This window comes from Haliotis rubra, unplaced genomic scaffold (assembly GCF_003918875.1).
Source record: "Haliotis rubra isolate DU_JTF1 unplaced genomic scaffold, ASM391887v1 Scf2, whole genome shotgun sequence".
In the NCBI taxonomy this organism is placed as follows: Eukaryota; Metazoa; Mollusca; class Gastropoda; order Lepetellida; family Haliotidae; genus Haliotis; species Haliotis rubra.
Genome location: NW_025766002.1, coordinates 1,173,824 through 1,245,912, shown reverse-complemented (window position 1 = coordinate 1,245,912; position 72,089 = coordinate 1,173,824). Strand labels below are relative to the sequence as shown.

At 39.5% G+C, this 72,089-nt stretch overlaps 3 protein-coding genes and 2 pseudogenes across 3 annotated transcripts; 2 read left to right on the top strand and 3 right to left on the bottom strand.

The window, feature by feature from the left end:
- Positions 1-15,995: 15,995 nt before the first annotated feature.
- LOC124275248 lies at positions 15,996-34,222 on the bottom strand (annotated as a pseudogene).
- Positions 34,223-38,391: 4,169 nt separating this feature from the next.
- On the bottom strand, positions 38,392-49,716 carry LOC124275320 (arylsulfatase J-like). Its single transcript, XM_046710818.1, has 3 exons — positions 48,490-49,716; positions 45,738-45,743; positions 38,392-39,133 (listed from the first exon to the last, which is right to left on the bottom strand). Exons 1-3 carry the CDS (start codon positions 49,714-49,716, stop codon positions 38,915-38,917), a joined length of 1,452 nt encoding a protein of 483 aa, XP_046566774.1. The 3' UTR covers positions 38,392-38,914.
- On the top strand, positions 42,164-44,211 carry LOC124275319 (arylsulfatase J-like). The gene has a single exon (XM_046710817.1). It carries the CDS (start codon positions 42,189-42,191, stop codon positions 43,641-43,643), a length of 1,455 nt encoding a protein of 484 aa, XP_046566773.1. The 5' UTR covers positions 42,164-42,188; the 3' UTR covers positions 43,644-44,211.
- Positions 49,717-50,815: 1,099 nt separating the features above from the next.
- LOC124275247 lies at positions 50,816-51,797 on the top strand (annotated as a pseudogene).
- Positions 51,798-53,339: 1,542 nt separating this feature from the next.
- LOC124275246 (arylsulfatase B-like) lies at positions 53,340-54,441 on the bottom strand. Its single transcript, XM_046710727.1, is given in 2 exon segments — positions 53,340-54,212; positions 54,214-54,441. Coding segments are annotated over 2 exon segments (1,101 nt in total).
- Between the last annotated feature and the right edge of the window lie 17,648 nt (positions 54,442-72,089).

Genomic DNA, 72,089 nt, shown 5'->3' with positions numbered 1-72,089 from the left:
AATTAGCCTCAGACGCAACATGTCCTTGAGCTAGCGAGCGTGCGAGCGTCTCTGCTTAAGGGATTAACAAACACTATATTTGCAGTTTTACGTTTTCTTCGGTTAGTTATTTGTGCAGGCATTACAGGTTTAAACAGTCACATTTACACATTCTCATATATCTTTTTAATCTCCAGCAGTCATTATGAAAATAATTACACAATATAAGCGACAGACACCGATTGTGCATACAAGAGTAACGTCAACGTCGGCCTGGGAACGTTGTTTGCGTCGTGAATCTTGTTTTGTTAAATAACAACTAGTGTTTGTTGTTGGAAATAGATTAGAAGACAACAACTATGACAGTGATGACTAAAATGGTTATTTACAAAAGACGTTATAACTGTTGGAGAGGAAATAGTGTGTGTCGTTTAGAAAATTGTTTTTTTTTGTCATTTGGCGGTATTTAAACGTTGTCCTGTTGTTAAACGTCATAGATAACAATGGATAAGTTAAAATATCACATATGTTTGCATGGGATAATATCTGAAAATGGATCGTATTTCCAAACCATAATAAATACATGTTTCCCATTTTGTTTATCAGGGTTTCAGATCACACCTGACAGTACAGACAGTAACATCGATATGACACAAAGGAAAATTTCTATTCCCAAAAAATTAAATTGCCCATTTCCTGTAGAAAACAGAAGAAACAAGTGTCTACCAGTGAAGACTGTAAACTATGTCCATGTTCTGCGAATGACGCTGAAGATCAAACAATAGATTTTGAAGAACATTCGAACCGCGCAACAAAACGTTAACACCCAAGTGAAACTTGCCGTTTAGGATCCTTTGCATCGTATGGTCATATTACGAAACCGATTTACCCTGTGTATTTTAAGTGAGAAAAATGGAAAAATGTCCAATGATAATGCGAAGTCTTGATAAATGGATCAGATGATCCCAATAGAAGGCGTGGTACTGTGTGCAAAACCCCCTAGGGGCGTGACGGAAGAGAAGATAATCCACTGACACACACCGCAACATACCGGGGAATAATTTTTTGCTATTGACTAAACACTATGCGAACAGCATATAAACACTTGACACCCTCCTAAAAATTCTCAATCATTTTTGTTATCATCCTTCACAAAAACGACCATATTATCAGCTGAGTTTTGTCATGTGCACATCGAGATCGTTTTTAACGTGACGTTTTTTTATCATTAGACAAGAATGCTCCTTTGGTTTTTTAAAAGCAATGTGAATATTTGAAAGACTTCAATGCCGTCGTCTAAAAAGGTAAAATAACTCCATAATCGAGAACACTCGTGAGAGAGGTTATCACAAGGGCCATGGAACATTATGTTTGCAGGTCAAACATCTAAACATTTAATTTATTATTTGAGTTTTAAACAAACGAATGGGTAAATAATCACGACAATACCTTGGAATATATTTTTTGCCCAATGTTTAAGAACTGCTAAAAACTCACAAGAATGACGTTGGCGTATGACTGTGGTGATTTGTCAACATCCAATGTCGTTCTCGGACACGTGTCTAAATCTGTGATGTCAAACTTGAAAATCCTGAGAACTACATTTTGAAATGCATATCGACAGTGAAACGTACATGTTATAAAATGACAATTCATTCAAAGTGGTTTTATTTATTTTATTCAAAGAACATTACTGACAGTCCTAACATAAAATACCAATGTTGATATGATACAGCATGTATGTTGTGTTAATGCTACGGTGAAAATAGTTCATCGCTGTAGTATATAATTGTTGTTATAATTAGCACCTGATTCAAGATTGTTGTTTTGAAAGAAAAGAATTAATTTCAGGAAATATGAATCTTCAATGAAACATTGATATTTCAAAGTAAATGTGTTCTCCCTGAAAAGTCCCTTTAATCAGACATTACACATAATCCATGAACAGTTCAGTGATACATATTTCCTGGAACAGGTGCTCGATAGACATCTGTAGTATGTTCCTGCAAGTGCCAATATGGTATTGTATTAACAGGCGAAGATATTGTATCTAACCAAATGGTCAATTCCAAACATACGTCGCATATAAAGCGTATAATAAACAATGTATTCCAGGACAAGGTCAGAACTCTGCGATATAAACATCCGGCAGCTATACAGCCATATGTACGTTATAATGATGGAATGGTCCATAATAGGTATAGCATTCCTACAGCGGTACATGCATGATTGTCCACGGCTGTGTTTACACGTGATTCAAGCATGGTAAACAGTAGTGTAAGTGAATGTCTGCCTTCAGGCATATTGGCATCTGTTTTAACAGAAAACAGGAATTCGGTTGGCATTTCGACTGAAAGGAAACCACAGACATTTTTCTTGAAGTAAATACTGTTTTTTGTTTTAAAATATACGGTTTTACAATTTTGTGGAATTCCACATCCTGATGAGGGCGAGTGACTGTTTACTTGTCGAATACGTAGAGAGACAAAATACATAACATTGCAGCATGATACTCATATACCAATAGTGAATAAAACCAACAATACGTAGAGAGACAGTATACATGGCATTGCAGCATGATACTCATATACCAATAGTGAACAAAACCAACAATACGTAGAGAGACAGTATACATGACTTTGCAGCATGATACTCATATACCAATAGTGAACAAAACCAACAATACATAGAGAGACAGTATACATGACATAGCAGTATGATACTCATATACCAATAGTGAACAAAACCAACAATACGTAGAGAGACAGTATACATGACATTGCAGTATGATACCCATATACCAATAGTGAACAAAACCAACAATACGTAGAGTGACAGTATACATGACATAGCAGAATGATACCCATATACCAATAGTGAACAAAACCAACAATACGTAGAGAAACAGTATACATGACATTGCAGCATGATACCCATATACCAATAGTGAACAAAACCAACTATACGTAGAGTGACAGTATACATGACATAGCAGTATGATACTCATATACCAATAGTGAATAAAACCAACAATACGTAGAGAGACAGTATACATGACATAGCAGTATGATACTCATATACCAATAGTGAACAAAACCAACAATACGTAGAGAGACAGTATACATGAGATAGCAGTATGATACCCATATACCAATAGTGAACAAAACCAACAATACGTAGAGAGACAGTATACATGACATTGCAGTATGATACTCATATACCAATAGTGAACAAAACCAACAATACGTAGAGAGACAGTATACATGACATTGCAGTATGATACTCATATACCAATAGTGAACAAAACCAACAATACGTAGAGTGACAGTATACATGACATAGCAGAATGATACCCATATACCAATAGTGAACAAAACCAACAATACGTAGAGAGACAGTATACATGACATTGCAGTATGATACTCATATACCAATAGTGAACAAAACCAACAATACGTAGAGAGACAGTATACATGACATAGCAGTATGATACTCATATACCAATAGTGAACAAAACCAACAATACGAAGAGTGACAGTATACATGACATAGCAGTATCATACCCATATACCAATAGTGAACAAAACCAACAATACATAGAGAGACAGTATACATGACATAGCAGTATGATACTCATATAGTAATAGTGAACAAAACCAACAATACATAGAGAGACAGTATACATGACATAGCAGTATGATACTCAACAATACCATTAACCTTTTTATAAGAACTCCGTGCTTCAAGAGAGTCCCTTGTACGATGCCAACGAGTTTATAAACATGTGTTACGAGGAGAAAACAAGGGGATCTGATGATTCTGCTTCCGAAATCAGAGAATTCGAGCGATTTCCTCGCCTTCATTCATGTCATGGTTGGCTTTTTCCGATCACCTTGAAATATATTCTCCCTATAAATTTGTATAATGATCTTTCATTGTTACCTGTACAAATGGACGTCCAGTATGGACAGTGATTATTAAACCTGTATGACGACGTCACGGTTTGATGTTGCAGTTGATTATGGAATTCACAGAGTGGATTTGTAACATAATTGGGACATAGGTAAACGTGTAAGTATATTACCCTTTTCCCGGACACTCTTCCCGGAGTCATCAGTGATTTTCACTGATCCTGTGATATATTTCTAATCGATATTTTGCCATCTACACCAAATGGTGTCTTCCCTGATTGTCACTGATGCTGTGATATATTTCTAATCGATATTTTGCCATGTACACCAAAAGGTGACTTCCCTGATTGTCAGTGATCATGTGATACATTTATAATCACTATTTCGCCATGTACACCAAGTGGTGTCATCCCTGATTGTCACTGATCCTGTGATATATTTATAATCACTATTTTGCCATGTTAATCAAATTGTGTCATCTGATTGTCAGTGATCCTGTGATAGTTTCTAATCATTTGTTTTTCGCCATGTGCACCAAATAATGTCATCCCTGATTGTCAGTGATCATGTGATAATTTATAATCACTGTTTTGCCACGTTAATCAAGTTGTGCCATCTGATTGTCACTGATGCTGTGATATATTTCTAATCACTATTTTGCCATGTACACCAAGTGGTGTCATCCCTGGTTGTCACTGATCCTGTGATATATTTCTAATCACTATTTTGCCATGTACACCAAATGGAGCCTACTTCGGTAGCTAATCCAGACTGAGTATTCTCACAGCTGTCAACGACAATATGTTCCTGTCACGCAATGTCACGTACACTGACCCTTAGGTTGCACATGACTTGATCTAGTTGTGAATATGGCGTCGATATTACTGATGCAGATGTCATTCACTGGAGCGGGATCCTGGCAGTCAGTACACATGCTCCTCACTCTGACAAGAGTAACCCACAAGATAGAATACTACGCGGCGTTTACACACATATACAAGCAAACCTCGTTAATTCGGACGCTGAGATTATACGTTGAATCGTCCTGATTAACAGACTTCTGGTTTAACTGATCATGGACAGGGGCGATGGTCAGTCTTTTCCATATTAGGGTGAGTGAGTGAGTGTATGGTTTTACGCCGCTGTTAGTAATATTCCAGTATCAGAAATGGGCTTTACGGACACAATGTGGGCTTTACACATGTTTCGCCTCTTGCTACAAGTATGGGTTGCTGAAGACCAGGTCTCGCCCTGATATTTGTATGATGTATTCGTATGAACAGTTACGTGCAGCGCCCCGACACATCCATAATAGACACATACTCATGGAACTATAGACTGTGGGCCGAGTACGTATAGAAGGACACCACTGTCATTTTCCTGTAAATCATATATTGTGTTTTTCTAAAAAAAGACATGTCAACTACGAAATCATGCTTGCTAATTATATGCATGTATTCTGCATTTGTTTACTTGGTCTGTGTTTTATGACGTGGCGTTCACACATTCAAGGTCATGCTTTTTTAATAAATTTAGATAAAAAATGTCTAGCTCTGTGATGTGTTATCTTTAACACTATTGTGAAATTGATGCGCTTACACATCAGTATCAAGTTAAACATCCAATATATAAGCTCATTTGAACAAAGCATATTTTTGCAATTTGTCTCTCTTGAGATTAACAATGATTAACAAACATATCTTAAAAAACATCCCGACAGCCAGTGTTAATCGCGAAAAATAACATTTGTTCTTTATAAAAATCAGTCCGATCACCTGAGTCTCCACGTAATTATTGTCTAAACCCTCAAAAATGTGGGTTCGTTAGATTTAATGACGCTGTTCGATTGCTGCTGTCACTGTCGTCGTAGAAATGACATCATAATAGAATGTCAGCTATTATTGACCGTGACAACACTGGAACTGACCACTTCACCGGCGGTGCGAAGCTCTGTCAGACTTGAAACCACACAATAAAAAACAATATTGTCTTACAGCCCCGGCATGTTAATCCATTGTCAGGAGCTAGGGGCAGTCTTCAGCTATTGTGCATACACAACAAGCCGTTTTCAACACAATTATGACATGCTTGTAGTAAAGAGGAACATGATTTTATTCAGGTTAGCAACGAACGTCAACTCCTCACGTGGCCCACGGGATGATGTGTATATCAATACAGTGAGAAATAGCATACAGGAGAAGCATGAGAAACTGTTTGTTTACGTATAGTTATTTTTCTTGAGGCGGATAGACAGCATGGCAATCCTGTTCTAACACTGATGAAATGTGCCTGTCTCTTTATGATATGCGTGTCGTTTCTTTAACAACGATGTGTTTTTTGGTCACGTTGTTGAAAGGTCCAGTGTGTTGCATTCATAGAGCAGTAAGATGAATGCGATTCTTTAGTGTGAAGTGGTTTATACATGATATCTGGTACTGTGTATGATGATAATAAAAGTGTTTTTATTTATCAAAATTCGGCGAGGCGAATATTTGGTTTGAATAAACAAGTCCCTTTGAAAGTTTTAAAACATTTTTTCATAACAATATCAAATATTCTTGTTATAAAAGCATCGTGTAGTGTTTAGTGATATTTGGACGTATTGTTCATTGTATTGTAAGTATTTATGTTATTTAAATATTGTTATATATTAATAACGATTCAAGCAAATGGTATTTCACTGCCGCAATGTTCAGTCAACAACAGTCTTATATAGGGGTCCTCATATACAAAGAAATATAATACCACCTAAAACTCCAATAAAACATCGGAAACATTTGAATGTGTATTATAGAACGAAGGGCAGTTATGATCAAGGCCTTATCACTCAATGGTACCATTGTAATATGTATTCAACTACATTAATTAGATATGCCAGTATTTCAGCACCAGCTTGATTATTATAATAAGCTCTTTCGTAAGAATGATTTAGTTTAAACATATTTTTATTCATGAAAGAATCTGGTTTGGTGAACAAGCAAAGCTTTGCTTTTGTGAATACCTCGACAGTACAAATATAACACATATAGAACACACAAGACCTAGACAAAAGAGACAGAATGAAATAGACAAAATTAAATAAACTAAAATCGTAACACCGTATATGCATTGAAGATTCTAATTAACAACCCGCTTGCAGTTACTTTTCATTATTTTGTTAAGGTAAATTGTTATTTAATATTTGGTTTAGACTGTTTTATCGAATCGTTTAGTCTTGCAAATGAATTATTTAGGCATTATGTTTGAATTTAGAAGAATTAAGAAGAAGATAAGAAGAAATCATAAACAATCGCTCGATCGAAACAGTCCGTTATCCTATCACAGCTAACCCAGTTAGAGTGGAAACATTACTTTCTATAAAATTGTTCTTTGAATAATCGTTACTGAAGACAAAAGTACCATCCGAGAAATTTCCTTTTTTTTCTGGAGTTTATTAGACTATTTACGTGATATGCCAGATAGGTTACCGTGACATTCACAACAGTGGAATCAGCTACTGTAGTATTGGATGCATAACCTGCAAATGACTCCAAAGAAAATAAGATGATTTTATATCTCAGTGTTAAGAAGATTCTAAGTGTTGTCCATCTTCCCCAAACCATAAATATTCTTTGGCATTACGTAAGGCTCTTAGTGCTTCCAAGTTCAAGGTCGCCAGGAGATAATCCCAAACAGATTAACGCATTATGTCCAAGTCAGCTTGCTCCACTCAAGCCAAACTAGGCCAATTTGTTGCTGAACACTTGTCCCACTTCTGACCGCCGTTTGAAATTTTAGGAATTTCTTTCCAAATCAGGTCAGTTTGGCCCTGTCGGTAAACAGTTGTCTGTGGGACAGGGCCCGCTGTCACTGTTGACATTTTAAGGACACAGTTGACATAATTGATGACACAGATGACAAAATTGGAACTGACTTTCCATTTATTTCACAAAACTGAAAGAACAAATTAATGCAAAAACACATTTTGGCATTTGGATCGTACGCAATATACAATATACAATAGAAATACAAGTTGTACTGGGCGACCTCTTTGCGAGCCTAATATATACTTTTTATTCATATGATACAGTATTTACCATACCAAAAACACACAAGAGTATTCTTTATCAAATCATGTCAAAGTTAAAGACTTTTTTCATTCACTACAGCAACTTTAGAAACCGCATTGGTAAAGGATGACTTGCTAAACTGTCCATTGAACAGATGTCCACTGTAGGTTTTTCTGTACGTATGAGTGAATGAGTGAGTGAGTGAGTGAATGAGTGAGATTTTTAGCCAGGGTATTTATCACCATCTATAGAATGGAAATTATAATACCCAGGATAAACGAAGATGACTCGTATACTGGAATATTCCCTAGCGTGATCTATCTTGGAACGTAATCACCTAAGACCATATCTAAATATTGTGTAACTGAACCGTGATTAATGTTGTCTAATTTCGACATTTTCTTAATTCATAATAATCTGTCAGGCTGAACGTAAAGCATTCAGATTCATACGTGTATTCTTGTTTTTCGAAAATGTGGAATCTGTGAAAAAAAATTAAACTGTGTCAATTTATTGTCCTTCTACAAAACGTTTCGAAACAGGCAGGAATCGTATGAAATCCAAAGGTATTAATTCCAAGGCCTGGAAAACACCAAGGCATTATCAATAATGCACAATGCATGGTTATAGGGACAAGGAGGAAGCATGTGTGATACATAGTGCAAAGTCATTTTTTAATAAATTTGCTTTTACAATGATAAATATGTCAACGTTTTTCTTTATCAAACTTCTTGCATGACTTTATGATGTCCCGCCAACAAAGAAACCCTTTGAAGGTCCATTGTGCAGTATGGAACCATATATAATCTTTATGTGTGATTTAGACGTGAAATGCCTGTGCTCATCTTTCATGGAATGACTGAAATAGCAGATGATTTTATGTTTCGTGGTGTATGCTAATACGTCAGCGCTTATCACTTTCCAAATGTTTCTCAAAATTCCTATTGACGCAATACGTCCAAGGCATACCTAAATAACTTTTCGGGGGAGTCAGCACGGTAACCCACGGGAACACGTGACAAGAGAATTACAGTGTGATTTGTTTCCAGATTCTCGGGGATGTGACCACTATGTCCATCATCAGTGTAGACAGCAGCGTCAGATCAACAAAACATTCCCTATTCATTTCCTATCACTTTGACGGCTTTGAGACGAAGAAGGTCTAAATCAAAGGAATGTATTCCTACCCGTCGAGTCGATTTCCCATTCATTCCGCTTGTATAACGCACACTCTTCTGAAATAACAAAGAACAATGGCTTCATAGCTTGCCGTGCTTTATCTGCATATACAAGGGTCTTAAGGATCCCCGTGAGCTGTCCATATTGTCTGTGTTAATCTTGCAGTTAGCTCTGTACACAGAACCAGAGAACCGATGGTATATGGTCTCTGACAGAACCTTGTAGCGGCGTTTTGTTAAGACACTGGATCAGCGGTCAAGTGCATGTAGATGACCACTAGGTCATGTTGTCCATTGCATGTTAGCCTGGAGATTAAACGGCAAGGTACAGTCCTTAAGCCGCACTACATGTGGACGAACGGTCGTCTCCGTCACGTGACTGTCCTGACTGGTCAATGAGACTCGACCACCTGAAAGTCCTTGTTTGCCTGACGGTGATTACCACCATGGTCAGCGGTCTTTGTTGTCTTCGGTCGCCAAGGCCTGTGATTAACTGTGTCTATTTAACAAATCATTATTAGACTTCAAATTTAGCTCCATCTGAGATGGTCGAAAATGCTGCACGTTTTACGTTGTATGACTGATATTTATGCTCTTACCTGAAGGTCGGGGATACTGTCCGTGGAAACAAGACTTGATTTAAAACAACACGAGGTATAAATATAATGGTGGAGTGTGTTAACATGGAAGGGCCATTGGAGACAAAATGTAGTTTATACTCTAACAAGAGATCGACAATTAATTTCGTCAGTTTCAGTAAAAACTGTATTATGTTCTGAGCGGTTGGTTCATTAAATGAACTTCTTTTAATCATCATCATCATCATTACAACAACAACAACAACGCTGAAACCTTTGCCTAAACAGAATCTTGGAATCTTGATTGGACATGAGGCATATATACTCTGCAAAAAAAGAAACGCACAGGTGAAAACTCAGGAATGTAAACACTTTATTTTGTTTCCAAATAAAACTTTAACTAATGATCGCACGAACGTAAAATTTCACATGGATGTTGTCAAGAGTCAGCTTTACAACATGCAGCTATCATTTGTCTCTGAAACCATTGCACCGGGCGTACAGATGGCGTGGAGGTCAGTACCTGTTGTGACCACCTCGAGCTTGCAACACAGCTTGGCACCTCCTGTCCATGGACATGATCAGTCTTTGAATCCGTGCTTGGGGGATCCTCCTCCATTCCTCCTGCAAGGCTTGAGACAGTTGTTGCAACGTTTGGGGTTGAGGCTGACGACGTCGAACGCGTTTCCCAAGCTGGTCCCACAAATGCTCTATTGGGTTCAAATCGGGGGATTTTGAAGGCCAGGGAAGAACTGTGATGTTCTGATTCGTCAGGTAGTCCATCGTGATGCGAGCCACGTGCGGTCTGGCGTTGTCCTGTTGGAAAACGTGACGTTGAGGGTTGATGACAGGTAAAAGATGACGTTGCAGAATTTCATCCCTGTAACGAATTGCAGTCAGGTTACCACGGACGTGCACCAAGTCACTTCTCCCGTTGTAAGAAATGGCCCCCCATACCATCACACTTCCCCCTCCAAATCTGTCCGCTTCAACTACACAATTACGGGCGTAACGTTCGTTTCTCCGTCTATAGACCCTCGTCCTACCATCGTGTCTTTGAAGTTGGAAACGAGATTCGTCGCTGAACCAAATTCGCTGCCAATGTCTCCAATTCCATCTCTGGACGTTCCTGCACCATCGAACACGTGCCAGGCGATGATGAGGTCGTAGTGTGCATCCTACGTGAGGTCGTCGAGGGCGTATCCCGTGCTGTCTGAGGCGATTTCTGATGGTCTGGGCGGAGACGCGGCGAAGACCTGGGACGTTCTCTGCTGTTTGTGTTGCTGGGACGGCCCGGTTACGTAAATGGAACACCCGGATGTAGCGGTCCTGTGCAGCATTGGTTACCCGTGGTCTACCACTCCGAGGTCGGTCGCGGGTCGAGCCCAGTTGATTGTAGCGCCTCCATAAACGGGAAATTGTTGTGTGATGCACGTTGAAGTGTCTTGCAACTGATGACTGAGATTCGCCAGCTTCAAGACGTCCGATGGCGATGTTCCGGTCAGCTTCGCTAAGTCGTGGCATGTTGAATTCGTCAGTAAACTGGCGTTGAAAGTGAATTGAACACGTTAAACTGCCTTCCTCATATACCCTACACACTGGTGCATAGGTGAAGCAACTTTCACGTGCATATCGTTCGAAGTGTCATTTACACGTGAAAATTTCATGATATTTTCAAACCATCATCAAACAACAATATTTCATGAAATGGTGTGTTTGAGCGATACTTAATGGATATGAACAAGTATACATTATGTTTGGTTAAAGTAACCGGGTTTTGTTTGCATAGAAATAAAATAAAGTTAATTTTAAATTTCATTATCACCTGTGCGTTTTTTTGCAGAGTATATTGTTGTCGCTGGTGGTGGAGGAGACGGTGTTAGCGCTGTTACTCATTGTGTTCAGACCACACTCCTAATTAGTGGAATGCATGTATTTCGGGATTGTTACATATTTGTATTTGAAGCTTTGGCTAATGTTATCATGTCGCCAGTTTTACAACCGGGTCTTTGTTCCCAAATATCCCAGTGTCAGAGTTGGTACGCGTGAACTATGGTTTCGTCAGACATATGGATATCTGGTAGATTTGGTCGGTCACAAGTATACAATATCTAAACACTGACAGATACATTTCACCTATTTTTTCATCGATCGTTTTTTTTTTCAGGCGACGGATGATGAACACGCTTGACATTTCCGTGTGGTGGGTCAGTGTCGGGGGTCTGTGTCGGGGGTCAGATTGGCTGACAGGTGCATGTGGCACAACCCGTCAGGCATTCTGACAACAGTTCCAACTTTTACCGAGCATTGATGGATAATCTATACTATATGACTGTATGAGAAAGGTAAACCTGCATCGTTTATGTCAGCCATAGGCAATTGTGTCGTCATGAATAACTACATGTACTACTACTACTACTACTACTACTACTGCTGCTGCTGCTGGTGCTGCTACTACTACTACTACGCGTACTACTACTACTGCTGCTGCTGCTACTACTACTACTACTACTGCTGCTGCTGCTGCTGCTACTACTACTACTACTGTTGCTACTACTACTACTACTACTGCTGCTACTACTACTACTACTGCTGCTACTACTACTACTACTACTACTGCTAATGCTACAAGCTGTACCACTTACTTCGTACTACTACCATTGCTGCAGCTACTACTACTACGCGTACTGCTACTGCTGCCGCTACTACTACTGCTACTACTACTACTATCGCTGCTGTTGCTGCTACTCCTACCACCGCTGTTCCTACTATTACTACTACTACTGCTACTACTACTAGCACTGCTACTACTACTACTACTACTGCTGCTGCTGCTACTACTGCTACTTCTATGTGTCTTCTACACTTGCCAATACACTACATGCCGCTACTAAATATAACCTCTACTGTTACTACTACTACTATTACTACTATTACCCGTGAAGGTCCGGGTTAGAAATGATCTTCAGTAAGCCATGCTTGTCGTAAGAGGCGACTAACGGGATGGGGTGGTCAGGCTCGCTGACTTGGTTGACACATGTCATCGTATCCCAATTGCGTAGATCGATGTTCATGCTGTTGATCCCTGGATTGTCTGGTCCAGACTCGATTGTTTACAGACCGCCGCCATATAGCTGGAATATTGCTGAATATCACTCACTCACTCACTACTACTACTACTACTACTACTACTACTACTACTACTACTACTACTACTACTACTACTGCTGCTGCTGCTGCAATTGTCACTACTATCACTACCTCTAACACACCTACATCTACATTGCTCCTGCTGCGTACGACCTTCCCGCTCACATACGAGCCCAAGATTACTTACATTTACACAGACCGTGTACAGCTAACACTGATACATCTCTTATCAAAGAGTCACATAAGTTGGTTTGTCATTTTTTAACAGAAACTTTACATTTGATATATTCACATCAGTGTTTCAATGCAACGAAAGCAATCGACGCGCAAAACGCTTGTTCTCACAATTTTTCTGGAACTGTTTTGAAACCATGTGGACATGTATATCAGCAGCGGACATGTATAATCCATGTTGATACTCCACTTCTTACAGTGGGCGTGAAATATCGCAAAGCTGGACTATAAACACAAATTCACGCAAAGCTGAAATATATTCAAATAGCACATGTTTAACAGGAAAAGGATGTAATAACTAAACAAAACAATGATTTCATCCACGTATGCCTGCAATGTCCATAAACCAATTCTATTTAGCTTCCCCGAGATTTACAAGTGTAACAGTGTGTAGGTTCCGATTTCCTCGGCATGCGCCGTATATCCACAATAGGCTGTCGACTGAAGCCCCACCTCGCCTACCTGGGATTAATAGACACACCAGGTGGATTTACAATGCGATGTCCGAGCGACAAAAGCCGATCAGTCGACACTTCCCAATCTCGCCGTGTGATAGCGACCGGTAAATTGTTTATCCACGGGAGTCAATGGACGCTGCATTCTTTGATTTACCTGGTCGGGTCCAACCCTTCCTGTTTACACCATTCCCGGCGAGCCTGCCACTGACTGTTGTCTTGAGAGGATACACGCTGGTCAAGCCGCGGTTCAAGATAATATTTTCATAATTCATCATTCACGATGCACTTGGGTGTGTGTGTTGTTTTTTTAACAGTAAAGTGCATTCAGCTTTCGTGTGATGCTATCAATGTTGAAGCTCTTACTATTCCTACTGACGCTGCAACTACTACGACTATTCCTACTGCCGCTGCTACTACTGCTGTTACTACTAATGTAACTACTACTACTACTGCTACTACTACTGCTACTACCGCTACTGCTGCTGCTACTGCTACTACTAATGTAACCTACTCCTACTACTACTGCTACTACTACCGCTTCTACTACTTCTATAACTACTACTAGTACTACTACTACTACAATTACTGCTGCTACTTCTACTAATACTACTACCACTACTACCACTGCCACTTGTATTACTTCTACCATTACTATCACACTACCACAACTAGTAGTAGTAGTAGTAGTAGTAGTAGTAGTAGTAGTAGTACTATTAGTAGTAGCAGCAGTAGTAGTAGTAGTGGTAGTAGTAGTAGTAGTTAAACTAGAATGACTGCTTCACCTTCTTTCCTCCACCACTTCAACTACCAAGAAATCTTCCTCTGATATATACAATATTGACCAAAAGCGGTCACCATGGTGGTGAATCTTTACCTCTGGAATTACAAAACCTATTGAATCTCCAACCACTTGACATATGCCTTTCATCGGGACTGACAGAAAAAAAATAGGATTATCGAAGACTGGCCCATGGCAAAGTAACATTCTACCCTTAAGACATATCACTGCTTGAACCAAATAGAAAATATCCCCAGAACTTCACCCAAACCATCGGTCAAAATAGGAGAAACCGAGCCCTGTTTAACAATTTAGAACTACGGTTCAGTCTTAATATACATGTTAAAGAACATGACATAGTTTTTTACGTATCTTTTAGGAGGATAAGTTCAATTGTAAGGTTCGGTTAAAGACGTCGGTTGGCTAATCGGTATATTTTTATCACCATTATCTTGTCCATTCCGTTATCCAAGACACCAAACCTGCATCAAAAACATCAGCGGTAGCCCAACATTTCTGTGTCTGTGCTAGAGTATAAGCCTGTATACATGCGGGCAGTGCCCACTCAAACACAAGGCTCTACATCAACTGGGAGTGGAGGCATGCATAGCTTCAGAAAATACTCCCCGGCATCACACCTGGGGAGGTGTTGTTTATCTCACGTATACTGGCAAGGCGGGGCTGGGTGTTCCCAAACTCTCACAGAAGACTCAACACACAGAAATACACCTACATGTGCCGACAGACAAAAGTTGGGCCTCACTGGTTAAAAAGTCTGACCCGTATGCTATTGCTTTGAAATGCAACCTTCGTTCAGAGGCTGCATACTTCGGCGACCTGATTCAGTGGTGTTGTTGATACTGCCGGGTACCCTTGCTTACGTTAAAGAAAGATGAATGATTCTGTCACTAAGAAAAACTGAAGGAAAAATGCGATGTTAGAACGTGAACTTGGTGCTGGTTTGCTCACATTTTCTTGTATACTCAAAACAAGGTTAAGGCGGAAAGAAATGCAGCGAAATGCAAACCGAACGTCTTTGAATTGGTTCGGTCATACTTTTGGCAAATTCTAGTGTTAGAAACATGACTACAAAGAGGGAATGTAAGTAACGAAGAACATACACAAACACACGGTTTTTCTGGGGGGTTGGGGATGGGGGTCATGCTTACTGGCGGCCCCTTAGGGGAGAGACAGCATTAACGTATGGGAGGCCTTTCCTGTAATATTACCCTCACTGCGCTGGAAAGGGTAATGACTTTGTGCAATATTGTGATTGACACTTGGAAATTTAGAGAGGTCCTGCAATTTGTAAAGTACAGCAACAATAACAATATCGAGGATGATGACGGTGACGACGATAAAAATAATAAGTAAAACCTTTATCATCGTGATTTCATCTACAAAATTACTACAACTAGATTAGATATGATATACAGTATGTAGATTAGTATGTAGATTATGTGAACAGTGAAAATAATGTAAACTGAAAGAAACATTTAAGAATGAATGGACCAGGAGGAAAGGAGAACATAATTGATTGTAGAAACACAGGGAAGAAAGAATAAAACGATTGTTCCACAAATCCAGGAAGCTTAATTGTTAAGATCGAGATTATACATTCCGCGGACCAACCACGTTGTATCTAGACACGAGTCTCCACTTGCCCGCTATAGTTATATGTTAGATGAGAAGATAGATGACAGATTGGGTCCAAGGCGGCCAACACTGACCACTAGTGACCCTCGACCGTGTCGGGGATTAGACAGGGATTAGTGCCAGGTAGGGAGATGATGAAGCTGTCTAGCCTTAAGGGGGATCTGGATTAAGTAAAGCGACAGCGCGCAGACCATCCTCAGTGTGTAGACAATTATTTGTACATTTGAGGACATAGTTCCATGCAGAGTTACATTAGCCAGATATCATACGTGGCTGTTTTATTGTGAATAGCTAAGTGTGTTTATCTCGAAATTAGTTTGTATCGAATTATGTCATCGCGACGTTATTAATACAGCAGTTACACATATGTCACTTATTGTCAATCCTTTTTTCTTTTTATCTCGAGTGAGTGAGTTAACATTTGAAGTCACATCGGCAGTATTTCATCCATATCGTGACAAGACAAAAGTTATACATTCATGATAAATTCATGTAGCTAATATGAGATGTCACACATGCTAGTTAAAACTAGTAAGTAACCATAAAATATATCTCCATACTTAACAATGCAAAATAAAAACGGGCTGTCGATCACCAGTATATCTCGAAGTGATCAGTTAATTGTAGATAACGGTAGTCCCAAATAAAATGTAGGTTATTCTGTTTTGATAGCCTTTTAATGAATCGTGTCTTAAGTCTAGATTCAAATGGAATTTCGGTTTAATCAGTATTAAACATAGCACAGGCATATATTGATTTATTGTGCATATTCGTGCCTATTAAATATAGAAATATTCGTAAGTCGTGGGTTCGAATCCAGAGCATGAACCTTTGTCAACACAGTACCCCTGCTCGTGGTTTCACATATGTTGTTTAGTCGTCTGAGGATAAAAACGGAATAGTAGATGCATGTCCTTGTATCCAAACTGCGTAGATCGATGCTCATGATGTCAATCACTGGGTGGACAGGTTTGATTTTCACAGGCCGCCCTCTTAGAACCGCCCTCTTAGAACCGCCCTCTTTAAAGGGTAGTTTAGAACTGGACAATTGCGGCGTGCGGCGTTAAACAACATACAAACTGCACGTATATTGGTATATTGGATATTGGATCCTCCTACATCTAGCTGATCTATCTATATCAGTTATATGAATATCCGTTCAAACCGTCCTTAACAACCTCCCCACTCCCTCCTCTACCCTACCCTGTTCATCGTATGTCAACCCTTGCCTATATTGTTTCTTCAATGGTCAATAGCATTCATTATGTGGCAATGTTTGAATTTTGTTCAGTTGAGTCAGATACAACATCAACGCATTCCTTTCAGCGTGGCAGGTGACGATGCCCCTCCTCGAGTGATGGTGCAGCATGGCACAAACCACGTCATTACATACAGCTGACGTAAGTTAAAAATTGAGCAGCATTTTAAGCATGGACGTTTGTGGGTATTAAGTCCCCTTAGGACAGTGCTCAACACACTGTCTGCACCGTCAAAGCCCTTTACCCTTACGCTCCTTGCATACTGTCTACCCTGTGCGGAGCTGTGTTTCTTTTGTGGTCGTATTAGTCAAGTCAACAGGACAAGATTAGGGGCTCATGGAGACATTGCCTTTTGATCCTTAAAACACGTGGAGTTTGGGGTGCTTGAGTTTGATTCATATATACAACAATGCCACTGTTCTTCAACGGACAGACAAGTGTATTAGATTCATCGTGGTAATCTTCTTGAACTGTATGAACCATACGATCATAACCGAGACAATTCCTATCCCATCGGAGATGCTGGACCGGGATGGAGCTCATGGATCTCTTGACGTGAAGTGTGGAGGCAGGTCTGATTATTGGCTTTTGATTGGAGTCAGAAAAGGTTCAACTTGACTTTGAACGTTTTAGGGTCCCAGTATAACAATTGAAAGTGTTATTATACGACCAATGTTGATGCACGTATGGCACTGGTTTCATGTTTTATTGATATTCAGCTGATTCGTTTTCACTTATGCAACACATTAAAGGTTCATAAAAAAAAACACAATTTAACCGTCCCTAAACACCAGTGACACTTTATTTAGTTTCTGATAGGTCTGGAAACACAATCTTATAGAGAATTAGTGACAAATCAAATATGTGTATATAACAAGGGTGTATTACAACGTGCCCACGTCGTTATTACGGACCAATTCATGTGACACCGTTCCATTCCGATTGACGATGAAAAAAGAATTGTCAGTGAAGTTTATTTTTTCAAACGATCCACGCCGTAATGTGTGACACATGTAACGATACAATCGGCCTTAAAACCATAAACTATGTGGGTATGGACATAGGCGGATCTACAGAAGGGGAGTGCGCACCACCCACCAACCCCACGCCACGCCCTCTCGTGAAAACGGGTGTAAATGAACTGTGCAAACACCCCACCCCCGTCTTCTAAAAAAAGCTGTATCCGCCCCTGATGGAGGAGTTTTTTTCTTATGGTAGGTCTCCAGGAAGAATTTAATAACGTATTTCTGATTTGTATACCTTTACAGTAGTAATTAATAACTGTAACACATACTAATACACGTTAACGCCTCAACTCCTAGTTCATGGGGGAAAAGATAATCAATTCTTCGTGCACAAATGAGAGGGTCCCTTATACAAGAAACAGTACCTGCCCACATTCAACGGTGGTGTTCCGTGGGCTGAAAAACTGTAGACTCCCGGGTTCGATGTTTGTGTTGGCTGGAGTCTGTCAGGAAACACTTAGCATGTTTAACGATGAGATTCTAGAACCCACGGTCCTTCTTTGAAAAACCTTAAATTTATTTCGATATTTGGTGTGATACACTTTTTCTGTCTGGCGTGGATTAGTGTCAAATAGACATCAATAAATATTAAACTGACATCAATGAGTTTTTTGTCTGTTCTAAGGGACTACCCATGTATCCCGAGAAATATCGTTCTAAAAAATGTGTGCCTTGAGATTTGTGGGATGCACTTGCTTTATTGCTTGGAAGCTGCGTGCACATGTTGGTTTTTGCAGGTATTCTATTTTGGGACTACACTGTAATTGTCTCGGCAAGCCTATCAGAATATAAAAGACCAAACTAATACACACAGGGATTTGCTGATGCACTTGTAATGTATTGGACAAAGAGTGATCTTCAGATAATCCTAGTCCCATGGGCTTCATTGGGTACTCTGCAAGGAAGAATTATTTAAAAGACGAAAAGAATACACACAGGGGCTTGCTGATGCACTTGTAATGTATTGGACAAAGAGTGATCTTCAGATAATCCTAGTCTCATGGGCTTCATTGGGTACTCTGCAATGCAATGAAGGATTATTTTCATGCAGAGACAAAGTCATCAGTATTACCTGTATCTTTCTACGTGATTTACGAAAGGAAATGGCCCTCTTTGAAATGAGTACGTGATGAATCAATACACACGACAACCAATGACAATGCTTATCCAGTTCTACGACCAATAGATATAATTGCATTGTCTGTCTACTAAACGTTACTTTGTTACTTTGCAGACCAATAGTATCACTCCAGCAGACCCAGCTGGACATCCTTCGCTCAAGCAAACACGACAACCATTAATTAACGTCGACTACTAACAATCAAAAAAATTAAAACCACAGAGAAAGATTTGACACTCAGATTTCTGGATTTATTAATTATTTAATTTCTTCATGTAATGCTTTTCCTATATAGTTCCCTATTTTGACTTGTACCTATCTTTCCGTGTGCATGTTTCAGGTGAACAATTGACTAGCCTTTGCATTTTTTTTGCGGTGGGGCAGGATAGACTCACCTTTACGCGAACACCTGGTATCATCACTATTTGAAAGTACTTCTCAGAACATGCTCATTATATAGTCGGAATTGTAAAATTTACTCTGCTTTTGGCAAACATTTCTTATGGATGTGGTCAGAGTTTTGTATTCATATATTTCTGCATCAATCAGTGCAATTAAACAAAACAATGGAGACTTATTCGTTTAAGTGGCATTAGGAAGCTGGTATGACAAAGAACAGGTTTTATGGATTGACGATTTATTGGTTGCAATAAATGCACCTATTACATTAAAGAAGTTGTCAGTCCATAAAACGTGTTCTTGATTAAGAGTGTTCTTCCATTCACACCCTCGGCATCTCAGCTATTTACACACTACACCAACATCAACCGGGGCCTTATCGGTAATGTATCTTGATGTCATTGCCAAGGTTAACATTAATTCTCTCCATCCAACAGAAATAGACTGTCACCAAAGTGAACAATCTCAGTTCGTCTAACTCTTTGGTCACGTTGAATCCGGTGGTCAGGGATTTGGTATTTTTGGATTTCATGTTTATAGTCCTGTTCAGGTGGCTTCCAAATTAAGTTCCTCGTCCTGATAGTATCAGGCTGGGCCTGGAAGTCCTTCCAAACTCTATCCTAAATCAAGCTCGCATCTGCTATCGTCTTTTTTATAGGATTTGATGGATAACAGGGGTGCTAGGAATCGCCAGAACGTGATCTGCAAGCTTAGAGGGTTGTCGTTATACTGGACATGCCACCAGGTGGGGGTTAAATACCAGAGTATCTAATGGTGGTGCTCTTTGAAGAGTGTACCTAAGGAGAGCTGCTTTGAAAAAGGGTTCAACAAAGAAGACGGTTGAATGTTTAAGGCTTATTTTTCTTAGCTGACCTTGTGCAAACCTTTTTCTGTTTCCGACTCGGTGTGTCAAAACATATTTCTAAACATGAAAATATCGATGACAAATCAACTGCAACATGTGATAATAAACAAAATACCCAAAGTAATCCGGAATACCTACAAAATCTACCACGAATTTAAACATCGAATGAAGCAATATAAACGCTTTTATTGAGCTTTGTTTTCCGTAGTTTTTAAAAAATAACGAAACACATAGACATTTAAGTGCATGTGGCGCCCTATTGCCGGAAATGTTAGTAAATACTAAACACGTGCCCGCCAATGTAAGAAGGGAATGCGGAAGTATTGGTCAACTTCCGATAGCGGTCATTTGGGCTGGTCAAAGACAACATCTAAAAGTCAAGCTTTTTACAGTTGTCCGTGTAAATTTCGACTGTATCAGTCCAGTAAACATGAAGAAGTCAGTATGTTGATTTGTGTTCGCTCGTTCAAACCGACACTGTGACATTAAACAAGTGGCTAAATACGGCGAAGTGACACCACTACTTGCGTGAGACAGGGATGGATGCTTTCCGCATAGTTGTTTACTATAACATGCGATAAAATAATTACCTTACAGTTTGCACTGTAAATACCGGTAGTAGAGGTCCAGGCATCATTTAATGTTGATGTATGATTAAACTTGGGTCGTACAAAGAACATTTTAACTTTACTTGCTGAGAGTGCTGCAAAATATTCGTAACATTTAATAAAAACTGGGTACACAAGATAATGGGTGTACCAATCAACCAATGTCTATCATTCGCTGAAAAAGATTCCACTGGTTTGAAAAGGCAAAATCGCTATGAAAATTATAAGAAACAATCACTGAAATATGGTGAAAACTAGCCCTCATATAATGGGTTTATGTTGTCAGAGATATAACATTTCTTGTAACTTTGCGAATAAACATAACTAAAGTCTCTGTTGGGTAAGAAAATCGAAAACAATATGTAAGAACAAATATGTGGTTGATACTTATTGTACTTTTCTGGCACAATGCAATTCAACCTTAGAATAATGCTTGTAATGTATAAAAGTGCTTACGCCAGATATTGTTCTAAACTTGAAGCATAAACAGAAGAACAACCACAATAATCAATTCAGTAATCACTAAAACGTGCTGCTGGGATACGATCAATCTTAGAGTGTTGTTATCGATATATTTACATTCTAAAGTTAACCAAATAAATATGATATATTTAATTAATATTTTTTATTTCTTTTTTTAAAAATCTATTGTTACGAACTTCATCTAAATTGGTCCTGTTATTCCGCTCTGTATTGTGATGAGATTGCACCAGGTGGCTTTCTGTGGAACCTGTATAAACACACTCTGGTCTTGCACTTGTTACATGTGTTAACAAAGTGCAAAATTATTTGACTTTCTTTTGAACACATAGGGCCAGCAATGTACCTCCACACGAAGCATGCCAATTTAAAACTTGGTCTCAGCGTAGGTGTCGAAGCATAGAGTGATGGTGATGGGTAAACAAAAATATGCAAACAAGGAATTGTGCTCTAACGCTGATTGGAACTGTTTGCAATAACCAGGGTAGATTAATCTTCAACAAAAACTGGCGCCGAACGCACGGGCTGAAAGGGGACTTAGGGTCAACTGAGATTTGATCGCATTTACAAGTTAAAGTTTCTTTTGCAAAACCTGATTATAATAAGAAGGTAGGATTTTGCAAATCAATATATACTTGTTTGGGACCAGTTATAAAAATAGAAATTTATGTGTTCTATTCATCTGTGGACGGTGTACACAGTATTTCATTTCTAATTGTTGAAACTTCATACATACTTATGTGCTGGATTATATCATTGGTTCACCGTATGTGCACGGACTGAGAATCCAGTTAGGCATTGGCAAGATCATTAGGTAAAGCATGGTATGATCACCCAGTAAGGTATGGCATGATCACCAGGTAGGGCTTGGTAAGACCATCCAGTAAGGTAGGTCATGATCACCAAGTATAGCATGATCACCAGGTAGGGCTTGGTAAGACCATCCAGTAAGGTAGGTCATGATCACCAAATATGGCATGATCACCAGGTAGGGCTCGGTATGACCATCCAATAAGGTAGGTCATGATCACCAAGTATGGCATGATCACCAGGTAGGGCTCGGTATGACCATCCAGTAATGCATGGCATGATCACCAGGTAGGGCTCGTTCGCTGCCGAAGTTGTTGCTTATTATAGTATCCCAATCGCGCAGATCGATGCTCAGAATGTCAATCATTAAGCTACATTTGAATACATAATGAAGTTTCCCAGCAGTACACCGAATGCCCACAACATGGTATTCATGGATAGAAGCCTATCTACATGTAAGTTAAGTTAATTAAGATTGAAATTCAACTCATTGATATTCATGTAAGATCATAGTAACGTAAATACCTCGTCTTGATTATCCAACCAAACAGCATCTGTTGATAATATAACGTAGATCGATGCTCAAAGGTAAAATGGCGGTGATATGTTTGTGAAATGATCACTGACAATCAGAAGTGCTACATTTCTTATTCATACCAAACAGAAATAGCATCAATCGAAAAAATAGTACATGGAGGAAATGTGCCTATCATATCTATCACCGTTCAGATCGAGTGTCTAAGCTGACTCAGCTCAGTCTAAAGTCTTATATGCAAACATCAATTACTTGGCAACAATATCAGTGGAAACTGAGGGAATGATTCACATGAATGTGCAATGTGCAAAGCATCATGCGAATAGAGTGAGTGAGATAGTAAGGTTTTAAAGCCACTTTAAGAAATATTCCAACATCAAGACGGGACATTCGAATAGCGATACATAGACCAAAACTACGCTACAAGACCGATATCACTACAAAGAACCAATATACCGGTTCCGGCAAACTTCAAAGTTTACAATATGACGTTCAAGAGAATTTTGCCACGATGTAAAGAATGGCTGTCTGCGCAGCTAACTCAGCATCTGCTACTGGAGATGCCTTACAACAACAGTGTCCTTGCCACACGACATTTGCAGAGATGCTCCGTCAGGGATGATTAAAGATGCAGTACTTCACCATTAAATTCTATAAACTGGCGAAAGATCACCTATTTATTTGACAGAAAACACGAACGTGCGGTGCAAAGTGTGAGGAAAAGGTGGAAGCATTTGGTTTTTCAAATGAGATACTCTATCCTTAAAACTCCTAGGAAGTAACAGTAGGCCTTTGTATCATGGCCACGCTGTCTTGTGTTAATGTCCAGACGCTCAAACAGGTGACGTTTGACGACAAATATGGCGGACTGCTTTAACCGGAAGTCCGACCTGAAGTCGCGCAAGACGACACACAGCCGACGTTGAGCAAATTTGATTTGTGGTTGTCGCTAAATTCTAACCTTCGATTTTAAAGGATTTTACAATAGATGGACAAACGCAACTTTTCCTTTTATCAGAAAGATATACAAGAATTTGTAAATACGATAAGTTGGTTTTCGAACAAAATTGTTAACTTAAGAAAGCCAGGAAAGACGTTTAAGCTACTAATCCATACATATTGGCTCCTTTTGTGACTGTTTCATCTTAAAGCAGGTTAAGCAATATTGTACTCCTAATTTCAATAAAATGATGTTTGGACAGCTGAACTGTTTCCTTAGTGGAGTTTCTAAAAGGTTATGCTACCTGTGCTATATCACTGATAGTGACTGACTACCGCGTTATTCACCTGTTCAGGTATGACAACAATCACATGTCAGAGTTTCAATACAAGGTGTAACATTGACAAAGCTGCCACTCGAGGAGGATGTAGCTCTACTCCTTCGTCTGATGTACTCACGATGGCTCTGGACTTTCTGTCAATAAAAACCTAAAGTCCATGAATGGTTTAAATATTTAAACTGCAAATGACTGATTCAAGCATCAAACGGTTGATAGTCACACAGCTTCCTTCCTTCATCTTTCAAAGCAGGAAAACACGGCAGCTCAAGGCTGAGTTTAATTGTCAATAAAAGATATTTTCAAATTTAAATATAATTTAAAAATTCTATACAAGACCTTGTGTGACCTTTTTAATCTGAAAAAATGGAGGGGTTTGGGCGGAATGTTTAGGGGAAGATGGAATAATTTACTTCCTAAATATTCTATCTTCGATGGTAATTCGTAGACATATGGATGTCATATAAACATATTTCATCAATGCATATCTCCTTTACACATATCTCATATTGAGAGCCTCAGACGTTTAATTAATATGAAGTTAAACACACAAGGCGTACTGGGAATCCTAAGATTCTATTTTTGGCTGTGTTCCGATTTACACTTCACTCTCCCGTTAAAAACCAAACTCATGTTAACGTGCCAACAAACAAATGATATCAGGCAAAAGTTCATTTCCTGGGCAATAAGCACTGAGGAAGTTTGATCAATAAACATGGCACCTTCCTGGCACAGTAGGCATGTAATAATGTTTTCATAATGCACACCAATACAGCGCTTTTCTCTATCTAGGCAATGAGTATTTGGGATAAATTTCTATGAGGTCTGTGCAATACTTTAAGTGTGCTTTCATTATTACTGTGAACATACTTGGAAGGTGATTTCCTAATATACTGTGCATACATATACTTTTAGAGTTATTTATTATAAGATGTGAACAACACTTTAAAAGTGATATCATTGTGTACATTGTATATTCTTAACTTTTAGAGTGATTATGCTCCCTTTTATAGTGATTTCATGATATACAGTTTATATGCATTTGCAGTGATTATCTTATAAACTATGAACATACTTTCAGTATCATTTCCTTATATACCGTGAACATAATCTGGGTTACAGTTAGAGTTTTATCTGTTGATGTAGAATTATTCACGTGAGTCAATAACTCTGGTTGAGGTATTGAAAGTAAACATACTATTCAGTTTAAAAACACAACAACAACTAGTACCGTGTCACATGATCTGTAAGAAATTCATTACTGACTGAAAGATCCACAACATACTGAAAATGTGTCATAAAGGAACTTGCATTGATGTTGAAGTGTTACTGAGTGAGAAAAACTACAGCTTACTTTGCATGGCATATCATTGAAGACAAGTATATGGCGTACCATTACTATGTCTAAGCATCATGTCTGGCATTTAGAACCCTCACTTGTCTTCTTGTGACCAGCATATCGTGATAAAGAATATTTTCTCGTTACATAAATGTGTCACTTGCTAATATAATATGAATATGGATACTGAAGGAGGATTCTCATCACTGTAAAATGTTAGTATTAAATGTCTGTATTGAACACCCCTTTAACAGTATTCCTGTTACATCACGTTGTGTCATAGACGTTCATTTCCCTGGTGAAACCAACAAGGACGAGTAGCATGACCACAAAGCATAGTCAGGTCGAGCTGGGATTCGAACTCACGATCTTGGGTGTCATGGACGACAAAGGGACATACCTTTGCTCAGAGAATACCCGGCTTCTTGGGCCATTGAACCTCTGGTAATGCGCTTGTCATAGAAAGTTTCAACACATTCTGACACTTGCGAAATATGTATGGCCCATGCATGCAGACCATTGGGAGCAATGATTTGAATGATATGAGATCTTACTATTAAAAGTCATCGCCTGAAACTACTTAGTCTCTGTTATCTGCCGAAGAGGTTCTGTTGGGTGTATCAGGCACATCAATGGTGAAAATACGTGAATAGATCACTGAGGAAAACGTTTCATCATCACTGTAGTAGATTTCCTTCATTCCGTCTAAAAGTTGGTATTCTCAGACATACACGTCTTCACATTGTATCTGTGGGACGATGATTAGAATATAGGATACGTTTAGATAAATTCTGGCAAATCGTATTACTTTAGGGTTAGTATTAGTTCATTGAAGGACATTCATATCTCACACATAGGACGATGGTTTCATTCCTGTGATAAGTCCATACTAATCTCGTCCGGTTGCAGAGTTAGGGCAGAACAAAGTATCCCTTTCCGGACTAATTCGGTACCAACCCCTAGCTGATGTCATAAAGATGTAAATTCTAACAGTCCCCCCAAGATGATTCACACATACCCGTGCACCCATTGTCTGTTTTCCTGTACACGTGTCTGGCAGGGAGGGGAAGGCATTAAAGCTTAACTGTTCTCTTTCGATATTTATCACCTAGAATACAAGACATGGGACTTTATCTCTAATGTTTAGAATACACTTGTGGTTTGGACCAGCGACAAGGGCAAGGGCAGCTCCACCCAAATTGCGAATACAAAGATGATTGTTTCCTTGATGGAATTTCCAGAATCCAGCCCTATTCTTAGTAATGGCACATCCACGTTTAGTTGCACAGACAGGTGTAAAGTCTAAAGCAAGCCGAGGTGTCGAGACCTCTCTCCTAGTCCGGGCACTGGGTCATGGTCAAGAATTCAGCACGGATATCTTGGAGAACCAAGAATATCCCTGACTTAACCTAATCTGATGGTCTTGTATCTGTGGTGAAGGCACAAGGCATGTCCCCATATTAATTCAGTAGTCAGTGTGTTCAGTTAGCGTTTACCTGGTGAAGTCTATGTTTTATATGTTATTATGACCTATGAAGTTGAAGATAGCATCCGTTGTAACAGAGCTAATTGAAAAGACGTGTAAAACTGTATCTAATATTTAGGACCATTATTGATGTTAAGATACGATGTCTATGTAATCAATGTACTATATAACTATGTGTTGTACTTTGAATTAAGTGTGAAATTATACTACTAAATTTCACTTATGTTAACTGTGTTTGCTTTCACACAGAAACGGTATTGTGAAGTGTTGAGCACCAGCTAATGTCTCTTTTACGTCACAGAAAAGCAAACTTATTTACTTTATCATATGGTTCCATGGTTTTAAGTAGGATATTCGTGTGGCCCGGTTAAATCATTTTCAAATATAGATTTTAACGGCAAATAACAAAAGTACCAGAATCACCGTACAACTGAACGAAAATAAACATCAAACATTTTGAAGAAAGTTTATTGTTCATCATAAACTGATGAGCCCAGTATATTTTTATAGCCTGTTTTATTGATCTGCATTTTATTATGTAGCCGCTGTTACAAAGAAATCTGGACTGGAAATAATTGCGTCTAGTATTGAATCCTGTCAAAAAATCAATTATGGTGACCCGATGACTCTTGATATATACATGCTTTGTTATCAATGTAAACTATTAAAGGGTGTTATTGTTATTTCAGATATATTTGAACATACACATTTAATATTCAGAATAACATTTGTATATCATGGAAAGAAAAAAATATCAAAGTGAACCTGTCATATCAGATGGTTGTCAACCGACTATGATCTAGAATTTGAGAGGAATTGAAAATCTCCATCATTTATGTATGAGAATTAACGATACATGGTTATTTCAGAAATCCTGACAAGTAATCCCTGCAAAACGCATCTTAAAGCAATTTTGATACTGCGCCGATCACTGAGTTAGCTTTTTCACTTTTTTGACAGTGATAAAATGTAACGTTTATTGTACAACTGTGACTCATTTGATTCCTTAAGAAACTTAAGAAATTTGAAGAAAATATTTCTCGAAATCCAATGACAATATGAGATTATCAAAACGTCCTTTGGCATAGATGGTAACTACCTGCGGTTGTACACTGACAAACAATGTTTAATCACAGAATAGTTCAAACCTTTATCCGTTTTTGAATATTCTGTTCCCCTCAATTCTAAACAAGTGTCTTAGCACATGTTCAACAAAGGAAACATGGAAATGGATTCCTCGAAAAAGAATGCTTTTTCAAATAACTTTTGTTTGTCATAGTTGGAGATATGCACTTTGTAGACTCCATCAAACATCACATGGAAATATGAATGTAAAAGCCTTAAATTCGTCAGAAAGGTATTTTAAATGAGATAATCGTTTTCTTGCGTTTGATCGTCTTTGAGTTTCTAAGCGACGGTTAAAATGGCGAGATTACTATCCATGCTATTCCACAACCCTTTCGTGTGATCAGGAGATCCTTTGGACTGTTGAAATCCCCAAGGTCAAAAAGGGAAATCTCCTCCAACACCACAGTTAAATTTGGCGTCTCTCATGACTCGTAAATTCCATTTTGAACGTGCTGGATTGACAAACCCAATATAATTAGCCATTTGTAGTCGTAACCTCGTTAGTGTCCTTACAATTAGAGTGAGAGTCTGGGTGATGTCAATGAATCTTTACTTTTTGTGCCGAGACAGAAAACGCTCCATAAAAAGGCAACATTTCAAAATATTCATTTCTGTGCAGTTTCTGTTCATATACATTGTTTTTATACGCATGCTACCAGGTCAAAACTAAACAGAAATGGTTATGACATATTACTTCTCATTTATGTGTCATATATCATGAGGTATATGTTGATGCTGCAGTAATGTTCAATACTTAATTATTGTTTCTATAAATGACCTTGTTTGTAAACTTTATGATTATGTATTATATTATATCATACTCCGGCTATATATTATAGAAACATCGTCAAATTTCCAGAATGTTTATTTCTATCGTGCAACGTTTATGACGACGTTAATCGTTGCATGTGTTAATTATGCAACGTTGGGCGCGGAGAGCCTTTGGATGGGTGACCGTGTGTGACAGCTTGACTCCTGAGAGTTTCTAGACAGAAAACGGGTACCCGGTGAAATAACCCGTGAGGCTATTAACATTTAGCACCTAACAGGCCGCTGGGGTTATCCGGGGAAATAATGATCAGATTGCGCGCTTTCTGAAGGGTATCTATCTAATTTATCATCTAATGGAGGGTGTTATCAGTGCAATAAAGCAATCTGATAAACTTGGTATCCAAATCTGATAACTATGCAAATTACGCCAATCCACAAACTACTTTCGCAAAACTCCATACACGCCATGCGAATCCTAAAACGTTTTTAACATTTCATTGGTGACGTCGTCGCGAGTTTACATTGTTTGTAAATGAACATGGCTGCTCCCATTCTCAAAATTGGTGATTCTGTAAGCATTGACGACCGAAGTTCTGGAGTCGTTACTGCAGTAATTGACTTTGGAAAACATGAAACGGAGTACTTCGTTCAAATTTCAGGTACGGATTAAGAGGCACGACTGAATGGCAATTGTCTAATTAAGGTACCACCGTACCAACCAAGGATTTCGATCTATCGATCACAATACAGACGACGAATCGATTCCGTCAGGTATCAGAAACTGATATTGATGAGGTGATTACCCGCAGTGAAAACAGAAACACTCCCCCAAAAAACCCTGCCCGATTTTGTTGTTCTTTTTAGACAGAAAGATCTTATTTTAAGCATGAGTTATGTTTGCACTGCATTAGGGACTAGTCACAACCATATGCCGCCGTCATGAACGACCTTCACCTTGGTGTACCGCTAAGTATTCTTACGCGAATGCTCGATTCTCTTCATATAAACTCCCGTACGATTTGCTTCTTTTTTTACAGTAATTTTAAGAATGATATTATATGATAAAGAGATTATAAACCTCGTGTGTTTCCGTATTATAAATATCATATATTAGGATATATTAGGATTAATGATACGGAAACACACTCGGTTAATAATCTCTATAAAACATGTATCCTACTATGGCTCTTGCAATGTCTCCACATTTATCATGCCTTTTAAAACAACCCACCCCCACCCCAAACAAAAAAGACCCCAAAACCAACAAAAAAACAATGGGTGACGGCATAGAGATGTGTCCTCGTTACATCCACTCGACTCACGTGATATCTTACATAATATCTCGAGCGATTCAACTGTTAGCTGCATCCAGACAAATCACTCCACATGTAGTGACACGATTGCTTAAGTTCATGCTTATTGTTCATGCAAATTAAGGATAATATTTAATGTGTAGGTTGTGTGGTGTGCTAGTAACGTCAACTCGTAAAATTAGATCCCGCACAATGCTGGACGAGTATCTGTGGGGTTGTGGTGAATAGTGAGTGAGTGAGTGAGTGAGTTTAGTTTTAGCAATATTCCAGCTATATGGCGGCGGTCTGTAAATAATCGAGTCTGTACCAGACAATCCAGTGATCAACAGTATGAACATCGATCTGCGCAATCGGGAACCGATGACATGTGTCAACCAAGTCAGCGAGCCTGACCACCCGATCCCGTTAGTCGCCCCTTACGACAAGCATGGTGGCCTTTTTGTGGCAAGCATGGGTTGCTGAAGACCTATTCTACCCCAGATCTTCACGGGTCTGTGGTGAACAGGGTGGAATGTTAGGTAAATGGGAGCGAAGTGGCAGCTGGGGAAACCAAGTAAGGTCTCATTGGGAATATTTGAGGTGTACGAGCTTAACCACAAGACTACCAATCCACCCATCGACGTTATGCAGAGGACCATATCTAAAGACATGTACACCTACATTATCAACATATCAAGGTTGACATGTAGGGTTTCGGTTGTCATCGGTACAGATACAGATAGCGTCATATAGATTAAATTAGGCGATACTGGACACGAAAGTGTTTTTTGTGGTTGTGCTACTTTACTTTTGAAGCGTTCTTATTGTTATACATGCATTTCTATCCAACTAATCAAGTGGCTAAGTAATCCGGATATTTACAATCCATTCAACAGTTAATATAGCAGCATGAATAAATGTATCCTATACTTGATGCAAAGATTAATTCAGACATTACTATAGAAAAAGGAAACACCAGTTAATATGTGGGTTCTTATATGATTGGTTTGTTCGTTTGTTTGTTGTTTAACGGCACACTCAGCAATATCCCAGCAATATTCCAGCTATATGGCGACGGTCTGTAATTAATCGAGTCTGGACCAGACAATCCAGTGATCAACAGCATGTGCATTGATCTACGCAATGGGATACGATGACATGTGTCAACCAAGTCCGCGAGTAATTTATGATCACTAATACTGATGATAGACATTTGTCGGAAATACAACAGATAGGCAGTTCTTGTTGTTTCAAGAACCAAAACGCCACATTGAAAGAAGAACGCTTGAAAGGCATGTCTTCTGATACAACGGTTTATCAATTTAACAATCCAACATTAACGAGTAATTAGAACATAACATAAAACATAAGTGATTGGATTAAAATGACAAGTGTAAGTCACTTATTTTATAGCTGATTGTCAATTGAATTAACTGTAGCTTTTCTGGTAGCCAAACAAAACATATTCACAACATTTAGCACCAGCCTGTGCTCCAAATCTGGATTAGATTTAGGATCATTAGGTGGTTGATAAGCTGGGACTCGTGTCTTCTCCCAGTTTTCAAGGCGCAGTTTCATCATCGTTACAAGCTCAGGGTACTTAGCAGACAGGTCGAAATGTTCAGTAGGGTCGGAGGTGATATTAAACAACATATACGGAGGGAACTGATACTCGATGTCCTGGTGAGGGACATCTGAACTCTCACCAGACGTTGGAAGAGGCAACCATCCATTGTGATTTCCCGGTGACCCTCGCATCAGCTTGAGATCGCCATATCGAATTGCTGAGGAGTTGGACTTGTCGTAGATGTTGTAGACGAACTCATTTCGCTTGCTGGGCCCACCATTGATCAGCATGTCGTACTGACTGACACCGTCCATATTGGGATCGGTGTTTTTTCCACCAGCCAGCTCCACCAATGTCGGGTACCAGTCCACAGCATGCATCATTCCAGTGTTGAGGTAGCCTGTCTTCTTGAGAAGGGTTTTACTGTAGATGAATCCAGTTCCTTTCGTCCCACCTTCCCATAGTGTATCCTTCATTCCACGTAGAGGAAGATTGTACCAGCACCATGAAAGGGCCCTCCATTGTCAGTCGTGAACACCAACAGCAAGTTGTCAATGAGTCCTGTTTCCTCTATTGTGTTCGTGATGTTAGCAACAGCTTCATCAAGGGCACTGATCATCCCGCAGAACGTCCTTCGTGGTATGTTCTGGATATGCTTGTACAGGTTCTCATACTCAGGGGGAACTTGTAGAGGTGCGTGTACTGCTTGAAATGGCAGATATAGATAAAGTGGCGTGTTCCTGTCGTGAGATTTGATGATATCAACTGCCCGTTCTGCAAACACGCGAGTTTAATATTTACCTTTCGCTTCCGTATATACAGAAGTGTTAAAGCGTAGATCATGTCCAGAAAAATTGTCACATCCTCTCGTGTGCTTGTAATAGTCTTCAGCGCCAGTTTAATACCCATCATCGTTACAAGCTCGGGGTACTTTGCAGACAGGTCGAAATGTTCAGTTGGGTCGGAGGTGATATTGTACAGCATATACGGAGGGAACTTGTCCTTGTTGTCCTGAAGAGTGGCATCTGAACTCCCACCAGACGTTGGAAGAGGATTCCAATCACTGTGACTTCCCGGGAACCCCCGCATTAGTTTGAGATCACCATATCTAATTGCTGAGGAGTTGGTCTTGTAGCGAATGTTGTAGACGAACTCGTTCCTCTTACTCGGTCCGCCATTGATCAGCATGTCGTACTGACTGACTCCGTCCATGTTGGGATCGGTATTTTTCCACCAGCCAGCTCTACCAAGGTCGGGTACCAGTCCACAGCATGCATCATTCCAGTGTTGAGGTAGCCCGTCTTTTTGAGAAGGGTTTTACTGTAGATGAATCCAGCTCCTTTCGTCCCACCTTCCCAGAGAGTACCCTTAGATCCACGTAGAGGAAGGTTGTTAGCAGCTGCGGTATACGGCCCGCCGTTGTCAGTCGTGAACACCAACAGCAAGTTGTCAATGAGCCCCGTTTCCTTTAAAGCATTTGTGATGTTAGCAACAGCTTCATCAAGTGCACTGATCATCCCGCAGTAGGTCCTTCGTTTTTCGTCATGGATATTCTTGTACAAGTTCTCATACTCAGGGGGAACTTGTAGTGGTTCATGTACTGCTTGATATGGTAAATACAAATAAAGTGGCGTGTTCTTTTCGTGAGATTTGATGATATCAACTGCCCGTTCTGCAAACACGCGAGTTGAATATTTACCTTTCGCTTCCGTATATACAGAAGTATTAAAGCGAAAATCATATCCAGAAAAATTGTCATATCCTCTTGTGTGGTTAAAATAATCCTCAGCTCCGGTTAAATAGCCAACGAAGGTATCAAAGCCACGGTTGGTCGGAGTGTACTTTATGTTACAGAAGCCTAAATGCCACTTCCCAACAGCATGGGTGCTGTATCCCAGTTCCTTTAACTTCTGAGGGAGGAGGGTGAACTTCATGGGAACAAAGCCAGGAGATGTTGGCCTGATGACGCCGTCCTGTAGTCCAGTGTGATAGGGGAAGTACCCAGTCATGAAACAGTTTCTGGATGGTGAGCACACGGGCTGGACATAGGAGGAGTTGAGGATGACTCCGGCTTTGGCCAACTTGTCCAGGTGAGGTGTCAGAACCTGTGGATTACGGAAACCAACATCGTTCCAGCCCAGATCGTCTGCAACTATGAACACGATGTGTGGGCGCGCTGCTTGACTTCCATTAAGGTAAACGAAAATAAGAGCAATAGTTGCAACTAGACGTGCATCCGTCATGGTTGACACTGCTGTACTGCGGGTCCGGCTTCAGCGGAGATAGCTTTATCGCCTCCTCCACATGTGATATCAGTCGTTGTGCCTGTGATGACATTGCGATATCGCTCACATCCGACCTTGGTTCCGGAACTATTACGTATGAGTGTTATGAAGGTCAAGGTCTATGTGAGACTAACATCTCGTCTCTGGAATGAAACTATCTTGCAGAAAAAAAATAGATGCTAATTAATTTTTCTAAATTATGACTGAAAGGATCCAAGAGACTTTCTTCGAAACTGGAAAATTTAACCTTTGACTAGTCTTGAGAATCTTATGTAATGCACAGTATCTATAAACCCCCAAATCAATTCAATTCTCATTTAAATGTTCATATATAAATGGTTAATACCCATAACCACGCACATTACAAAACACCTCTTAAAAATAAAGTCAGCATAACTGATCTAAATAAATATGTGCTAGACATCGATAATACAAAATATATGTACAAGAGTTTGCCTCGGGAACTACTTTTTATAGATAAATGACAATTTGAAGAGATGTTTGTTAGATTTATTGGATAAAAATGTATGTCTCATGAGATATTTTTATTATGCATGATTATGATCAGTAGGAGGCGGTGTAAGGTTTTCCAAATGGTTTATTGTGTGACAAAAATTGGTTCGTTCGTTTGTTTTTTACGCCACACTCAGCAATATTCCAGCTAAATGGCGGCGGCCTGTAAATAATCGTAAATACAACTGTGATGTTCATGGCATTTCTGATTATGGTAACTCTTCGCTAAACAATTTTGACGTTTTAGCTCACTTTAATGTTTAGTTAGGTTATTTGTCATTTGAGCAAAGACTCAGATTTCGCTCACTTGTTTCCCGATGTACCTGGCCGCACAGATTTAGTGTACCATGCGCTGTGCCTGTGGAAGGACATCCTATTGGATGAATCTATTGAATGCCTGAAGAAGGAAGTTCAATACATGCTACACCACATCATAGTCTCTGAACTGCTCCTAAATTCCCTAAAACAAAACGGTACATATGAGATTTCCGAGTTTGGCTAGTTGTAAATTTTGTTAAGATTTCTCAAATGTTGCAGTCCCTCTGGCTAATTTGCTGTGCATAAGACTGAAATGTGTGAGAAATTAAATATTTTGAGAATTTTAAAGCCATCTTCATAAATTCTCTTAGAGCCAAACTTTGAAAAACCGTTCCGATTGGCACTAGATATTAGTGTCATTGCCGCTGGTACTGTCCTGTTGCAAGGAGAGGCTTCAGCCTTTGATCAACCTGCTTGTTATGATTCACAAACATATTATAGACATGAGAGAAGTCATTCCTCCATTGAAACAAAACGCCTTTCTCTGTTACTAGCTTAGGAACAAATTCAAGTGTACCAGGATACTATTTAGTTTCCTGTACAGGTGTACAATGATCACAATCCACAGACTTTTAAAACGAATATACAAAATCAAAGCCTAATGCGCTTCATCTTGGGATACACATCAAACATATAAAAGACAAAAATATCTTTGCTGATGCATTATTGGGAGTTGGCTGAGTGTGATCAGTTTTGGCTGCCGATATCTTATGCATTTTTATACATATTTCTATATTTATACATATATGTATAATGCATACTTGTATTTACTGTACCTAGACTGACTGAGTTTGGTTTTACGCCGCTTTTAGCAATATTCCAGCAATTTCACGGCGGGGACACCAGAAATAGGGCGTCACACATTGTACCCATGTGGGTATTCGATCCCGGGTCTTCGGCGTGACGAGCCAGCGCTGTAACCACTAGGCTACCCAACCGCCCCTACCGTACCTAGAAGAATATTTGGACTTGTGTATGTGTGCAGACCAGGGCCTGACTTCTCGAAACAAACTTAAGTTTTTACTCAAATTTCAAACTGAGTTTGAGAATTTGAAACGGCGGAATTTTTAACTCAACTGCATTTTAAAAAAAGCCCAAACAACTTAAGCAATCTATCCACCAAACTCCAAATGTCTACTCTGTTCGAGATTAATATCGATTTCAGTTCATTCTGGTAAATGCATTTCCTGTGTTTTCTCAAATTTGAGTAAAAACTCAAACTTAGGTCAAATCTTAGACTTAAATTTGTTTCGAGAAATGGGGGCCAGGTCTCGTTAATGAGTGGCTGAAATAATGCTGATGCAACGTAAAATGAAAACTCACTTAAACTCACCCTGAGACGATTTTGTACTGTACTTACGGACGAAAGTTCTCACTATGTTAAACTTTCTTTCTTCGAAGGGGCACAGTTTTATATGAAAGTTTATTTTTATTCTTTCTTTCTTTATACAACAGTTTCATAGTCGTATGGGGCGTGCCAGTTGCTATAATAATACTTTGAGTAAAATCTGGAAATTTCTAGAACTGCATAAGTCTGTCCAGCTTAGTATATTCCAGCACATTAGGGGATGTTCTGGAAGAGGTTTGTACTAATCCTTGGGATCAAGATCGTCCCTGTTTCATGTCACATTTCAGTGAGATTAGCAGTCTGTGAAAATCGCCATTACCCCCTGGATAACTAGCATGGGCTTGTTTTATATGTTTGACTATTGACATTTCTTTGTTGTTTGTAAATATTGTCCTTCTGAGAGGGTACGTAAGTCCCGAAACATTCAAAGTAACTTTATTCTTACCATCTTTTCAGTCGTTGAATATGTGTCATTTTAATGTATGGCTAGATTTGACTGAATTGCTAACGGCTGAAGGGATGGTGTAAATCCAGCTAGGGTCCATGCAGGAAGCAAATGTACTGTAAGTCCCCATGGTCCCTAGTATGGTGAGCTACCTTCGGTTGTTGGCAATATATAGCCTGTTTTTATATTGTATTGTCTTCTATAGTTAAAAGTTTTTACTTTTTCATACTAGTTTTATGTCTATATCTGAGATCCTCTAGTTACTTTACTGTCCGTCGTTGACAGGGTTTTATAATTTGACTTAAATTATTGCGACTTTGTTTATTATTCAAATCCTCGTCACGATATGGCTGCAATATTGCCGATGTGACGGTAAATTTTAACTCACTCACTTTGTTGTTTGTTGGTTTTACACTACATTCCTTTACATAATGATTTGTTTGTTAACTGGTGTTTCAAAATATAAAATATAGAAAGTTTGGAAATCGACACAATACAGGTGACAGATAATTCGGTTCTAAATATACTTAATGGTATCAACTGGCATGTTTTTCCTAAAAGTATCCATATATACATCAACAATGATATCCTGTACATGATCATATTGTCTCTATGAACCTTCTTGTGGTATTGTTTAGTTTTTAACCATCTTCCTCATGCCTTGTAAAAAGTATTATTGTCAAAAGTTTCAATGATATGACAAAGGATATGAGCATATTTTGATGGAGGCCCTTTACCTAAAATGATTCTTTTGCTATGATTCTCGTCAGTTTGGTTGTTCTGACACAATTTTGAGATGCACTCTTAATCACATTCGTTATTAATATCATGGAACAGATTTCATGATTTCGTTGCAAATGCATATAGTCTGATGTCTCTGTACGTAATGCGACGATACGATCTATTATGAGAGCAGATTGGAGTAAGCGATCCCAGGTTGTGTAGTGTGATTAAGTGATTGAGTTTTGTTTTACGCCCTATCAGCAATATTCCAGCTATATGGCGGTGGTCTGTAAATAATCGAGCCTGGACCAGACAATCCAGTGATCAACAGCATGAGCATCGATCTGCGCAATTGGGAACCTATGACATGTGTCAACCAAGTCAGCGAGCCTGACCATCCAATCCCATTAGTCGCCTCTTACGACAAGAATTGGTTACTGAATGCCAATATTCTAACCCGGACCTTCACGGATGTGTTGTGTAGTGTAAATGTGGTAGTCACGCAAACGAGTACAACCGGTGGATATAGCTTCAACATGAACTCCAACAATAATATGATCCGTAGGGTTGAGTTGAGATACTTGATGTCATATGAACGAGAATAAGAGTAAGTATAATGTTCTATCATAATGTTCTAAATATATACTCGCCTGGACTAGCATGACGAGGGAACGAGAACAGTCAAGCAGATATCGGAATAAACCAAGGTCGAAAGTCTTGCATACGTACATTATCAACATATCAAAGTTGACATGTAGGTTACATATTGTCCTCGTTTACATAGATTACAAAATAGAGATAGGCGACAAAGGACACAAAAGTGTGTATTTTGGCTGAACCGCTTTACTTCTTAAGCGTTCATATAGTTACATATGAACTGTTGTTGAACACGCCTAGTAGTTTCAAACTGTCGTCATTCAATATTTGAGTATGAATCTTTGTAATCCAGTCTTGAAACAATGATATCCTAACGTTACATTGTATGTCTACTCATAACCATACAAGAAACATGAATAAATAGTTTCACTTATGCTTCTGATAGACTTGATCCGTCCACACTATATCGAAACCTGATCTTATACATATATATGAATGAATGATGACTCAAATTATTACGTGTTGTCGCGATACTTTTCCCGATGCAAATGATGTATCAAAGCGCAAAAATGAATATTTCAAAAATTGAAACGTATAAAGTAACCATTGTTACAAAAACGTCTTGAAAAGAGGTACATGTAATTATAATATAACAATCAATGGGACTAAACTGAAAAGTATCCAGAACCTATTTTATCGCCGATAGGCAATGATATTAAAAATATTATTTTGGTAGGCAACAAAATACCATATTCAGCACCAGCCTGGGCTCCAGTTGCCGCCATAGAGTTCTGGATTCGATTTAGGGTCAGACGGTGGTTGATAAGCTGGTACTCGCGTCTTCTCCCAGTTTTCAAGGCGTAGTTTCATCATCGTTACAAGCTCAGGGTACTTTGCAGACAGGTCGAAATGTTCAGTTGGGTCGGAGGTGATATTGTACAGCATATACGGAGGGAACTTGTCCTTGTTGTCCTGAAGAGTGACATCTAGGAAAATAAGAGCAGCAATCGCTAGGAACTGATTAGGCGTCATGACTGAAACAGTTGCTTTGTTCATCTGGTTTACAGACACTGTTGCATTCCTGATCTGGATTTATCGCCCCTTCTGCACGAGTGCAACCACGTGGACAGATGCCTTTTGCATGTGACATTTCTCAGCGATATTCTTCAAATCTGACCTGGATCATGATCCATTTATCTATACAAGTATTCGTGGTATTTTGTCTCTGAAATGAAAACATTTTACAGAATGAATTGTTCAGTTATAAGAAATATGATAAAAATTAGCCTAGACACCTTCTTCAGAAACTGCAGTGTTCTTGACTGACTATTTTAGAGATGCATAGCTTGTAGTGAATGTAATTGTTTCGGGTCTGTATGACCGACAATGACTTGATTAAGTTGATGCTAACACCAGCACATACATTGAATGATATGATGAATAAATAGTTTAGCAGACTGTCCCCGCTATTTTATACTTAATTATTTGTCGAGGATTATATTTCTGTCCTCGATTGTTCCAGACTCCATTATTTACAGATCGCCGCATAAGCTGGAATATTGCCGAATGCGGTGCAAAACTAAACTCACTCACATACATACACGAGTCAGTGACTTGACTCGAATATATACAGACTTGACTCGCTGCTCTTTCTTTATGGGTGGTTCACTTGGTCGAATCTCCGCACTCCCATGTACAATGTCGTATCCTTCTCACATGCCAAGGTATGCCAGGGTTTCATCCCCGGTTCTCCTTTATCAATAATTCTTTCTTTCCTCCCATCAAACGCCGAAACCCGTATCAGTCTGTTCTTTCCTTCCATCAAACGCCGAAACCCGTATCAGTCTGTTCTTTCCTCCCATCAAACGCCGAAACCTGTATCAGTCTGTTCTTTCCTCCCATCAAACGCCGAAACCCGTATCAGTCTGTTCTTTCCTCCCATCAAACGCCGAAACCTGTATCAGTCTGTTCTTTCCTCCCATCAAACACCGAAACCCGTATCAGTCTGTTCTTTCCTCCCATCAAACGCCGAAACCCGTATCAGTCTGTATCAGTCTGTTCTTTCCTCCCCATCAAACGCCGAAACCCGTATCAGTCTGTTTTTCCTCCCATCAAACGCCGAAACCCGTATCAGTCTGTTCTTTCCTCCCATCAAAACGCCGAAACCCGTATCAACGCTGTTCGTATCAGTCTCCCATCAAACCGCCGAAACCGAAACCGTGTATCAGTCTGTATCAGTCTGTTCTTTCCTCCATCAAACGCCGAAACCCGTATCAGTCTGTTCTTTCCTCCCATCAAACGCCGAAACCTGTATCAGTCTGTTCTTTCCTCCCATCAACCGCCGAAACCCGTATCAGTCTGTTCTTTCCTCCCATCAAACACCGAAACCCGTATCAGTCTGTTCTTTCCTCCCATCAACCGCCGAACCCAGTGTCAAATGCATCCCTAGTACTCCAATACGTGTCGTAAAAGATGACTTTTGGGACAACCTTTTTACTTTGGGTTGCGCACTTTATCAGACGCAACACTAGAAAACATCACCATCTCCTGTTGTTAATAATACCGGAATAAATGTACATTATTCACAAATGAATATGGTTACATGCTAGTTTTAAGTTTCAAACTGTGATAGTCTAGTTATTTCACTGTCCTTTGTCGACAGGTACTTATATCCAGGTTTGTTTTATTAATATACAACTTTCGTAATCTAGATATGGCTAAGATACTGTTGATGTGACTTCAACTCACACAATCCTATCATTCCGTTTCTCCTCCCTAGTTGTGTTGTAGTGAAGCAAGATGAGATCCATGGGTATTATGTTCTGAATGTCAGTCTATGGGATGTTACAATTAGATATTATATACATATGGACAAAATCGCAATACCTATGATTTGTAACCTCCATACAGCCATATGTATTAATATTATAATGATGTTAGTTCGTATGACTATGTTGATCCTACGGGCGCACCATACATTGATTTCAGATATGCACGTACTACAATCAGAGGCGAGCACCACGAGCATTACGTGTACCCATCATAAAGCAAATGTCAAGTTTCAGTTAACTGTTCTTACAGCATCTTTACTAGGAAAATCAATTGATTCCGTTATTGATATGCAAATATGGGGCCTCCTCTACTGATAACTGTCAAAGATGCTGTTGATCACTGTATTGTCTGGTCTATTGCAAGATTGTTGACAGACCATCCGCCGTCTATCAGCCAACTGGCCGAGTCACCAACAGCAAACTAATGACGTCAGCGTTTAGGTCAGGATGACGGGATGATGCAGCTCTTTTCAGATTCACAGGACTTCGCCACATTAGAATCCTTAGTCAGAATCCACTCACCCCGAGAAACAACAAACAACAGATACATGTACATTCCTGCATCAGCTCCACATACTTCACCTGGCGAGACAACATATATCAGTTGTAATTCTTTGGCATTACGATGTGCCACTTTCTTAGTCAATTTATACGGATAATAAGCAAATTTGAGATTTTTGCCTGTTCCCTCGTTATTGTTAATGGTAAACGTGTTCATACTATGAAAACTATGGGGTGTTGGGATACCTTTTAGCGTGTGTATACTTTCACTACCACCCATGCATCTACATAATAATTAGCGAGGTCAGAATACTGTAGCTTCTGGAATAGCGTTACTGTCCTTCGTTGACAGGTGTTGATAATTTATTTTTAATCATTATAAATCTATAATTTGTTTTAGTCACGATGTGGCTGAAATATTGCCGATGTGACTTAAAATCTCAACTCACTCACTCACTCACTCACTCTGGAATAGCGTCCATTTTCTGAAACAGAAATCAACATTCTTTAAAATGCTTTCAGAGACGCAACCACACCTACTTACATAGATAAGCAGTTACGAAATTCCGGTCAAATATGTCATTATCACTGAGATTTGGGAAAGGTATGCAGCAAATGTCCACGTGGGATAGAGGCGTCGATAAAACCAGATCTGGAATGTAGCAGTCTCGCAAAGCCAGATCATCAACACAGCAATGTCAGTCATGACACCTGCTGTTGCGACTGTTGTACTTATTTTCCTTTACCTACATGGAAGTCAAGCAGCCAGCCCACACATCGTGTTCATAGTTGCAGACGATCTGGGCTGGAACGATGTTGGTTTCCGTAATCCACAGGTTCTGACGCCACACCTGGACAAGTTGGCCAAAGCCGGAGTCATCCTCAACTCCACCTATGTCCAGCCCGTATGTTCACCATCCAGAAACTGTTTCATGACTGGGTACTTCCCCTACCATACTGGACTACAGGACGGCGTTATTAGTCCAACATCTCCTGGCTTTGTTCCCATCAAGTTCACCTTCCTCCCTCAGAAGTTAAAGGAACTAGGATACAGCACCCATGCTGTTGGGAAGTGGCATTTAGGCTTCTGTAACGCAAAATACACTCCGACCAACCGTGGCTTTGATACCTTTGTTGGGTATTACATGGGTGCCGAGGACTATTACAAGCACTCAAGAACATATGACGGATATTTTGGATATGATCTACGCTTTAACACTACCGTCTATAAAGAACCCGTTGGTAAATATTCAACCCATGTGTTTGCAGAAAGGGCAATTGATATCATCAAATCTCACGACAAGAATACGCCACTCTACTTGTATCTGCCATATCAGGCAGTACATGAACCTCTGGAAGTTCCCCCTGAGTATGAAAACCTGTACAACAATATCCACAACTTAACACGAAGGACCTACTGTGGTATGATCAGTGCCCTTGATGAAGCTGTTGCTAACATCACGAACGCTTTAGAGGAAACGGGACTCATTGACAACTTGCTGTTGGTGTTCACGACTGACAATGGCGGGCCTTATTGGCATTCTGCAAATAATCTTCCTCTACGTGGAGCTAAGGCTACACTGTGGGAAGGTGGAACGAAAGGAACTGGATTCATCTACAGTAAAACCCTTCTGAAAAAGACAGGCTACCTCAACACTGGAATGATGCATGCTGTGGACTGGTACCCGACCTTGGTGGAGCTGGCTGGTGGAAAGAACACAGATCCCAACATGGACGGAGTCAGTCAGTACGACATGCTGATCAATGGTGGACCGAGTAAGAGGAACGAGTTCGTCTACAACATCTACGACAAGTCCAATTCCTCAGCAATTAGATATGGCGATCTCAAACTGATGCGAGGGTCACCGGGAAGTCACAATGATTGGGATCCTCTTCCAACGTCTGGTGAGAGTTCAGATGTCCCTCCCCATGAAAACAGGGACAAGTTCCCTCCGTATATGTTGTACAATATCACCTCCGACCCAACTGAACATTTCGACCTGTCTGCTAAGTACCCCGAGCTTGTAACGATGATGAAACAACGCCTTGAGAACTGGGAGAAGACACGAGTACCAGCCAATCATCCCCCGGCTGACCCTAAATCTAATCCAGATCTCTATGGAGGCAACTGGAGCCCAGGCTGGTGCTGAACATTGTATTATGTTGGCCAGTAAAATCAGAGATACAATACGTGATTGACACTCTTCAATATGATTCCGTTGATTGTTTGCTTTAATTACTCATTGATGCATCTTTTAGTGATATCTCGTAGTACCATCTAAAAAGACGACATCCATATCGACTTCCACTAACGTCGCGTTTTGATACGTTACTTACATCTACAAAAACAACAACAACCGAAACGACGCCTTAAAAGAATACATAAGACGATACTAGTATGTCTCCATTCATTCGGAAATATCTTGATGGCGATCAAGTTTCCATGTACCGAGGACGGGTATAGCACTGGTGACACTATCTATTATCACGATCAACGATCATAATTACTGATGTATTCATGTAAGTAGCCACCTGTATACGGTAATGGCTGAGGTAATCAGAGATAATGTGGAGTTATTAACTTCACGTATTGATTTGATAACTATATGTTTAGTATAATCATTGCATATAAGGTTTTCAAGTAAAGTAATACAACACAATACATGTTTAAGCTTCATATAACATCTAATGGTAATGAATAAAATCTTATATTAAATATGCATGTGTTCCTGTATGTTCCTGACGAAATCTCCTTTACATCATGGTCGTGATTCTGTATGTCTGTGTACTGGTTGGGAGGATGATACATACAAATGTATTGTAAGTGAACAGCCGCCAACGATTGTGCAGCTATGAAGTTCTCAAACAACACTTTTGTTGAACAGTAAATAACGCTAAGGCAATGCCACGGCTTGCTGAAAGTTAAAGTTCACACGCCTGAGAATATATTGGAACCAAGAATGGTGTATGACGAAGTAGATATGCTTATAATGCTCACCAATACACCCACTATGTTATCTTTGGAGACGTTTTCTACAACAGGGAAATAAACACGACTTGCAGTAGCCTGGTCGTGCACATGTGACCTCACGTCAACAGGTCAACCATATCCGGTTGGTGCATGTATGGAATTGGACCAATCTGTCACATTAACATCTAGTGTCACAAAACTGGGTGCAATTTGTGTTATATATTGAGGAGATGATTAACTGCGTCGTGGCTGAAGAGAAGACACAAGAGATTTTACAAAGGTTGTCAACAGGAAGTGTTCTAAAGGCGCCAAGACAGAATTTCAAGCCTTGATGGTGTAACTAATTTAAGTTATTTACTCACATATGCCCCATAATAAACGATCAGTCCATGATCGAATTTCGAGCGAATAATTGATCCATAGGACGGTTGTTCGATCTCTTTCTTACGATAAGTTTGACACGATTTTCAACAGACAAAAGTCTTCGAGCATTAAAAGTTTAGATACCTGATATGTGACAAACAGTGCTTAGATATTGTATTCTTCTGATACTTAAAAGGGCAGTACCATCGACACAAAATTCTGGATCTAAAAGGGGTTTATCCCTTAAACAAAATGAATACAGTTCGTCTTGGATTTTGAAAATTGAAATCATTTCCAAGAAACTAATTCTACACATTATGAAACGTTAACATCGTCAACAAATAATGACTCATGAATTGAGTTATTTGCAACTGCTAACGGATTTTTAATCCTAATTAAGTTAGAAGTGACAGACATTATACTACCTTGTGGGAACCATGATCCCATGACAATGATCAGACAGTTTAGAACTCTCAAATGCCCTGTCTTTTATAAACTGAGATAGACAATGAAGGCAAACGACCTCTAAAGCAAAATAATGGATCTCTGAAGAGTTTGGAATATGCACAGATGCAAAATAAATATCGCAGTGCCCATATTTTTCATAGTTTCAATATGTTACCATTAACTATAGGAAAGGAACATATCCAAGCCTCAATTTTCTTTTATTTCTGAATTAACTGACCCTCAAGGGCAGATCTAAACGCAAAAAGACCGAAATGTTGTAGTCTATTCATACACGCAAACCTGACATAAATTGGCTCATTTTGTAGTGATGTTAACTATGATCATATGATATATACAAGTGCGGTCATTTCTAAGATTTTGTCATACTATCCTCAAGAAATCACACCAGTATTAATAACCGAGCATAATGTCAATATTTGGTGGAATCTCCGCAATTACATACTTGAATCTCCTCCTCATTGACTGCATCAGAAGTTGAATTTGACCTTGAGATATTGCCTTCCATTCTTGATGGGGGTTTGTTCCAATACATATAGGTTATATCATATCACGCGTGTGTGTTTTGGGATGGTTAATATCCTCATTAAGAATAAACATTGTATTCAGCGAGCCTTGGCCACCTAAATACATAGTGTTGATGAGAACACGTATTGTACATGAAGCTCGCCTTTGATCGTTGTACGTGCATATATACAATCAATGTATGGTGCGTCTGAATGATCAAAATAATCAAACAAACAAATATAATTATCAAATGAATATAAATGGCTATATTTGGGTTAAAAGGCATAGGTGTTGCGTTACTATTTTCCATGAGTATATCTGTTTTAGGGGTTGTATCACAGACTAGGTCTGTATATACACTTTGACTAAATCGATGTTAACACCAACATGCATACATTTAATGTTCTGATAATTATACATTGTAGGAGGTATTTTATTTGTCTCCGATTATTTTTCTGTCCCTGACGGAATAAGACGTTGAGCATGATACCAATCAGTGGCTAGATTTGAATGTATACAGGCTGTTGTCATCTGGACATATACATAGGTGTGGCGTTAAACAACAAGCGAACATAAACCACACATATTCATCAGCCGTTATATCAGTTACAACTAACCACGTTATTTCCAAACTTAGTCAGCTATCTAGTCAACATTATCAGCTTCTTTATCACCTTAGACAAACTAAAAATGCACGGAAATGTGCACAAGTGGCCAAGTCTAGGCGCTATACAGATCTCCCTAGTCATGTCCCGATCCGCAGTCTTTGGTCGTAGGTTTGTCGCCATCATGATCCTTGGTCTCAAAACATCACACCTAACCTCGCGAGCGTCACCACGGTGACAAACGTGTCACACTGAATTGATGACAATGCCGTAGGAGTGTCTCTATCGATGGCTCACTTGTCTGAGTGCATATGCACAAATGTTGTATCAGTCAGACATGCCAAGGTTCATGGGTTTCAGTCCCGGTTTTCTTTTATAATGATTCTTGGTTTAATAGCACCATGCTCGGAAATGTGGAAAACCTGTAACACCCTGTTCTTTCCTCCCACCCTTCAAACCCAAAACCTGTATCAGGCTGTTCTTTCCTATCAACCGCCGAAACCTATATCAGTCTGTTCTTTCCTCCCATCAAACGCCGAAACCTGTATCAGTCTGTTGTTTTCCTCCCATGCGAAACCTGTATCAGTCTGTTCTTTTCCATCCCATCAAAGGGTCAGAAACCTGTATGCAGGCTGTTCAGTCTTTCCTCCCCATCAAACGCCGAAACCCGTATCAGTCTGTTTCTTTCCTCCCATCAAACGACCTAATACCATGTATATCTGTTCTCTGCTCCATCAACCAATGAAATCCGTATCAGTCTGTTCTTTTCTCCATCAAACGCCGAAATTTTATCGGTCTGTTCATTTCTTCCCATCAAACGCCGAAACCTTTATCAGGCTGTTCTTTCCTCCCATCAACCGCCGAAACCTTTATCAGGCTGTTCTTTCCTCCCATCAAACACCGATACCCGTATCAGTCTGTTCTTTCCTCCCATCAAACACCGAGAGCCCTGCTTATCAGTCTGTTTCTTTCTTCCCATCAAACGCCAGAATATTTATCAGTCTGTTCTTTCCTCCCATCAAACGCCGTATCAATCACCTTATCATATAATGCCATGTGCATTGTACTTCACATGTGTAAGCATGATTTCTTAACTGTTTTCTCTCTTTAAATCATGTGTCAAAATAAAATGTCAAAACGGTTTTCTCTTTTCTCGAGAGCAAAACTCGAAAACGGTCAATCATCCTACATTATTCTACATATGATAACATGCATGAATAATTCTACATTATCCCTGATTACCTTAGCCATTACCGTAAGCTCAGGTGGCTACTCACATGGATGCAGTTCACATTTGTAATTATGTTCGTTGGTGGTGATAATAGATAAACATGTTACCACTGGTATACCGGCCCTCGGTATATGAAACTTGATCACCCTGAAGATATTTCCGATTGAATGAAAACGTACTGGTGTCATCTTATGTAGTTCTTTTCGTTTCGGTCTTGATATAAATAAACTATTAAAACGCCAACATTAGTCTTAGTCGATACGGGTCTTTTTCTTCATTGGGACTTAAAGATGCATCAACGAGTAATGAAAACACAACAATCAATGGAATTAACCTGAGAAGTGTCAATCACTTACATATTTCTGATTATCGATAATCTTAACAACAACATTTTGGTAGCCAACAAAATACAATACTCAAGTAATACTGTAAGTAAATATTAAAACGCAACTTTAGTCGCTACGGATCCCTATCTTCATTGGGACTACTATGTCTTGCCACTAAAAGATGCATCAACGAGTAATGAAAACACAACAATCAATGGGATTAATCCGACAAGTGTCAATCACTTACATATTTCTGATTATCGATTATCTTAACAACGTTTGGTTGCCAACAAAATACAAAATTCAGCACCAGCCTGGGCTCCAGTTGCCTCCATAGAGATCTGGATTAGATTTAGGGTCAGATGGTGGTTGATAAGCTGGTACTCGCGTCTTCTCCCAGTTTTCAAGGCGTTGTTTCATCATCGTTACAAGCTCAGGGTACTTTGCAGACAGGTCGAAATGTTCAGTTGGGTCGGAGGTGATATTGTACAGCATATACGGAGGGAACGTGTCCTTGTTGTCCTGAACAGTGGCATCTGAACTCTCACCAGACGTTGGAAGAGGATTCCAATCACTGTGACTTCCCGGGAACCCTCGCATTAGTTTGAGATCACCATATCTAATTGCGGAGGAGTTGGTCTTGTAGCGAATGTTGTAGACGAACTCGTTCCTCTTACTCGGTCCACCATTGATCAGCATGTCGTACTGACTGACTCCGTCCATGTTGGGATCGGTATTCTTTCCACCAGCCAGCTCCACCAAGGTCGGGTACCAGTCCACAGCATGCATCATTCCAGTGTTGAGGTAGCCCGTCTTCTTGAGAAGGGTTTTACTATAGATGAAAGCAGCTCCTTTCGTTCCCCCTTCCCACAGTGTACCCTTAGATCCACGTAGAGGAAGATTGTTAGCAGCAATGTAATAAGGTCCGCCATTGTCAGTCGTGAACACCAACAGCAAGTTGTCAATGAGTCCCGTTTTCTCCAAGGCATTCGTGATGTTAGCAACAGCTTCATCAAGGGCACTGATCATACCGCAGTACGTCCTTCGTGGTATGTTCTGGATATGCTTGTACAGGTTTACATACTCTGGGGGAACTTGTAGAGGTGCGTGTACTGCTTGAAACGGCAGATACATATATAACGGCGTGTTCTTATCGTGAGATTTGATGATATCAACTGCCCGTTCTGCAAACACTCGAGTTGAATATTTACCCTTGACTTCTGTATACACAGAAGTATTAAAGCGAAAATCATATCCAGAAAAATGGTCATCTGCTCTTGTGTGGTTATAATAATTCTCAGCGCCGGTTAAATACCCAACAAACGTATCAAAGCCACGGTAGGTCGGAGTGTACTTTATGTTGCAGAAGCCTAAATGCCACTTCCCAACAGCATGGGTGCTGTATCCTAGTTCCTTTAACTTCTGAGGGAGGAAGGTGAACTTAATGGGAACAAAGCCAGGAGATGTTGGACTAATAACGCCGTCCTGTAGTCCAGTGTGGAAGGGGAAGTACCCAGTCATGAAACAGTTTCTGGATGGTGAACATACGGGCTGGACATAGGTGGAGTTGAGGATGACTCCGGCTTTGGCCAACTTGTCCAAGTGTGGCGTTAGAACCTGTGGATTACGGAATCCAACATCGTTCCAGCCCAGATCGTCTGCAACTATGAACACGATGTGGGGGCTAGCTGCTCGACTGCGGTTGAGGTAAACGAAAATAAGAGTAATAGTCGCAACAAGCTGTGTAGCCTTCATGACTGAAGCAGCTGTTTTGTTGATCTCGTTTAGCTAGACTGCACTCCAGATCTGGATTTATCGCCTACTCCACACATGTGATGCCACGTGAACATATGCCCCTTGCATGTGACAATTCTCAGCGATATTGCACAAACCTGACCCGGAATGTCGGACTACTTATCTCTATATACATTTGTAGTATGAAGAGTTAAGATCTGACAGACTAACATGTTAACGAAAATATTGGTCATTTATGAAAAAAAAACATATAACAAAAACGTAGCCTTGACACGGCAGTATTCTGGACTTGCTAACGATTTTATAGATGCATGGGTGAATTTATTTGTTATAGGGTTTGTATGGCAGACTAGGGCTTTGTACACATCTCATTTGATTACGCATACATATATTAAATGTTATGATGATGAATATTCTGACTTCTTGTCTTTTTATGTTTAATTCATTTGCCATGGATAATTTGTCTGTCCTTAACTGAACAGGAAGTTAGGCATGACACCAGTCAGTGACTTGACTCGAATACATACAGGCTGCTCTTTCTTGGCTATCAAGCTGTCGGTGGTTGATTTGTCTGAAGCTCCGTTTTTCAGTGTACAGTTCTGCAAAGGTACCAATGTTTATGGGTTTCAGTCCCGAGTCTCTTTCATAATGATTGAGATATTTGTTTGGATAAGTTCCTTTGCTTTAGTGAATGTTAACATGAACGTGTTGGTGAACATATACACTATGAAAATATATGTTGTGACACCCATTACCGTGCATATTTTCAGCACAACCGATGCATCTCCATAATAGTCCAGAATACTGCAGATTCCGGAGAAAGGTTCTGGGCTTCACATTGTCATTTTCTTAAACGGAAATCAACATTATTTCTGTAAAATGCTTTCAGACACGAAATGTCTATCAGACCCTTCATACCACACATACTTACATAGATAAGCAGTTACGAAACCCGGGCAAATATGACAAGTATCATTGAGAAATGCCTCAGGTAAAGCATATGTCCACGTGGCTAAACATGTGAATCGGAGGCATCAAAACCAGATCTGGGAATGCAACAGGCTTGCAAAGCCAGATCATCAATACAAGAGTCTCAGTCATGAAGGCTGCACACCTCCTTGTTTCTGTAGCCCTTATTTTCGTTTACCTAAGGGAAGCAGAGCAGCTAGCCCCCACATCGTGTTCATAGTTGCGGACGATCTGGACTGGAACGATATTGGTTTCCGTAATCCACAGGTTCTGACGCCACACCTGGACAAGTTGGCCAAAGCTGGAGTCATCCTCAACTCCACCTATGTCCAGCCCGTATGTTCACCATCCAGAAACTGTTTCATGACTGGGTACTTCCCCTTCCACACTGGACTACAGGACGGCGTCATCAGACCAAGTTCTCCAGGCGTTGTTCCCATTAAGTTCACCTTCCTCCCTCAGAAGTTAAAGGAACTAGGATACAGCACCCATGCTGTTGGGAAGTGGCATTTAGACTTCTGTAACACAAAAATACACTCCGACCTACCGTGGCTTTGATACTTTTGTTGGGTATTACATGGGTTCCGAGGACTATTACAAGCACTCAAGAACATATGGCGGATATTTTGGACATAATCTACGCTTTAACACTACTGTCTATAAAGAACCTGTTGGCAAATATTGAACTCACCTGTTTGCAGAAAGGGCAATTGATATCATCAAATCTTACGACAAGAATACGTCACTCTACTTGTATCTGCTATATCAGGCAGTACACGCGCCGCTACTAGTTCCTCCTGAGTATGAGAACCTGTACAAGCATATCCACAACTTAACACGAAGGATACTGCGGTATGATCAGTGCCCTTGATGAAGCTGTTGCTAACATCACTAATGCTTTAGAGGAAACGGGACTCATTGACAACTTGCAGTTGGTGTTCACGGCAGACAGTGGTGGTCCGTATCGCGGGGCTGCTAACAATCTTCCTCTCCGTGGAGCTAAGGGTACTCTGTGGGAAGTTGGGACAAAAGGAACTGGATTCATCTACAGTAAAACCCTTCTAATCAGCCGTAATATCAGTTACAACTATCTACGTTATTTCAAACCATAGTCAGCTATCTAGTCAACATTATCAGCTTCTTTGTCACGCTAGTAAAATTTATCATGCACGGGAATGTGCACATGTGGCCAAGTCTAGGCCTCCCTAATCATGCCATGATCCACAGTCCTTGGTCGTAGGTGTGTCGCCATTATGACCCTTGGTCTGAAAATTGAATGACAATTCTGTATCGGTGTTCACTTGACTGAGTACAATTGCACAAATGTTCCATCAGTCAGACTTGCCAAGGTTCATGGGTTTCAGTCCCGGTTTCCGTTTATGATGATTCTTGGTTTTAGCTGGGTGTATGGCGGCTGAGTGCACCGGTTAAGGGATAGCACTGATTTGCTGGACACAGCACATTAACCCTCACTTCACCCTGATGGATCATAAAATAGGCCCGTGCCTATCACGTAATGCCATGTGCATTGTATTTCACATGCATAATCTGGATTTCTTAACTGTCGCTACTTGAGTTATTTCTCTAATTACTTAACTGAACACATACTGACTTACATTAATGCAATTGTGCTATCATTTCCGGGCACATATCATCATCATTAATGGTTGATCTGGGACTTTGAAAACAAATGTCAGAAAATTAGAAACGGTTTTCTCTTGGTCGACAGCAAAAAGTCGGAAACAGTCAACCATTCTGCATTTATTAAAAACTGAGATCAAAATCCAGGTGAAAACAGCTCACAGATCAAACATCAAACACTTCACCAGGAAATTCAACAATGAAATCACATTTTCACATCACAACTTACATGAGAGGAACTGATATACAATTAAATCAAGTAGCATAGCTATACAAAAATCAATTAAAAAAACATTAACAAATGTGAATGATTCTACATTACCCCTCATTGCCTTAGCCATTAACGTAAGCTATCATCCTTATAAATCGCTACCCACATGAATACAGTCGCACGAGTAATTATGTTCGTTGAACGCGATAATAGATAAACATGTTACCAGTGCTATACCCGTCCTCGCTACACGGAACCTTGATCGTCATCGTGATATTGCCGAATGAATCTTATATTTTCTCTCAGTGAGTCGTTTCGGTCAAGATGTAAGTAAAGTATCAAACGCAACAAGTCGAAGTCGATAAGGATGCCCTGTCTTCATTGGTACGACTATGGTTTGCCACTAAAAGATGCATCATTAATCAAAACAACAATCAATGGGATTAGCCTGAGAAGTACCAATCACTTACATATTTCTGATTATCGATGATCATGAGAACAGTGTTTTGGTAGCTATTTAAAAACAATATTCAGCACCAGCCTGGGCTCCAGTTAAGTTGCTCCATAGAGTTTTGGATTGGATTTGGGGTCAGCTGGTGGGCGATAAGGTGGTACTCGCGTCTTCTCCCAGTTTTCAAGGCGTTGTTTCATCATCGTTACAAGCTCAGGGTACTTAGCAGACAGGTCGAAATGTTCAGTTGGGTCGGAGGTGATATTGTACAACATATACGGAGGGAACTTGTCCTTGTTGTCCTGAACAGTGGCATCTGAACTCCCACCAGACGTTGGAAGAGGATTCCAATCACTCGTTCCTCTTACTCGGTCCGCCATTGATGAGCATGTCGTACTGACTGACTCCGTCCATGTTGGGATCTGTGTTCTCTTCACCAGCCAGCTCCACCAAGGTTGGGTACCAGTCCACAGCATGCATCATTCCAGTGTTGAGGTAGCCTGTCTTCTTCAGAAGGGTTTTACTGTAGATGAATCCAGTTCCTTTCGTCCCACCTTCCCAGAGAGTACCCTTGGCGCCACGTAGAGAAAGATTGTTAGCAGCCGCGCGATACGGCCCGCCGTTGTCAGTCGTGAACACCAACAGCAAATTGTCAATGAGTCCCGTTTCCTTTAAAGCGTTCGTGATATTGGCAACAGCTTCATCAAGTGCACTGATCATACCGCAGTACGTCCTTCGTGGTATGTTCTGGATATGCTTGTACAGGTTCTCATACTCAGGAAGAACTTGTAGAGGTTCGTTTACTGCTTGAAACGGCAGATATAGATAATGTGGCGTGTTCCTGTCGTGAGATTTGATGATATCAACTGCCCGTTCTGCAAACACTCGAGTTGAATATTTACCCTTGACTTCCGTATATACAGATGTATTAAAGCGAAAATCATAGCCAGAAAAATTGTCATATCCTCGTGTGTGGTTATAATAGTTCTCAGCGCCGGTTAAATACCCAACAAAGGTATCAAAGCCACGGTAGGTCGGAGTGTACTTTATGTTGCAGAAGCCTAAATGCCACTTCCCAACAGCATGGGTGCTGTATCCTAGTTCCTTTAACTTCTGAGGAAGGAGGGTGAACTTGATGGGAACAAAGCCAGGAGATGTTGGCCTGATGACGCCGTCCTGTAGTCCAGTGTGGAAGGGGAAGTACCCAGTCATGAAACATGAAACAGTTTCTGGATGGTGAACACACGGGCTGGACATAGGAAGAGTTGAGGATGACTCCGGCTTTGGCCAACTTGTCCAGGTGTGGCGTCAGAACTTGTGGATTACGGAAACCAACATCTTTCCAGCCCAGATCGTCCGCAACTATGAACACGATGTGGGGGCTAACTGCTGTACTTCCACTTAAGTAAACGAAAATAAGGACAACAGTCGTAACAAGATGTGCAGCCTCCATGCTTGCTTCTGGTGTGCTACTGATCTACTTGCTACTGGTGTGCTACTGATCTACTTGCTACTGGTGTGTTACTGATCTACTTGCTACTGGTGTGCTACTGATCTACTTGCTACTGGTGTGCTACTGATCTACTTGCTACTGGTGTGCTACTGATCTACTTGCTACTGGTGTGCTACTGATCTACTTGCTACTGGTGTGCTACTGATCTACTTGACACTTGGTGTTTCACTGATCTGACACATCGAGACTGGTATGTTAGAGGTCTGGTGTTATCGCTGTATCATGTGATGTTTCGTTATCCACTGTATTTCGTTAAAAAAAAATCACGGAAAAACTCCAGTTCTGTTGCTCACAACGCTATCGGGACTGATTATCTAACTATGGATGATATGAAAGGTCAAGGTCTGATAGACTAACGTCGAGTTTGTCAAATGAATGTATCTTACAGAAATAGCAGTTCTAGTGAATTATTCAAATGCAATGTACAATATGACGAAACGGAGTCGACATGTTTTGCACACAATTGCTACAGCCGTAGATAACTGCATTATTATTCTGCCAGATTCTGTTCCGGGTATTCTGAACATAAGAAAGTGCCCACGTTTTGTGCGATCCCGACGTACCGAAGCAGCAGCGATAGTGCTGGTTTTCCAGAAAATCAATCACTGAAGTGTCACGAATATGTACAGGTTGGCGTCATGAACGGTTTGGGCATATTGGACTAAATGTTTGATAGGCATTTAGAAGTTGGTAGGGTAATACAACACACTTGATATGGATGTGCAACTTCTTTATCATTTACACACGACGTTTCTGGGCTAATACTTGCCCCTTCATCAGGTGATTCCTCCCAACTCATTCAGCTGATGAAGGGCAAGTATTAGCCCAGAAACGTCGTGTAAATAAATAAAGAAGTTGCACAGAAACGTCGTGTAAATAATAAAGAAGTTGCAAATCTATATCAAGTGTGTTGTATATTGCACTAAGTCTACGCCCTGCAAATCGTTGCACAGAGTTACGATCATTGGTCTTACAACATCATACCCATTCTCCACCAAAGTGGTAATTAAAACGTGTCACTTTAAATTTATGAGTCATAAATGCCCTAGAAGTTGTTTTATCGGTAGTTCACTCGTCTAATGCGCCGCGTTTGGAAAAAATCATTTCGTGACAGCGACTTTGATCCCTGATATAACAACTTGACTACAGTGAGTGAGTATGGTTTTATGCCGCTCTAAGCAATATTCCAGCAATATCACGGCGAGGGACACCGGAAATGGGCTTCACACATTGTACCCATGTGGGGAATCGAACCCGTGTCTTCGGCGTGACGAGCGAACGCTTTAACCATTAGGCTACCCCACCGCCTCCTTGACCAAAGAGGCGATATGCTGATTACAAATAAAACGACGTCCAGATGAATAAGGTTATGTTTTGCATGTTGAGGGCAGTAAACTCGCGCTTGATTACCAAGAACGCGAAAACAGCCCTCAAACAATTAACCGGTGAAGATTCGGGTTAGATCTGTTCCTAAGCGGATATTTGTCCTCTGAGTCGACTGTGCTGATAGTAAGAGGTGACTAACGGGATTGGGAATTCAGGCACGCCTACTAGGCTACCATGTCATGTTTCTCAATTGCATAGATTCATCTTCATGATGTCAATCACTGGATTGTCAGGTCGATATTCGATTATTTACAGGCCGCCGTCGTTTATCAGGAATATTGCTGGGTTAAACAACAAACAACCATACAAGCATACAAGCATACAAGCATACAAGCATACAAGCATACAACCATACACACAAACCACGAACAGCCTTCTTGTATGCCTAACACACGTCGATCTCATTGCCGCTTGTCTCTTTCATTATCAATGGTATTCGAAGTCTATTTAGCGGACACTGAACCCTCTGATTGTTCGAGTGATACGAACTGAATACAGTGAAAGGGGATTATATTCGAACAATTAATTGTATCATGATTGAAACAGCTTGAATGTTTCGCAATAGGATTCATGATAAACATCAGCAGCATCCACTACTTGGATGACTCATGAGTCAATGACCGAGGCCTAGTTAATGTATCACTGTTACACTTTAGCTAAACTTAAGCTGTACTCAAGCTGCACCTCGCTGAAAATAGTTACATAACAAAAAACTCCCGTAAAATAAAAACTGAAACGCTAAAATTAAATTTTTAAAAACCAAAACAAGAATAAAATACCGTGAAACTAAAAAACCCGAAACAGACAGACATTTTATTCAGTAATAGGCCACTGGCCCAAAATACATCCACAGATATGATAAGAAGTAACATGCGTTTTACAGAAAAACATCAGAATCTCTTATTTTCCCAACTCTGTATACAAATAAGGATAAATTATTTATTACATTTATGTTTGTTGAAGACATTATGTTGATAAAACTGAGTTGTGAAACAGGATGTTTCAAACAGTTATCCAGACACTTATCCCTTATATCTAGGTAGGCTTTACAATAAAGTAAACATGTATTTCATCTTTAATTAAATTAATATTAATTTTGTGGCAAAAAGGACAGAATCTTGAATCATAAGGGACATTGTCATATCTACTGCTCTCAGAACTAAGTATAAATTTACCACATATAAATTTTGTTAAACAATTTCTTAAATATGGGACAATATCTAAACTGAGATAAGTGTCAACATTCAGGAGGGACTTGAAAAGTATATAATTAGAACACTTGGCTGTATTATGAAGGGGTGAGTACCAATCTTGTGAAAGATTATCAGACAATCGCTGCTTAAAAACAAAAAAGCCAAACCCAAATCTACATACAATATTCTTGATATTAGATGCCCATGTCGTCCGTCCAGGTTCGTCCAAAGACTTTAACATTAAATAAAACTGATGAGGTAATCTACAACTTGGAAGAGTTAAAAGTTTACACCAATATCTAACTGCCCTTAACATTTAAGTAAGTTGAAGAGGGAATCTACCACATTCACCAAGAACAATGCAGATTGTTGCATGTATTTTTACCAACTTTTAAGAAATATTTACATGCTTTATCTGGATTTGTTCAATGATTTTACAATGGGTAACACGATGAAATACACAATGCCATTTTAGAAAGTGTAATCCCAAATATAACATATGTTACAAATGGGTAACACCCCAAATTTTCTGGACCGTAACAAAGAATAGGTTTAACAATAGCATCAAATATTTTTAAAAGATCCGCACATGACAGATAACATACTCTTTTTGGTATCTATAGATAGACATAATGGCTTGAGAAGCAAGAATAGTGTGAGCTTTAGTCCAAACTTGCCTAGGAGTGAACACAATACCCAAATACCTGTAGTATGAAACAACTTCCAGCCTTGGACCATAAAGAAACCACTTTCCATACTGTCTAAGGGGTCCACTATTCCTGAAAACAATAACTTTAGTCTTATCAATATTGACCTTCATACCAGTGAGTTGACAAAAATTCTCAAGACCATGAATCTTCTTCTGAAGCTGGAAAGCAGTATCCGAGACTGAGGGAACATCATCCGCAAACATAAGAGCATATAAATTATTAACATCAGGTGTAATAAATATCATACTTTCCATAAGCTGATTAATAAAGATAATAAACAATTGGGGACTGAGGATGCAACCCTGCCTAGTACCTATACTACAATCAAAATAACTGTATCAAAGGCCTTTGAGAAATCTATAAGTAGACAATAGAACCTTCCTTTCTTCTTACATGAATATTTCTGTACCATAGCTTGAAGTGAGAAAAAGTGGTCAGTAGTAGAATAATTACTCCTGAATCCTGCCTGAGCTTCATGAATAATATTCTTCTCCTCACACCAAACTTTTAACCTACGATTGAGAATGTAAATGAATATTTTACACACAGAATCAATAAGAGAGATACCTCTATAATCATTGGGGTTACTTTTTACAACAGATTTGTAAAAAGGACAAATAATGCTTTCACCCCCAAACGCTAAAATTAAATTGATAAAACAAAACCAAGCAAAATAACATTTTGTTGGGATATTTTTTGTTTGGGTTTGCTTTATTTTATTTGTTTATTTTAGCGAGGTGCATCTTGAAAACAAATAGGAAATAGTAATATCAAATATAAAACACTAATTAGCCTTTTATTCATATTATCTCGTATAATATCTCATTCGGGATATTATTGAGTTAAATGAAATATCAATATGATCAGAAAGAATAAACAAAGGGATTAGAAAAATAAACATTTCACTATACGGAATGTAATTTATAAACGACATAAAATCTAGAATGTGAACATAATCACGAACAGAATTCTAAACTCGTTCATGAATAAAGCACATGACACAAGAGGAGTTGCTTGTATTTCAATATTTGTTCCGAGGACCTAGTCGTCCACATTAAGAACGGCCACAAACTAGGCAATTGTTGTGTGAGGCTCGGTCGTGTTGAATCGGTGCCGTCTGGTAACAATCGAAAAAGTGGGGGATTTATTTCACAATTTATTCCTATGGTTCTCAATGGGATGGTGCGCCATTGCTAAATGTATCCTATGTCAACATCGCTTCGCAACAAAATACAGAAGCGCACCAAACTCTCTTCCGGTCAGCAGGAAGTAATATCTGATTAAACACGGAAGTAAAGCTGAAACAACCTATTGTGTTTTTTAATGCATCGGATACATCACCATGTTGGCTGAGTCATTGTAATCATTCCTCAGAAATAAATGATGTTTTCGATGGAGTTAAGTTCTGTTTATTATCATGTTGACTTCCGCTTGGTTATGTTTGAAGACTGTGAGCTTGTCTCAATATACAGAGGTGTGAAGTTGTTCATTACATGACTAGACGGTGTTTGGTGTCCAAGCGTGAGTGACGAACTCTGAATGCTGAGCACTATCACAGGAACATTTTAACGTGTTTACACTACTTAAAACCTATAATGTAACAGACTACTACTGATCATAATAAGAGTAGAATTAGTCGAAATTGTATGCACTTATAGTAGTAGTGGTTGTAGCGAAGCAGTGGTAGCACTGGTTAAATGTGTTTGGGTTATTAGTAGCAGTGGTGGTAGTAGTAGCATCAGCAACACTACTTGTAGTAGTCGCAACATGCAAGGGTTGTGGTAATAAATATAATAATGATAACAGCATATTTGTAACGCGCATATATCCATGCCTATGCATACTCAAAGCGCACAAATAAAAATTCAAGTAGTCAAAGAGCTACAGTTCAAAGGCTATCTTGAACATGTGTGTTTTTAAATTTGATTTAAAGGTATGAAAGTCACAACAGTCTCTGAGACTCTGTGGGAGACTGTTCCAGGCCATTGATCCTGCAATAGCTATTGATGTTGTTGTAGTTATCGTACAAGTAGTAGATGTATTATTAGGAGTAGTTAGTATTAGTAGTTTAAATGATAATTTCTAAAATATATAGATATCCCTCTAGCAAGCAGAGTGTTCACTTATCTAGACTTGCCTCTTTAAAGGATAGAAATATTATATTTCCATGGGCTTAGTACTCAGTACAGCTTTGAAACAAGGCTACAGTAGAAGTAGCAGCAGCAGTAGTAGTAGTATCAGTAGTAGCAATACTGACAGTAGTAGTAGCCGTAAAAGTAGTACTTGTAGCAGTAGCAGTAGCAGTAGTAATAGTAGTAGTAGTAGTAGTAGTAGTAGTAGTAGTAGTAGCAGCAGCAGCAGCAGCAACAGCGGTAGTGAGTGAGTTTAGATTTACGCCGCACTCAGCAATATTCCAGCTATATGGCTGCGGTCTGTAAATAATCGAGTCTGGACCAGACAATCCAGGGATCAACAGCATGAGCATCGATCTGCGCAACTGGGAACCAATGACATGTGTCAACCAAGTCAGCGAGCCTGACCACCCGATCCCGTTAGTTGCCTCTTACGACAAGCATCAGCAGCGGTAGTGGTAGTAGTAGTAGTGGTAATAGTAGTAGTAGTAGTAGTAGTAGTAGTGTAGTAGTAGTAGTAGTAGTAGTAGTAGTAGTAGTAGTAGTAGTAGTAGTAGTAGTAGTAGTAGTAGTAGTAGTAGTAGTAGTAGTAGTAAGTAGTAGTAGTAGTTTATAAACAAAACCCATTAAAATGATGTGAGGTCATACAAAACTTAGAGGTGAGTGTCGAATCTTCATAACACAATCCGAACACAATTCGAATATGGTTATTTCGACAACTTGAATATAACAGGGTGTCTATACCTTATTAGTTTGCGATCACCCTTGCCAAATGACCAAAGAAGCTTTTGTAATAAGGTTCAATATTCTCAGACACATTAAGTTATTGCCCCGAGTCTTTTCAAAAAACAAGAGCGTCTCCAAACTAATCTTCTAAAATATCATGGGCGACTCGAAGTGATGCATCACTATTAAACAGTCGCAGTAACAAGTATTTAAATTGTAAACGTGAATTGTAGATCATGTCATGCCATAGCTGTCAAAAACAATATAAAAAATAGCAAACGTGCCATTAAAATATATCCTGTCTGGGACAAGCACCTGTCTATCCGTCTTATTTCTGGACCTTAACAATCGTGACACACGTACACCAAACAAAGATATATATTTCAATGTTGGAAGCCCATTTAGATCGCATCCTTTTTTTGAATATTTGGCGAAACACTTTATTTTAGTACACATAATGACACACACGTTATGAAATTCAGAAACTGAAATCAAATATCTGAATAAAAAATGGACATTTGAACAATTCCCTAGGCTACTTTACATGTGACCCGGTACTTTTGATCATCGCGTATTCTGTTTGCACGAATACAGAAATATAGGTGATATCTAAGATATTTATCATGATGTAATATACATTGTATATAACAACACGATATGTTCATGCTTAGGTTACAGCCGGAACCGTACACGTGAGGGTACGTATTTGTTCTTATTGGGAAAATATTTTTTCACCATTTATTTATCAGGATAATTCCAAAAGATACGTGGTACTTGGAGATGTATGGAAATAAAGAAAGAATGGTGCTTATCTTTCTTCAAGATGTATAGTTGAGGGATCGTTTGGGTCTCGACAAAGGTGCCAATTACCGGTGTCTGTAGGACTGCCACGTGGGATGTCCATCTGAACGGCTGAAGATAAGAGCAATGTACACGCCCTGCAACACATGGCACGTGGAATTCTCTCCATTCCTCCTGGCAGTATCAGAAGGAGGATAGGCTCCAGGTGTCAGGTGAATAACTGTCATGCTAATACTTTGGTTTATTTTTTCTTCCTTCTTTGTCAGGAATCAATCCAACATCAGTAACTATTCGATGTATCACATGCCATATATACAAATCTTTCAGATAAACGGTCAGGAATTACTTAAGTCTGTGCAAATACATTTTTAGGAAACGATGTTGATATTATTCTGACGTTGTATGAAGTGTACATTATAGGTGCCTGTTATATATCAATTCATAGCAATTCAATAAAAGCCAATATATATGTCAAGCCAATGTAAAACAGGGAGTATAAACTACCAAATTAAAATATTGTTGCACACAGCTTACATTCCGAATTTCGAGGTTTCCTTCCTTTCAGGGATAGAAGTGGGACTTCAGATAGAATTCAAATACTTCTGTGACAAATGGCGTTTTACTGATAAACGAAAGAACCTATTAGTGGTTGATAATTGGACTTTACCAATATCCAAGGACTGATTGATCTGAGCTTCAGATAGAAGGAATATAGTGAAACATTTTGCTGTGCACATATAATGGAGTCATAGAAGTATATGCCCAAAATACTGAGTGAGTGAGTGAGTTTAGTTTTACGCCGCTTTTAGAAATATTCGAGCAATATCACCGGGGGACACCAGAAATGGGCTTCACACATTGTACCCATTTTGGGAAATCGAACCCGGGTCTTCGGCGTGACGAGCGACCGCTTTAACCACTAGGCCACCCCACCGCCCCACAAAATACTAAGTAAGCTGTGCCAACAGTACACGAAGAAGTGGTACTAGTATGTGATCTTTGGAGAATTGACAGACTTGAGGAATGCTGCTGTGATATACCTCGCATACATTATGTATGGCATTTGACCCAACTAAAGTTACATGTTGAAGAGCCTGCGTTCAGATCTTATAGTCGTAACCAGTATGCATAATGATAGTGGGAAGCAACACGGGCGACTCCATGACTTTGGAGAAGGTGGGGTGCACGTGGATCATGAAGTCCAAACGTTAGGGGGAAATGCTCCTCATGGAATTTTTTTAGAGGGGAAGGAGGGTGCGCACCCCCGCACCACCCCTCTGGATCCGCCCCTGCCACAGGTACGATGTGGTGCATGCAAGGACGCTATTTGGTATTTCAAGGTAAGGGTATAATATATTTGAGGCCAAAGCCTACTGACACGGTTTCTTAACCTTTCTTAGTATGTTGTTATTATGTGGTGTTCCTTTCTTATCTACTGGAAAAACAATAACACAGAGACACACATTCTCTGTTGAACTGCTGTTAATGCATGTCAATCGGAAGATAAAACTAACGTTATTGCCCGCCAGACTATTGAGCCACGTGCTATGTACCACAAGCCCGATCGCCTCTGTTAGTGTGTGCCATCCCTTACAATGATAGCCTGGCTATCTCAAGGCAATGTATCGCCAGCAGTAGTGTATTTACACTGTAGATTATGATTGACAGATTGCCTGCCAGATTTGTTATCTTAGTGAAATACCAACCATTTGTAAGAAGAATCTAGTTGGCTGGTATTTATCCGACCGATTAACCGCTTTGTAGGTACATACTGTATGTTCGTGTTTGATATTTAGTTCAAGACTATTAACCGGCCTGTCAACCAGGATGAATTATTGGAGCTGAGTCACAGTATGAAATATGTACCTTTGTACTTTGTATCCACATTAATTATATCTTATATATCACATGCGTTCATTGTATATAATACTTATACCGGTTAATCAAGTCTCTACTTATGCCGGTTAATCAGGTCTGATGTGAGAATCGACTGGCCATTGCTGTTAATAAATATTAAGGATATATTCAATGTGTATGTAGTATGTGAAACATATATATTCTGATCATGTCAGAAATCTACATGTCAAAACATCTATTTTCATTGGATATCATTTTAGTTGTTCTCCTTGTCATGATAATGTTTCATATATCTATGTGTCTAAATACAAGCTGAGCTTGTTGACCAATCTCTCTCCCTTTCTCTCTCTCTCCCTCCCTCCCTCTCTCTCTCCCTCTCTCTCTCTCTCTCTCTCTCTCTCTCTCTCTCCTTCTCTCTCTCAGCTCTAATTACAAGTTCTATGGTTTAATCGTTATCCTAATCGTAGGTTGATGAACTACTATATTAGTAAGCAAATAGAAGATATATTTGACAACTGTAAACTTAACAATTTCGTTATTATTACATCTTTAAGTCGCATTTAGAAACTGCAGTATCACTGAAGACAGTGTTGACAGTTGGATCTCATGAACCACTTGCTTGATTGAGGTACCAGCATCAGTACCAAAATGAAGAATAAGAGGTTAAAATCCATAAGTCGAATTGCATTCGTGAAATTTATTGTTTTGCACTGGACACAATTAAATGACTATTAACAATTGTGTCCAATATTTAACTTGTAATACATTTAAACAACATCCAAAATACAGAAATACGACTACATGTGCTGTAATATGCTTCTGATATACTTCAACCCTGACCGAGTTCTACCATCAAAGGGGGGTTTAATGGCAATAACAACCAAACCAGATTTCCTGGCCGGTTTTCCTAAATACTTCACATTTCCTCAGTTGGCGTTATCGACTGTCAGTCCTCGTGCCCCGAGTCCCGGACTGTCAATCCTCGAGCCCCCAGTCCCGGACTGTCAGTACTCGAGGTACTGGACAGACGAGTCTCTCTCACTGCCGGGACATCAAAGGTATCCACATGTTTGTTTATAGGATCCATGTACGATTATTTAGTGCTGATGGGGTGAATCGACGGATAGACACTACGTTTGTCCATTAGATTGATATACAACTGTTGTTGTTTTTAAAATCATGTATAGTTTATTCAGTAGCATATGACAGGGCTCCAGATAATTTTTCAACATCAGGAGTACGTACTCCTTATTTTTTCAATATAGGAGTACTGGAAAAACTTAAGAGTACATTTAGAGTACTGAATGGAATTTAATGGCGTATCAGTAATCTTGTGTTTCGTTTCATATATGCACCACAGCATTACTACTCTTGTGTAAACAGGTCAATAAACAATAAACAACATTCTTTCAGATAAATATGTCTGTAAATGATTCCAAGACCGTACACAATTGCTGTGGTGCGTATCTGCTACGTTTTCTAAATTATTTCCTACCGTATCGTGCATATTTGTTATCCGTACATACGCCGATACGGCCCTTATCTGGAGCCCTGCATATGCATTATATAGAATAAATCTGTTTGAAATCAACCATTTACTGCATTAAATGTTTTATTATTAATAATGAAATATGAACACTTCAATTGCAATTGATTATTAAAACGATGGATCGGAGTATTCATATTCATATATTTTTCGTATGAAAAGAGACGTGACTCTAAGGTAAACATATTTGGCTTAGCTTCAAGGTTGTCTGTAAACAGGTTTAACTGGCTTATATATATATATACACCACTCCTTGTTATATAATAACATAGGTGAAGACATCATCAAAATTGTAGAGGAGCGAACCCTACACACAAGGCAGGTTAACACCGGGTGTCATAAGATAGTGCAGTGGCCAGAATTTGAACGTCAACGTTATAGTTCCGATTCTTGCTTTCGATCTATCACAACGTTATTTTGATTTTATATTAAATCAAGAAGTGGTTCCGCTTAAGACAAATGAAAAGCACACCTTAATTAGTTCGTTTGTTTTGTGTAACGCCGCAGTTAGCAATATTCCGGCTGCAAGGCGGTGATCCCTTCACAAGTTATTAGTCTAGAGAATAGAGCCCCTGTCTGTAGAGGGAAAGTTGGTGGTTCGATTCAAGGCCGCGTCGTGAAAGAAACCGTGGTACTTGTTGTTACACCGCCTGGAACTTAGCATCAAGGGGATAAAACAAGGACGTTCTAGCTGGGAGTCACATGCAGTATCTGAATGGGGTATCCATGTGGTATCCATGGGGTATCCATGGTATCTCCAACATTAGTCAGGACTGGTACAGGAACGGACGTACGTAACCAAACCCCTTGTCCCACCTGACAAATAACCGTGTGGTTTAAACATCTTTATTTTCTGAAACCTGGGCTGGTAAACAAGCAATTTATACATTTTAACCGTGTATAATGTTGACCTTCGGCATTTGAGTAGTATACTATGTCTGCAGTGACTGTTACCATCGGTATCGTGTCTGTTTCAAAATTCAGCAATATTTCTTGACCAAAGCTTATTCGACGTAAATATTACCTTACATTTTCATCAACGCGAAAGAAAGGCCGAACACGGGGACTATTGCGATGTAGGCTTACTGCACGATGTAGGCTTACTGCACGATGTAGGTTTACTGCACGATGTAGGCTTACTGCACGATGTAGGCTTACTGCACGATGTAGGTTTACTGCACGATGTAGGTTTACTGCACGATGTAGGCTTACTGCACGATGTAGGCTTACTGCACGATGTAGGCTTACTGCACGATGTAGGCTTACTGCACGATGTAGGCTTACTGCACTTGCACTTCACGATGAATTTTAAATTTGCTTATTATTATACCTTTTGGTTTAAACATATTTGTATTCCGTCAAAGCAGAAACCTGGATAGGCGAACAAGTCTAGTGGCTTATATAAACGCCGCTCCAGTACACGGTTCCAAAAGCTGGATACATAATTGACATAATCTGACAAGAAAAGAATAATACTGAGACCAAATTACACTCAGAAAAATGATTGAATAATAAATATTTGGTTACGGTGCTGGTTGTGCCTAGCAACGAAATGAGCTGCCGCAGAAAATCAAGTTATATAAATCCTGCCTTGCATTAAATATACATGTATATGTAGAGGTGATAATCACTGGAAGCGGTTACTTTTAGAAATGAACAGGTGTAATGAGTTGAGAATGTCACTATTTGTTGAGTTATCCAATTATACCTTTTCACCAATGAATCTAAACAGAGCTTTACTAATGTCAGTGCTTGTTGTGTTTCCATTTCAGTGGTTTGAAGAAGTGATTTCTTATTCCAAAGAGAACATCTGATTTTACATACCGTCTCGTCTCTCCGTCGTGAAAGTCATTCCTATATTATTGTAGTCCAGCGGTCACATAACAATGAACCGTTCCATAATCCCACGTGGGAGCTAGCATGTTCTTATCCATCGCACCCTTGACTTAGAAAAGCAGTAAATCGGTTAACAAACTAGAAAGTACTTTAACACATAAATATTGTCACCTGTAAAGACTATTAGCCTAATCGCCACAAATAACCCGACTCTAATGTAGATTACAGCGCCTATCAAAGACAAACAAGACGAATTTTAAGTTAAATTAAGTCAACACAACCGTGATTAACGTCTCATGTTATATCATCATGTAATCACACCGTTTGATGATGCGAAAAATAAAAAAACCCTCATAATCCCCTTAATCCAACAACCTCGCAGGAAAATACTACATTGTAAAACAATGCAAATCCCAGGAGGAAACTGGTATTAAATTCAGAATGCTTCGTTTAGGGATCAACTAAATATGGCTAATACCAATCACTCACACCTTGTCCCCCCTTCTCCGTCTCTCATCCAGACGTCTGTACCCCGGCACACCTGAGCATGTTTAATTAGGGGAATGTATAAATCCCATCACCTACTCTACGTGACATTGGGATTACATCGAGTGTGTTGGAAATAACTTATAGAAGCACTCTCAGCATCAGTTAATCTTAAGCCCGGGTGAGTATAATCATACTTACTGTTGCTGTGTTTGTTCTAGGTAAGAAACTTGAGACAATAAAGGGAAATTCAGGTGTAAAACGCCTGGATGTATGTATGGCTTTTGTTTTATGCTTCAGCCAAAGATAAATCCATAAATCGACAACAAAGAGCTAAGGCTATCATGGGTATACTAAAGATGGACCTATAATGGCATACAGGTGAGGTGTTACAGTATCAACATCTTGGTTATGGAGTAACATCTAGTTCTTTCCGTCGGACAAGTGGTAGTCTAGATCACGGACTTCGTGTCTCCAACATAAGAACTAGAAGCTTCACTTTACTGGCAGTGTAATCGCAAATATTACAATGTTATTTTCGGTTAAAAAGGAAAAGACCATATTGGACAAACGTTACGGATAACAACTTCTTTTATTATGTGAGTGCGACGTTGCGATACAGATTCTTGTACCGTTGTCTTGTACCTGCTTGACAACGGAACAAGAATCAGTATCGAAACGCTGCACTCACGTTACAAAAGAAGTTGTTATCCGAAAATAATTATCCATAAATTGTTATCCATAAAGTTTGTTCCATATTGTATGTCCCAACTTGTAAAATGCCACTCAAAGAAGATAAAGAGAGAACTTTGACTAGGCTTAAACCTGTACCAATAACTTATACTTAACAAAATTATATTCCAGGGCCTAGATTTTCGAAGCTCTCTTAGCGCTAAGATAGTCGTAAATTAATGTTAATGTTTGGCACTTACGACATTCTTAGCGCTAAGAGAGCTTCGAAAATCTAGGCCCTGAGTGTGTCCAGTATTATCTGTTTGATTGGCGTTTAGAAGTTGATGAGTGATATAAGAAAGTAAGATACTCTATGGAGCACAACCTCTTTATTATATTGTGATGGGACGTTTCCGTGTTGATTCTATCTTATACCGTTGTAAGCACACTTTCTAAAGTGTCCAGTATTGTCGAAATACCGAGAGTGGGAAGTGTAAGTAACATTCAGCCCACAAATATCTTGTCAGGAATCTCAATAAATGGGACATAACAGTTTGGAGCAAGGTACCTAATACATGGGACATAACAAGTGGATGCGAAACTACCAGTAGGTAAAATATGGTATGAGTAGTACTGGTATGCTATGCTATACCTATCGAGAGATAAGTATCATAAGCATCGATCTACGCATTTAGGATACGATGACATGTATCAACCAAGTCAGCAGGCTTGACCACCCGATCTCGTGTAGATTGAGTTATACACTATCTATAATCACAACCGTCAGGAGACCACCCGATCTCGTGTAGATGGAGTTATACACTATCTATAATCACAACCGTCAGGAGACCACCCGATCTCGTGTAGATGGAGTTATACACTATCTATAATCACAACCGTCAGGAGACCACCCGATCTCGTGTAGATTGAGTTATACACTATCTATAATCACAACCGTCAGGAGACCCCCCAATTCCGTGTAGATGGAGTTATACACTATCTATAATCACAACCGCCAGGAGACCACCCGATCTCGTGTAGATTGAGTTATACACTATCTATAATCACAACCGTCAGGAGACCACCCGATCTCGTGTAGATGGAGTTATACACTATCTATAATCACAACCGTCAGGAGACGGCGGGGTAGCCTGTGGTGCGCTCGTCACGCCGCAGTCCCTCGAGATTTTTAAAATTTTAAATTAAAGTGTTGCATGAATTACAATACAGACATACATTAAATATAAAAAAGCACCCGGCCATATGGCCTATGAGACACAAGAACCACAAAATATCACAGAAATGCAATAAAATAAGAATAAACAGAACCCTGACTAGCCTGTAGCACCGTCGACGACTAAGCCACTCATACAACCTGCCCACTACACAAACCCACAGATACAAACACACATTCACACATGCATGCACGCATAACCTTATGGAAATCAGATGGTAATAAGAACACTTTTTCACTTTTGTTTTAGAACAGACAATACAGAAGGCTCCAAATGACAATATGGACATAGTGTCTAGCATGCTTACATAATGATACTTCTTCTAAGAATATTATCACCCCTTAAAGTGTAGCGAGAGAAACCGAAGAACGACCTTAAAGGTCACATGCAACCCAAAAAATCAAACATAATTAAAACACAATTATCACTTATTCATGACATATAATATGCATTGCTGATTATGAAAAAACATGTAAACAAAATTATAAGCGTACAATCGCAAATCAAAAGGGCAATATTTTGTACTTGGGTTTACTTCCCAAAAAACGAAGCAGCCGGGATACCGAACCCAGTCAGAGCGGGTGGGTGTGCACTCAAGTGTAACGGCTGGTTCATTTGCAGATGCGCTCACGGCTCATTGTGTGTGTATATAGAGAGATGTTGGGTTTTATAAGTACGTGCTTATTTTTTGTGTATAACATTTTGCAGTCAACAGACATCATAACATGTCATGTGTACAAGTATCACCCCTGCCTGTCTGTGTAATTACATAATGTGACAGAGACCGAACTCGGGCCATAAATCAAAGCGTTTTGTTTATGGTGTATAGCCTGATTGGTGTTAAGTTCAAATTGCATGTGGTCAGTGATCGCAGTTGTGTATTGAATATTGTTATTAGCAGACAGGCAGGCAGACACACAGGTGTCAATAAAACAAGACATTGAGTTTTGTCTGTGACAACGACATATCTATATCACAGTTAGAAATTCTGTCAACGCTAAATAATGACATTGCTTTTAAGTATCGAACTGAGAAAGTGACTCGGTAAGAAGAACGTATGGTGAAATAGACAAATGAAATTATATAAACAGTTTATTTACTGTCATAACATATAAAAAGCTCGCACCTGTGAGATATCAACAAAACATTAGGAAAATAGCTCACACCAAAGCCTTCACCGAGTATTCACCGGACAGCCCGCTTCCAAGTTGCGCGAACCTATTTCACTGCGCACGTGCTATGAGCGCAGCCCAGCCGCTGAAACCACTTTTCCCCCGAAAAGTCGGGGGAAAATTAGTGAATCGTTTGAACTCCGATTTCGCGCGGTTATTTTCATCGCGTTATTTTTCAACTTTATAAGTTGAATTTGCATTTTTGATGATTTGTTTCGGTAAGTTCATACCGATTGGTATCAGAATCTGCAAAGTTGTGTTTTACGTTGCATGTAACCTTTAACTGCCTCAATGACGCGACGGATTCACAGCGAGATCTTGAAGATAACGTCAAAATGGAACGTCAACGTCTGAAAATAATCAGCGCCAATTATCTGCCGCCACAGATTCTATTGGGCGTAAAATATAAAATAGAGTGAAATTTCTCTCAAAGGATCAATGAAAATAAAGATATAAGAACATTTTTTATGCTATGTCACTCGAGGACATAAACTTTGTCAGGCATTATATATGATAAACACCTGACAGGAATGGACAAATCGCCTCTAGTAGTTAGATGACCCCCGTTATAGCAGTAGAGGAATATACGGTCAGTGAGTCATTAGTGTGCGTGTCGCTGAGAGAAACCATGACAGTAACATCAGTGATCAATCGACCTAGCTGACCCTTCTTAAAAAATACCCACAAGGACACATCTCCGTGATCAGCGAGTACGATGTACCGTTAAACCGCAATAAATATCCCAACGCCTCTCAAACAGCAGCGTTAGATCGTGTCAAGGTGATAGATATCTACAACACTATCAAAATAAGACTGTTTTGTGTCAACTTGATAGATATTAACTGTATTGCCCTTGGGGTCGTGGACTGGTTTCACTTTTCCACTTCATATTCACCCTATGTTAAAGCCTGTCAAGCGACTCGTGTATTTTTTGTCCCATCAGTATACATGTACATGTAGCGAAGATCGCTGGCTACTAACCACAGGTGTCATCTTATCATATATGCCGCTTGTCACAGTGCTTCGACTTGATCGAAAGTATTTTTAATGTCGATGAGTCATTTATAATGATTCACCAAAGTGTTCTCCTTAAGAAAGTATGAGTTGCTAAAGGCAATGATGTATTTATGCCTTATATTAGTAATGTTTCCTGAAAGCAAATATGTTATGGAATCGTATCAAACATATATATTTAAGCCTAAGAACCAACAACTATGATCCCGGACGCTGCATTGATAAAACAATTGTCCCAAGGCGCTGTGGTTCACCTGTATATACTGTCAATAGATCAATAATGATGACAGTGACTGATACTTTAAAAAGTTGCTGTCAGCATGGATATTCAAACATTTCTCACATAAATACTGAGGATTTGAAACATTTACAACCTCTCAGTTTCCGTCAGATGGGTTAAATTACATAACACTTTGTGAAATAAGTCGTTCGTTAACCGAGCTGTTAAAAAATATAACAGCTACTTCCTGGATAAACTTGCACAAGTCTTTAAGGTAATAATTAATAGTTTAAATGATAATTTCTAAGAAAAATACAAATAACAGACTGTGTTCATGATGTTTCAATGTTCTACCATCGACCGTGTGTTCAACTCTCTCCCATTACTTGTCCAACTTTCTCCCACATGTTTCAATGTTCCACCATCGACCGTGTGTTCAACTTTCTCCATCATGTTTCAATGTTCTACCATCGACCGTGTGTTCAACTCTCTCCCATTGCTTGTCCAACTTTCTCCATCATGTTTCAATGTTCCACCATCGACCGTGTGTTCAACTTTCTCCATCATGTTTCAATGTTCTACCATCGACCGTGTGTTCAACT

Bases quoted from the DNA above. Each gene is read 5' to 3' on its own strand.
- LOC124275319 (XM_046710817.1), top strand. From the start codon at position 42,189: ATGTCAGTCATGACACCTGCTGTTGCGACTGTTGTACTTATTTTCCTT.
- LOC124275320 (XM_046710818.1), bottom strand. From the start codon at position 49,716: ATGAAGGCTACACAGCTTGTTGCGACTATTACTCTTATTTTCGTTTAC.